The sequence below is a fragment of the Arachis hypogaea genome, chromosome 16 (genome assembly GCF_003086295.3).
Source record: "Arachis hypogaea cultivar Tifrunner chromosome 16, arahy.Tifrunner.gnm2.J5K5, whole genome shotgun sequence".
NCBI lineage: Eukaryota > Viridiplantae > Streptophyta > Magnoliopsida > Fabales > Fabaceae > Arachis > Arachis hypogaea.
In genome coordinates this window covers 133,359,155-133,431,243 of record NC_092051.1, presented here as the reverse complement: position 1 = coordinate 133,431,243, position 72,089 = coordinate 133,359,155, and the positions used below count along the sequence as shown (strand labels likewise).

Sequence of the window (72,089 nt, the reverse complement as noted above, 5' to 3'; positions counted from 1 at the left end):
TTCCCCCTAATTTCGAATTACTCTCTTTCTCTAACCGTGTTCCCCATTCCCTCAACGTTCCCTCCGATAGCCTTTTTCGACGGTCTCCTATCATCGTTCGAACTGAACCGCCGCTTCTGGTGCCGCTGTTGTTGCCGTCGCCTTTGCTGCTGCTTCTGCCATTGTTGTTGTCGTCGTCTCTACCGCCGTTGCTCCTTTCAAGTAGCACCTCTTTCTCCCACTTCTTAATTTTGGTTCTAGCTTGGTATTGGATGACCATTGACGAGAATAGATTCTAAATTGATTCTAAATTGAAAGTTGAGAATAAATTCTAAATTGTGTTGTTTGTTGTGTTGTGGTTTATTGTATTGTACTAAATTTTAACTAATTAAGTACTCAACTAATTAGTTAACAATATAAATCATATAATACCTAATATAACTTAAATTTAGAGACAAATATATATTTACAATATTAGATTGAATAAGGTCTAGTAATTTATAGGGTTAAGTACCATTTTGGTCCCTAAAGTATAGAGTAAAAATTTTTTCGACCCCAACTTTTTCTTGCACACAAAATCGTCCTTTGGACCAAAATAGCCTTCTCTTTCTTCACCAAAATACCAGTTTCTATTCTTCTTTTTCTTCTTCTCCATCACATCATCGTCTCTTCTTCTTCATCACAGCATCAGCAGTAACAACAATGAAATCAAAAGCAGAAATAATGTAATAAACATAAAAATAGAAACAAAAATAAAAGCAAAAAAAAGTAGAAGAATAAACAACAACAATGAAATCAGAAGCAGAAGAATGAAATCAAAATTAGAATCAAAAGCAGAAGAACAATGGAATCAGAATCAACAACAACAATGAAATCAGAATCAGAAATAATGTGATTAACAAAATCAATAAATTAACAAATTAAAAATGTAATTAGCAAAAGAAATATAAGCAGAAGAATCAACACTTAACCAATCAAAAGCAGAAATGGAACCCTAGGGAGGAACAACGGCGAGAGACAAGGAGCAGTGGCAACCGGCGAGTAGTAGTGGCGAGGAACAGTGGCGAATGGCGAGCGAGTAAAGAGGAGAAGCGGAAACGGCGATGCGGCGGACGTCTGATAAACCACCATTTCATGGTTTATCTTGTGCTCAATTGAGTGGTTTTTATCAACTCTTTACTCACTTATTCATACTATTTGCATGGTTTTACATTTGCCTTCCTAATTATGTGCTTTGATTGAAAACATGCTTCTTTGGCCTTAAGTTCCCTATGTTTAATCCTCTCTTATTACCATTAGATGCCTTGATATGTATGTTAAGTGATTTCAGAGATTACAGGGCAGGAATGGCTCAGAGGATGGAAAGAAAGCATGCAAAAGTGGAAGGAATACAAGAAGCTGAAGGAACTGCAAAGCTGTCAGCCTGACCCTCTCGCACTAAAACGGCCATAACTCGAGCTACAGAGGTCCAAACGATGTGGTTCCAGTTGCGTTGGAAAGCTAACGTCTGGGGCTTCAATTTTATATATAATATATCATAGTTTCTTTAACGATAGGTGACGCAAACGCGTGCTCCATGTGGACGCATCGCAGTGGCGAAAATCAGCGTGGCAGATTTCTTCTCCAGCGATTTCTGGGCTGTTTTCGACCCAATTTGCGGCCTAGAAAACACAGATTAGAGGCTATAAGGTGGGGGAATGCATCCATTCATAATTATGCTCTCATAATTCACTTTTCATAATTTAGATGTAGTTTTTAGAGAGAGAGGTTCTCTCCTCTCTCTTAGGATTTAGTTTTAGGATTTATGATTATTTCTTCTTCATCACAGGTTCAATGTTCCTCTTATTTATTTTCTACTTTTATTATATACTTTTAATTATTATTTATCTTTTCAATTTGGCTTATGCTACATTCATGTTATGATTTTCTTAATTAATATTATTTGAGTTATTTCAGATTTCAGATTGTTTTGCTTTAGTTATATTGATGCTTTTAATTTAATTTGGATATTTTCTTCCTTTTGGCTTTGGTTAAGTAATTGGTAACGCTTGAGCTGTCAAATAAAGCAGTGGTTGAAATTGGGAGTTGCTCCAATAACTCTAGTCTTTCCATAGGAATTGACTAGGATTTGAGGATTAAGCTAATTAATCCACTTGATTTACCTTCATAGTTAGAGGTTAACAAAGTGGGATTAAAACCCAATTCTCATCACAATTGATAAGGATAGGACTTCCAATTCTGATACCTTACCAAGAGTTTATTTTATTATTACTATTTTATTTTTCTTATCATTTAACATACTGCTTCCTTACTTTCAAAACCCCCAATTTACAAGACTCATAACCAATAATAAGAACATACTTCCCTGCAATTCCTTGAGAAGACGACCCGAGGTTTAAATACTTCGGTTATCAATTTTAAAAAGGGGTTTGTTACTTGTGACAACCAAAACGTTTGTAAGAAAGGTTGATTGCTTGGTTTAGTAACTATACTTGCAACGAGAGTTTACTATAACTTCTAAACCATCAATCTTCAGTTCTTTCAAAATGGTGCCGTTGCCGGGGAATTACAAACGTGTGCCTTATTATTGGTTATTGTAAATATTTAAAAAAAATTATCTTATCATTCTTATCTTCAAAAATCAAATATTTTAAAAAAAAACATACCTTTTTCAAAATCTTTTCTTATCCTTTTTCAAAAATCATATCTTTTTCAAAATATTTTCTTTTTATTAGTTTTTGTTTTTATTTTCTCCTACTACTATGAACTCTCACCCCTTTGGCTATGAGTCTGGTTGCAATTATATTGCAGGAAGAGGAAATTATAATGAGAACAGGCATCAAGGTTGGAACAATCAAAGATGGGAGGAGCCACAAGGATTTGATCAACCCTCTTGGCGACAACCACCTCCAATGGACTATCAACAACCATCACCATATGCCCATGAACCCTTTCCTCAACATGACTTTGGACCACCATACTCACAAGCCCCTTTCCACCATTCACCTCCATATGACCCTAACCTTCATCCACCATACCAACCATATGAACCATATATAGAACCACCCCAATTCCAACCCAATTACTCCCAAGAACCACCACCTCCATATGCACCATATCCATATCCATCAATCCAAGAGCCTTATGGTCCTACTTATGATACCCAAGCGAAACAAGAATCAACGGATCGTCTCACGAAAACATGTGTGAAACTTCATGCCACACTTCACCAATTGAATCAAGCAATAAATAGACTGCCTTCCCGATGTTCGGACACTCAAGGAACTCCCATGGCTTCATGTGGGCAATCTAATGAAGAACGTAGCATGAAGGAGATATTAGAAACTCCAGTGGACAGTACGGAGCATGACTTTGTACTGGAACAAGTGGAGGAAGCTGTAATTATTGAAGAAGAAGAAGTAGTTGCAGACTTAGGAGATGCTGAACCTCCATGGAAAAGTCAAGACATAAAACCTCCTTCCAAGATGGTTGCATTTAATGTTGAGGAGGGTGTACAACCTCCAAGGCATATCATAGTTGAAGACTTGGAAGAGGTTGATCAAGAGATGGAGATTCAAGAAGAAGAAGCACAACCTCCTATGCCCTTGGTAAGTAATGAAGAAGAGATTAAATTGGAAGAAAGCTACCAAGAAGAAGAGCTTGAAATTGAAGAAGCTTGCAAGGAGGTGAAAGTTGTCAGAGAAGAGCACAAGGGAGTGGAGCTTGCAAATTCATTAGAAATACCTCCCCCTAAGTTGCCATCATCCTTCACAACATTCAAGTGGGTAAAATTCATATCCCTCAGCTTTCTAATTCCACTTGAATATGGGCTACTGGAGACGGATGGTCAACTTAGAGCTCTTTGTGGCATTAAGAGTAAGAGGAAGATAGTTAGTGGTTGGAGTTGTCAAGCAAGGTTCAACATGGTTGTGTGCTCAAAGTTTAAATGCAAAGGTTGGTGTAGAGCTCAACTGAATGGGTCTAGGAAGTTGTTTGACCGCTTTAGTGAGAATTCAGATTGCTTGCTACCCGGATGGAATAATAATAATCAACAAAAAGACGGGTGCAAAAGCAAGACTTGGGATGGGGCCTTGTCACTTGCTTTAACTTGCTTGAAGGCTTTCTGCGCCTAGTTTGGGACCCCAGAGGTTATTGGAATTACAAACATTGGTGGGGATTCAAGGATCAGTACAAGCACAAGCCACCATGACAAGGAGCTCACCAAATGTCCAACTTAAGGACTTTAACTAAAAATGCTAGGTGGGAGACAACCCACCATGGTATGATCATCCCTTTTTCAGTTTTAATTTTAGTCTATTTTGTTTGTTTTTGAGTATTGATTGAACCTGGAATCATGCATAACATTCATATTAGCATTGCATTCTGCACACTGCATTATTAAAAAAAAAGAAAAGAAAAGCACGCACGCGACGCGGCAGCGTCGCTGACGCGTCCGCGTCACCAGTGCATTGGGAAGAAAAGAAATCGAACAGAAAGTGACGCGAGAGCGTGGTTGGAGGCGCGCCTTTAGGATAATTTGACCCCACGCGACCGCGTCGCTGACGCGTCCGTGTCATGTGGCAAAAGAGCCTCCCACGCGTCCGCGTCACCCACGCGAACGCGTGGCTCTGTGGAATCGACGTAAATGGGTGTATGGCAGTGAGTTGGACTGGAATGGGGCTGGAATGGTGCTAGACGCACAAGCCCTACGACGCGACCGCGTGCCCCACGCGTCCGCGTCGCCCTGTGATCCTGGCCATCCACGCGATCGCGTCAACCACGCGATCGTGTCAACCACGCGACCGCGTCACCCAATATTTTGGCCAAAAGAGTTTCGAACAGAGAGTTGTGCGAGCGCGTGGCTGCCCTCGCGCCACTCGCACGGATCATGTCACGCGTCCGCGTGACCGACGCGACCGCGTCAAATCATTTAAGCGCTGCTCGCGCGAACGCGTACCCCACGCGTCCGCGTCGCTCGCGCCGCACAGCTCATCCAACTTTGCCAAAAATATCTTATCTTTTTCCTTCCCAAATCCTAATTTCTTCTATCTTTTCTTCTTTCTCTCTCCTTTCTTACTTTCTTTTTCTTCATCTTTTTAACTTCTCATCCTTTTTCACTTTTACTTTATTTTATTTAATTTATTTGCATACTTTCATTCATTGCATATTTTTATTTTTCTAAATTTATTATTTTACCATTGGTGTTCAAATGTTCTTATTCAACTGTTACATCTTTTCTGGTATTTTCTTGGTACTTAGTGACTTGTTTAATTCTGATTGAGTAATATTATTTAAATCAATGCCAATCTTTTATATCTGTATTATTTTTGCATTGACATGAATTTATATTATCTCTCCTTCCCCACTTTCTTCCCCATTGTTGCAAATTTTGTACCACTGGTATGTCATGGCTTCTATTGTTTTCTCACGTACATGTTGAAGCTTCCATGTAAATGAGACCCTTATCATTTGGCATTAACCCACCCATACTTCATTTATTTTCTTATCTTTATCTCTGGGTTACTTTTCTTCCCTTTTTCTTTCAAGATGGCCACTCAAAAGAGAACCGGAAGACGTTTACATGGGGAGACAGGCAAGTCAATCTGCACAATCTATAGCGAGAAGCATCAGTTGAAGCCACCCGTCCACTTGCACATCTTAGCATGCACCGAGGACGGTGCAACCTTTAAGTGTGGGGAGGTCGATACCGATCTCCATGGGTTAGTTATTTCCTTCTCAACACCAATATTCTATTTAGTACATTTTTACATTTGCATGTTTCACTGCATGATTGTTTGATTTTATGCATTTTAGCCACTGCTTGGTTAAAATAATAAGTTTCTTTTTAAGATCCTATTTTTGAAAAATTTCACTAATTTAAAATAAAAAAATTTTTGTGTAAAACTTGTTTGAAGTTGTATTTGGAACATGATTTTCGAGTCAAGGAACACACAACCCGTAAGATTTTGAGCTTATTTATATGGTTACATTATTTAACCATAAATTTTTATTCTTGTGTGTTTTCTTCTCTATGATTGCAATATTTGCTTTGTTCCATTCTATATGTCCAATATTTAGTGTATTTACATGCTTGCATATGATTGAGGCCATTGTTTGATTTTAGCTTACTTATCCCAAATAAGCCTACCCTTTCAATCACCTTTGTTTGCCACCTTGAGCCTTTTAATCCTATTTATTCTATATTTTACCACATCACTAGCCTTAAGCAGAAAAATAAATTAAATACCCCAATTGAATCTTTGGTTAGCTTAAGATAGAGATTGTGCATCAACTAAGTGTGGGAAAATTGTGGGAACATGGGTTGATAAGGGAATGTATCATGTTTCTAATTTATTTGAATATTGGGAATTTGGGAACCTACTCATAAAAAACCAAAATAGAAAAATAATGGAAAATCCATGTGCATTGATAAGTTATGTTTATTTCTCTACAAAAAAAAAAAAGAGAAAAATCCAACAATATTCAATAAATAAGTAAATAAATAAGGGGACAAAATTATCCCAATGCTAAGTTAATAAAAAGATCAATGCACATGTGATAAAAGTAAAGAAATATAAAAAATTTGGTACATGAGTTTGGAAATCATACAAAAGTGGGAATTATGGGTAGTTAGGCATGAATTTAACAGTATATAGAGTATATGTATATTAGGTGAGAGCTTAGGTTAGTCAAAGATTCATATTATAGCTCACTTGGTCATACATGTACCCTTACCTTTACCTCAGCCCCATTACAACCCTGAAAAGACCTCATGATGTTTGTATTAGTATGCTAAGTATTTGTTGATTGGTTAGATGAAGAACAAGGTTTAGAAAGCATGACTAGGGAAGAATAGAGTGATTGACCCTAGACACTTGAGAGTTAGAGTGATATACACTACCAGTGAGGGTTCAATGCTTGATTCTATATTCCCTGCTTTCATGAGCTATCTTCTTACAAGTTCACTTGTCCTTTATTGTATAAATTGAATTAGTGAAACCTGATTTATGTTTGTCTTGGAGAACTTATTTTTAACCAAGTAGGTAGAAACATTTTTTGCATATAGTTACATTCATATAGATAGGTTGGATTTCATGCATTCTACCATTCCTCTTCATTTCTTTATAGCTTCTCTTGAGCTTAGCATGAGAACATGCTAATGTTTAAGTGTGGGGAGGTTGATAAACCACTATTTCATGGTTTATCTTGTGCTCAATTGAGTGATTTTTATCAACTCTTTACTCACTTATTCATACTATTTGCATGGTTTTACATTTGCCTTCCTAATTATGTGCTTTGATTGAAAATATGCTTCTTTGGCCTTAAGTTCCCTATGTTTAATCCTCTCTTATTACCATTAGATGCCTTGATATGTGTGTTAAGTGATTTCAGAGATTACAGGGCAGGAATGTCTCAGAGAATGGAAAGAAAACATGCAAAAGTAGAAGGAATACAAGAAGCTGAAGGAACTGCAAAGCTGTCAGCCTGATCCTCTCGCACTAAAACGGCCATAACTCGAGCTACAGAGGTCCAAACGATACGGTTCTAGTTGCGTTGGAAAGCTAACGTCCGGGGCTTCGATTTGATATATAATATTCCATAGTTGCCCTAACGCTAGGTGACACAAACGCGTGCTCCATGCGGACAGATAAATATAAACTTGTATTAAATATTAAAATTTGTATATACATGAACTCTTATAAATTCACGAGATGCACTCTCATCAACGTCGCAGGTCATAGGTGCAATCAAACACCCTACCACACACAATCTTATGCTTAAGTCATAAGATAGAGGTGGTAAGGTATTGCAACATCTAAAAATAAAATTATATAATATAATATAGGTGAAAAATTGTTTATAACTAGGAGCCTTTGTAGGAAAGTTAAAAACAAAAGCGTTAAACTGAAAAGCGCAACCCTCACGTCAATGTTAGCGTAATCGAAGCAAAATAAGAGTAAGCTAAACATGGCTACTCACTAAAGAGTTCCAAGATACAAATAACAAAGCTTCTGACTCAGCTTGCAAAGGTAAACTGGCCAGAGCACATAAGCATATATACATATATACATGAGAGTTCCCAAAAGAGCCCAAAATACAGAGTTTACAGAACCTGTTTCTCCAAAATAACCTCTAAGAGGAATAATACATCATATATATAAGTAGTGGAGAAAATAAGTATCTACATATAGCCATTATAACCAAAAATAAAGTCCCAAAAGCAAGAAGGTCTTCGCTGTAAGAAGCTCCTAGAATGGCTCAGCGAGGTGCCTTACGTCCTGCATCTGAAAACCACAGAATATGTATGAGGTGAGAACCAGAGGTTCTCAGCATGGTAACAGTGCCCACATCTCTAACATATAATGTCCTGAAAAAGTCGAAGGCAATCCTAGAACTTAACACTCAGATTATAAAACTTAAAGGTAATAAATTGTAAACCATAAGTAGGGTAGGTCATATAAGGTTTTAAATTCTAACTAAACTCTAACTGAAACCCTCTGTCGTCTACTTTCCTCCAAAACTTCGAACTCCGGTGGAACCACACAAACAAGCAAACAGAAAATGGCAAACACAAGTAGAATACAATTACAGCAGGTAACAAATATAGCGGGTACTTAAAAGCTCAAACTGGAGCAAGTGGAATCACCACTACTGTTGCTACTACCCAGGCGTCATAATCACTAACCTGGAACAAGTGGGATGAACCACCATCCTTGCTACTACCCAGGGTCTCGAACATACATTCATTCAGTTTAAATCAAGCATCATCATTATCAAATCTTAAACATTAACTTGGAGCAATCGGGACGAACCACCATCCTTGCTACTACCCAGGTATCACAAACATACATTCATTTAAAACTCCATAATTAAATTCATTTTTCATAATTCTTCTTCCCTATCTCATACCCGGAGCAAGTGGACATCACCATTTCCTACTACCCGGGGCCACAATCACATTTATTTACAAACCAGCAGCCCCGTTAAACTTTTCAACTTACATCACCCTTTTACAATCTTTCTTCACTCGCAAGTTATTATCCTCTCAATGTTCAACTCTCTTTCATAATTGAATTTAAGTTTAGGACATTGGGGAGTAAAAATAGAGGTTTAAAAGTTTGAAATTAAGTTTTAAATCACAAAATTCATGTTTGCTGAAACAGGGGCCACGCGTACGCGTGGAAGTGCAATTTGCCCATCACACGCACGCATTACCTCGTCCGCGTACGCATGCATGCTAAACAGAAACCCCCATCCGCATATGGAGGGGTTTATGTACGCATACATTACAGATTAGTAAAAAATGGTTAAGTCTGCAGAATTTCAATCTTACATACCGAACTTTCGACGCGCCTAACTTTTTTGTTTTAAAATATTTTTCATCTGTTCTTCAAACGGCGTAAACATCACGGACCCAATTTTTGTATGAAATAAGTTTGAAACAATTTGGGAGTCCAGAAGCCGAGTTATAGCTCGCCGAAGTTTGGCTAAAAACCAGATTTTCTCAACAAATCTCAAATCTCTATTTTCACCAAAATCACAATTTTCAATCAACATTCCAAGATTCTACACAACATTAAAAACAACCCAAACTGTCATCTTCACATCTTCATTCATTCCATAGCATACAATACCCTATTTCAACAACTCTAACCCAACAATCCATATCCAAACAACATTATTCATCATTGAAACAACAATAATAATTTATGTTCATTAATCTCATTACAACATCAATCATCAATGTATCATTATAGTTCATTAAAACCATCACACCATCAACCATACCCCACATTCATACCTTCACCAACATACTAAATATCCACATCAATCCAACACATACTACATTAACTAAAATCACTAAATAGGCATCAAAACCAAAACTCACCAATTAACAAAGTCATCATTCTTATACTTAATATCATCATCATCATTCACACATTCTCATAAACATCGTTATCCAACATAAATTATCATCAATCATTCATCATATATTTCAATCACTCACTCAACAATTCTAACCACAAGTCTCTAATCCTTGATCATACATATCATACAACTTAACTTATCGTCATCTAGTATAAGTTTTCACAAGACATTATATTTTAGTTACGAAAAACCGAAACCATACCTTGGTCGATTCCCTGATAAACTCGGAATGCCTCAAGCGTTCCTGCACCACAAGTTTCCAAGATTTGAAAGCCTCACTAATGAAACCCGACCTCCGAAATTTGACCTCAAGCTTCCAAATCCTCAAATTGGCTCCATCTAACACTCAATTTCAGTCTATTATCATAATTATTACCACTATAATCAAAATAGAGCTCACTAATTTAACATATATACCAAGGGTTTGAGGGTGCTTACCTGACCCACAGCTCAAATGAGCTAAACCCGACAATACCCGCAAGCTAATTAGAACCTAAACACCGAAATAAAACAATTTTCAACAAAATTATTCACTAAATTCAAAATTTAGGGAAGAAAAAATTGGAACACAGAAGTGGCTTCCATACCTTATAATGTACTTGGCTTTGTAGAGCTCAACGCTACGGTCGCGTGGCGGTAAACGGTGCGGCGATCGGAGCTCCGTAACAAAGGTTATCTTAGTTTGAAGATCAAGTGAGGGTTTTGTGGTTGGAAAGGTATTCTTCCCCAATTTCACAAGTGCAGCGTGTGTTCCTCATCCAAGCGGGTAAGTGGCTAAAGCCATGCCCCTTATTAAGTGTTTGGGTTGGGCCTTGGGCCCAATACGGATCCAGTTTGCTCTGTTTTGCCCGTTCTTGGGACAAATTCTTTAAAATTAGTGTCAAAATTCTTATTTTAATTAGCTCTACCTCATTAAACTATAAAATTTCATTTTCTAATTTCTTGGATTAATAATTAATTTATTGGCTAATTATTCATTAATTTCACGGATTTTACATCCTACCCACCTACTTTGGAATTTCGTCCCCAAAATTCAATTACTTGCGAATAAGCGTGGTTAGTCGGTCTTCATTCTCAATTCAAGTTCTTCGGTGTGCTTTTCTATCCCGACTTGATTTCTAAGTCACTTTCTCTAATAAGACCTCTTTTTCCTCAGAGTTCCTTAATGTTTACATTATCAATCCTAATTTGGGTCACTTGAAACTTCATATCCTTCCTTAATTGAACTGGTTCAAGTTCTAGAACATAAGTTGTATTAGGAATGTATTCCCGGAGCTGAGAGACATGGAATACATCATGCAAGTTTGAGAGACACAGGTGTAAGAACACTTGATATACCACTAGTTCAATTTGTTCTAATACCTAAGACGGCCTAACGTATCTCGAAATAAACTCCTTTAGGTCGATCGCTCATCTCTTACCAGTCGCCGAAGTAGTCTGCAAGAATACACAGCTTTCTCTTTTAAACTCTCTTGGCTCATTCCGTTGGTCTGCATAACTTTTATGTCGGCTTGCACAGTTTGAACCTTAACTCGATTTTTGCTTAATCTTTCCTCATTGTTTTCGGCTATCAATTCAGAACCTAAGATACTTGATTCCCTTATTCGACATGCTTCAACATTCTTAGTAGCTCTTTATCCTCTTACTGCGCTTCCCGAACTCTCGGCCTTACAACTCCTTGAAACTCGCAATCAATTCAGTCGGATACCTCTAGCTACTGCCTCAATGCCCAGCTTTAGACTACAACCTTACTTAACGGTTCCTTCTCCTTAATCGTTCTCCAACAACACTCAGGGTTTCCTTACTAAGGGCACTTGTCATCACTTTACGATGTTGCTTCCACGCGCATCCTAAACCATTCGATAATGCATCGCAATAATGTCATATGTGTTTATTAGATTCAAGTATCGTGAGTACTAGTACCGAGATTAATCTTCCACTCAAGATTCAAAAGTTTTCTTCGCATTTAGGCATCCACACACACAGTGCATCCTAGCGTGCCAATGTAATTTTAGGCAATACGGTCGGCAAGAAATAAGGCCCCAACAATCTTCTTGGTGTTGCATACTTACACGGTTCATCTTGTGAATCCAGAGGTCCTGCTCTATAAAAATAACATCCTAATGGTCATGTCCAGGAACTGTATCAAATAATAAACTAAACTCGAGTTGATTTCCGAAAAGGTATTAGGCTCAAGAGGCGATTAAACGACATAAATGGTGCTCGTTAGAAATAGAAAGATGTCTTGCATGGTGTTCTGGCTAATTCTTAGAGAATAACAAAATGCACAAGAAAAGAACTAAGGTGAATCTTAAGAAAGGAAGCCATACCAAAAACATTTGATAGTAAAGATAAGACATATTGAATCAAGTAAGTTTCAGCTGGCCTTGAAAGATACAAAGTTGTGAAGAGAGCACCCAACCTTCAGCAAATTTTCAAGGCTCAAGAATCATTGTTCTATACCAAAAAAAGCTCAGGCTCACCCCTGGATAGACAGATTCAAATATAAGTATATGCACGTAAAGGGGTTAGAATTTTAGAGGACAAACCATTTGTTGTTCGAGAAAAAAGGAATCCAAAACAAAATTCCGTTGCAGGTACAAAAGAAAAGCTAGATCGAGTCGCGAAGATTCGCCGGTACTCTCCCTCTCGCATACAGTCTACTATTATGGTCTTCTCTTTCTACTAACAAAATGAGTGTTTTCCACAAGGTAGCACTCGGTCGAACAGATTTTTCTTTCATTATTCCCTTCAACCAAAACCGAAGCTCAACACTAAGCTTGACACTTTCAGTCTTACATCCTCATCCCTGATGCAGGCTATAAATGACTACGGTGTTTCAAGATCACAAACTACAATTTAATTTTAGTTAACAATTTTGTAATTACCTCAACCCTGCTGATTCGATCGTCCCACATCTTGAGTCCTTCCCTACGGATAATTTCTGGATACGTGCCCTGGTAACCCGCACTTGTAACACACTCTTAATCCAAAACGGCACAGCCTATCCGGATGGTAGCACCCACACCTCTGACAAGTCAAATCCTCCATAGTAGCTCTTGTTTGTTTTCTTCTACCGTCTCCTTGGTAATTGTCATTCGTTCCAACCTGGTTCCGACCATGAGGAAATGGTTGAGCATATCCTCTTTGCTTGAATTTTTGGCCTCTTGGTGTCAAATTCTGATTCTGGTCTCTTCGGTGGAATTCCTGGTTATCGCTCTCTACCACAATGGCCTTTCTCACACATTCTTCAGCAACTCGACTCATGTTCACAAGTTTGAAAAATACTCTAATCTCCATCGGCCCAACAAAGCTCAGAATGTCACTCCAAAGTCCTTCCTCGTACTTAAATACATTTTCACTCAGCAAAATCCTCCGGATTACCTTGACAGATTTAGGAAAATCAGCATAGTTCTTCAAATTTGTTCGTATACTCAGCAACCGACATTTTCCCTGTTTTAACTGCAGCAGTTCAAGCTCTTTATCATTCCTAACTGAATTAGGGAAGTATCCCCGATATAACTCAGTTCGAAACACCTCCCATAATATCGCAGTGCCGTCAGGTTGTAGAATACGCCGTGTTGCCTACCACCAGTATTGAGCTTCACCTTGTAACTGGTAGGTCGCAAACTCAACCCACTGTTCCTCGGGAACCTGCTGAGCTTGTAGAGCTCGCTCCATTGCTTGGAGCTAGTTGTCGGCCTCTGTAGGGTTGGTAGTTTCCCCGAAGGTCAGAGGATGCACCTTCAGGAAAGCAACAAGTGTCATCGGCCCGTCATCCCCATTATTACCGTTTCCATGGTTTGCCTGATTTCCTAGCGCTTCGGCTGTCGCTTGCATAGCCGCAGCCAAGTTCCCTAGGGCAGCCATAAAGTCCATAGGGTTGTTCCCTGCCGTTTCAGGATTTGCATTGCCTAATCTACCCCTACCTCGCCCGCAACCGCGTCCGCGAGTCGACGTCTGGTTTCTGTTCACACCAAACAAGTGATATCAAGTTGATCAGACTCAATATCACAAGTCTAGTGCTTCAAAGTCCCAAATGCATGCCCATGGACAATCAAGCCACATATATCATTTAGATATCCTAATGGAAAATTATCAGGTGTACTGGGGAACACCGGTGTTCCAATTGTTTTAACCGTTGATTTTAATTAATATATATTATATATTTTTTTTATAATTCAGATCAACGGTTAAAACAATTGGAATACCGATGTTCCCGATACACCTGATAACCTTCCTATCCTAATTAGTATGTATAGACACCCAGAGTATACCCAGAAGTATACTCAGTCCGTCCCTCAGGCTCTACAGGAACGAATTGCTCTGATACCATAATGTAACACCCTACCACATACAATCTTATGCTTAAGTCATAAGACAAAGGTGGTAAGGTATTACAACCTCTAAAAATAAATTTATATAATATAATATAGGTGAAAAATTGTTTATAACTAGGAGCCTTTGTAGGAAAGTTAAAAACAAAAGCGTTAAACCGAAAAGCGAAACCCCCACGTCAACGTTAGCGTAACTGAAGCAAAATAAGAGTAAGCTAAACATGGCTAATTACTAAAGAGTTCCAAGATACGAATAACAAAGCTTCTGACTCGGCTCGCGAAGGTAAACCGGCCAGAGCACACACACATATATATATACATGAGAGTTCCCAAAAGAGCCCAAAATACAGAGTTTACAAAACCTGTTTCTCCAAAATAACCTCTAAAAGGAATAATACATCACACACACACACACACACACACACACACACACACACACACACACACACACACATATATATAAGTAGTGGAGAAAATACGTATCTACATATAGACATTATAACCAAAAGTAAAGTCCCAAAGGCAAGAAGGTCTTCGCTATAAGAAACTCCTAGAATGCCTCAGCAAGGTGCCTCACATCCTGCATCTCAAAACCGCAGAATATGTATGGGGTGAGAACCAAAGGTTCTCAGCATGGTAACAGTGCCCACATCTCTGACATATAATGTCCTGGAAAAGCCGAAAGCAATCCTAGGACTTCAACACTCAGATTATAAAACTTAAAGAGTTAAAGGTAATAAATTGTAAACCATAAGTAGGGTAGGTCATCTAAGGTTTTAAATCTTAACTAAACTCTAATTGAAACCCTCCATTGTCTACTTTCCTCCAAAACCTCCAACTCTGATGGAACCACACAGACAAGCAAATAGACAATGGCAAACACAAGTAGAATACAATTACAGCAGGTAACAAATATAGCAGGTAAGCATAGATTATCAATTAGGCAATCCCAAGAAATGCAAACTCGAACAAAACAGACAAATGCATATGATGAATGTATGTCCTATGGCTGATGATATCATCTGTCGGTTATATAGCCAACCCGACACATCCTGGTAGCTAACCATGGACTGAAACACCCATTGCGGAGCAAGTGAGTTTGAGCTAAACCCCCTTGCTACTACTCGCTCAACCCAGAGCCAGTGGAATAACCACTACTGTTGCTACTACCCAGGTGTCACAATCACTGACCTGGAGCAAGCGGGACGAACCATAATTCTTGCTACTACCCAGGGTCTCGAACATACATTTATTCACTTTAAATCAACCATCATCATTATCAAATCTCAAACATTAACCTGGAGCAAGCGGGACGAACCACCATCCTTGCTACTACCCAGGTATCACAAACAAACATTCATTCAAAACTCCATAATTAAATTTATTTTTTATAATTCTTCTTCCCTATCTCATACCCGGAGCAAGTGGACATCGCCACTGCCTACTAGCCGGGGCCACAATCACATTTATTTACAAACCAGCATCCCCGTTAAACTTTTCAATGGTTCAATAGTTCAACCGCGGGTCGAACCGTAGTTGAACCGTTTTAATTCAATATACATTAAAATTATTAAAATTTAATATACATATAAATATTATATAAACTAAAGCAGTAACTAGGTATTATTATTTGTATATTTTAGTGTAAAAGAGTCATGCATATCATAATTAAATCAATTTTCTCTTGTATTTTCAAATTCTCTTTCACTCTATGACTTCTTGGCTCTTGCACAACAATAAACTAGTGTTGATGCTGCATAATTCTCCTATTCAAGTTCTTCATCTTAGAGCAATTCCTTTACCTCTAATGACATTCTTGGCAACAACATATACTTCTTGCTTTTGGAGGCAAGAACCAAGCAGATCAAATTCAATAATCACAAAAAAGAATTCAGAATAACAAACTTACATAAAAATTCAAATCATTGGCAACAAAAAATTCAGAATCATAAAAAATTTCAACAAAGACTTCTAATCAAGTATTCAACAATAAAAATTCAGCATTCAAAAATAGAAAACTCGGCCTCCAAAGTCAAAAGATCCAAAAACAGAAAAACTAAAAGAATCCATATTCAAAACAAAGAATCCATACTCAGCATCAAAGTAAATTCAGAATCACATCACCAACAACCCCCAACTCTGAACACACAATTAACAAAATTGACAACCACCATTAAAATCAACCATCAACCCCAACTCAGAATGCCAGCAATCCAGAATCCAGACCAATATATCAATTCATAGTTCATACAATTCATATGGCATTCAACAGAGCAGAATTGAAAAAATCAAAAAATTGAACAGAGCAGAATTCTAAAATTCAACATACATCAAATTATTCAACATTTGATTAATCATATAATAAATAAAATTAAAAAAATTAAAAAACAGAAGAACAAAAGAACAGAAGCCCAGAACAAAAAATAAAAACAGAAAGAACAGGAGAAGAGCCAGAAGCCAAGAAGGCCAGAACTAACCGCAAGAGAAGTAGAGAACAGAAGGCCAAAGCCTGACGACCTCTCTTCGGTGACGATGACCATCGAGCCTCAAAGAGCTTAGGGTTGGGAATGGGAGTGTTCTTCGAAGAGATTAGGGATTTAGGGTAAAGTGGTTGCAACATGCGTTCCTCAGCCTTCTTTTCTTTTTTTTTTTTTAAAGCCAAACGACGCTGTTTCGTTACCAGGGGGAGAACCGATGCGTGCTGAAACCTGGCCGGTTCGTCCAGTTTGTCGGTTAACCACCGATTCGGCCAATTTTTTGTCAGTTTTTTGCAGAACGATTTTGTAAGTGGACCGGACTGGCTAGATGACCAGTTTTCAGTTAACCCGGTTGAATCGGCCAGTCCGGTCCAGTTTTCAGAACATTGCTTTCTATAATTAAATTTAAGTTTAGCATACAACACCCTCTTTCAACAACTCCAACCCAACAATCCATATCCAAACAGCATTATTCATCATTGAAACAACAATAATAATTTATGTTCATTAATCTCACTACAACATCAATCATCAATGTATCATTATAGTTCATTAAAACCATCACCTCATCAACCATACCCCACATTCATACCTTCACCAACATACTAAATATCCACATCAATCCAACACATACTACATTAACTAAAATCACTAAATAGGCATCAAAACCAAAACTCACCAATTAACAAAGTCATCATTCTTATACTCAATATCATCATCATCCTTCACACATTCTCATAAACATCATTATTCAACATAAATTATCATCAATAATTCATCTTATATTTCAATCACTCACTCAACAATTCTAACCACAAGTCTCTAATCCTCGATCATACATATCATACAACTTAACCTATGGTCATCTAGCCTAAGTTTTCACAAGACATTATATTTTAGTTAGGAGAAACCGAAACCATACCTTGGCCGATTTCCCGATAAACCCTGAATGCCTCAAGCGTTCCTGCACCACAAGTTTCCAAGATTCCAAAGCTTCACCAATGAAACCCGACCTCCGAAACTTGACCTCAAGCTTCCAAATCCTCAAATTGGCTCCATCCAACACTCAATTTCAATCTATTATCATAATTACCACTATAATAAAAATAGAGCTCACTAATTTAACATATATACTAAGGGTTTGAGGGTGCTTACCTGACCCACAGCTCAAACGAACTAAACCCGACAATACTCACAAGCTAATTCGAACCTAAACACCGAAATTAAACAATTTTCAATATAATTATTTATTAAATTCAAAATTTAGGGAAGAGAAAACTGGAAACATAAGTGGTTTTCATACTTCATAATATACTGGACTTTGTAGATCTTGACACTGCGGTCGCATGGCCCCAAACGGTGCGGCGATCGGAGCTCTGGATCAAAAGTTATCTTAATTTGAAGATCAAGTGAGGGTTTTGTGTTTGGAATGGTGTTCTTTCCAATTTCACAAGTGCAGCGTGTGTTCCTCATCCAAGGTTGCCATGCCCCTTATTAAGTGTTTGGGTTAGGCCTTGGGCCCAATACGGGCCCGGTTCGTCCGGTTCGAAACGTTTGGCACAATCTTAAGCCAAATTCTTTAAAATTAATGTCAAAATTCTTATTTTAATTAGCTCTACCTCATTAAACTATAAAATTTTATTTTCTAATTTTTTGGATTAACAATTGATTTATTGGTTAATTATTCATTAATTTCGCGGGTTTTACATGCAGGGTCCCAATACATAGCAACTCACCAGCATCTCGTTATAAATGGTAGTGTGAGCAATCCGTGAAGTGCGAGAAGAAAGTATCAGCAACTCGTGAAGTGTGAGATGCACAGCTCACCATATCCATGTTCAACTTACCACTACTCCACTCATATGTTCATCACCAACAATAAACCAATATAGTAAATAATTTCTCCTGGTCTGGTTCAAATATTTTACAAAAATAAATCAATTTCTTAAACATGCATTTTCAAGTAAAAATTCTCTAGTCATCTTCATATAAGATTCTTCATTTATTTTTAAAAGAAGAATAATAATTTAAAAGGTAAAATATTATTTTATCTCCAACCCAACATTTAAATAAAATATTAATTAATTGATCTCTAAGATTTTAAACATCCTATTTATAGTTTTAATAATTTTTTTAACGGATTCGATGTTATTCCAGAGTTAAATTTGATACAAAATATTAGAATATTCAAGAATTAATATAACATTTAAATTTAATATGTAAGTAAAATTGACTCATCAATGATCATTAATATAATTTTTTTTTATTAATTATCTGAGTCAAATTTTAACAACACTAAATCTATTCAAATTTTTTTAGACTAAGATAAATGTTTAAAATATTAAGTACCAAATTAAGATTTAGCATAAATATTTAGGACCAGAACAGTTATTTTATGGTTGACACATATAATTCTTTTATATAGTTATGTAAGTTTTTTTTTTAAAAAAACCCGAAATGCATAAAAAAATTGCAATATGACTCTATGAGTTGCTAAATTAATTAGGATGCATGTGATTTGTATATTCATTTTCAGCTTTCATTCTTAATGTTGTCTGTTTATCTTCTAACTTTATGTTACATCCTGACTCAAATAATTTTTAAGTTATTTGAAAAACTACAAAAAGATATGTATGTTAAAATTCATGTAATCGTTTCGTGGGGAAAAATTGTATGTTATGACAGGAGAGAATTGTTGAGATTTTGTCGAATTACTTAATTCTAGTTAGATAGAAAAATAGGAAAATTTGAATCACTTGTTGGGCCAATCGTGGGGAGCTCTCGACCACCGGGGAGACTTCGGGGAGGAATCAAGCGAGAGAACATAAGATGAGAAGACACCACATCCAACTCAAAACCTTAAGGTGTCAAGTTAATGGGTCTCTCATCTTATAAACTCCTCACTCTTCCATGCTTTCTTTGATGTGGGACTAACTTCAACACTCCTCACACTTGCAACACTAACAATCTCCTCCTCAAGTGTGAGCCTCCACATCAAGCACCAACTCCCCCTTCTCGACTAGGTGGAGGCTCTCGCCATTCCGGCGATCAAACAACATGTTTCAAACTTTTCTCTTGACAATGCTTTTGTCATCATATCAGCACCATTGTCATCAGTGTGAACTTTCTCAAGTTCCAACAACTTTGAATATAACACATCCCGTATCCAGTGATACCTAACATCAATATGTTTAGATCTTGGATGAAAAGTAGAATTCTTGGCAAGATGAATAGCACTTTGGCTATCACACAACAACACATAACGGTCTTGCTTGAAACCAAGTGCTGCAAGAAACTTCTTCATCCACAACAACTCTTTACATGCTTCAGTTGCTGCAATAAACTCTGCCTCTGTGGTAGAAAGTGCAACACACTTTTGTAGCCTTGACTGCCATGAAATAGCTCCCCCTGCAAACTTGACCAAATAACCTGAAGTAGACTTTCGAGAATCAATATCTCCTGCCATGTCTGCATCAGTAAAGCCAACTAGCAAAGGTTTCTCACCACCAAAACTCAAACTCAAGTTAGTTGTACCTTTGAGATATCTCATAATCCATTTAACAGCATTCCAATGTTCTTTACCTGGATTAGAGAGAAAACGACTCACAGTACCAACTGCATGAGCAATGTCTGGTCTAGTACACACCATAGCATACATCAAGCTTCCAACAGCTGAGGCATAAGGAATTTCATCCATTGCTTGTTTCTCCTCATCAGTGGTTGGACACTGCTTGGTACTCAACTTAAAATGAGGAGCAAAAGAACTAGCAACACATTTGGCATCATTCATGCCAAACCTTTGAAGCACCTTCTTTATGTACTTCTCCTGTGACAAATAAAGCTTCTTGGAATCTCTATAACGAGTAATAGTCATGCCCAAAATTTGTTTGGCAGGACCCAAGTCCTTCATAGCAAAGAACTTGCTCAATTGTTTCTTCAACTCATTAATCCTCAAAGCATTCTTGCCCACAATCAAAATATCATCCACATAAAGCAAAAGAATGATAAAATCATCATCAGAAAATTTTTGCACAAATACACAATAATCTGAAGTTGTCTTACGGTAACCATGCTTCCCCATAACAGATTCAAACTTCTTGTACCACTGTCTTGGAGCTTGCTTCAACCCATAAAGACTCTTCTTAAGCTTGCACACAAAATCTTCCTTTCCTTTAACAACAAAGCCCTCCGGTTGCTCCATGTAGATCTCCTTGTCTAAATCACCATGAAGAAAAGCTGTTTTCACATCCATTTGCTCAATCTCCAAATCAAGAGACGCTGCTAATCCAAGCACAGTACGAATGGATGACATCCTCACAATAGGAGAAAAGATCTCCTCATAATCAACACCTTTTCTCTGGCTAAAGCCTCTAACAACCAATCTAGCCTTATACCCAGGCTTAGAATTGTGTTCTTCATTCTTGATTCTGAATACCCATTTGTTCTTCAAAACTCGCATACCCTTCGGTAGCTTCACCAACTCATAGGTATCATTCTCAAGCAAGGACTTCATTTCTTCTTGCATAGCTTTAAGCCATTGAGCTTTGCTTTCATCTTCAACAGCCTCTCCAAAGCATTCAGGTTCTCCCCCATCAGTCAACAAAACAAACTCATGTGGAGAATACCTTGACGAAGGCTTTCTCTCTCTTGTAGACCTTCTAAGTGCATTTGCAGAAATTTCTAAAGCTGGTTCTTCATCTTGATCATCATCACCAACTTCATCAAGTATTGGATCAACTATTCCATCTTCACCTGCACTTGTATCATGCTCATTATTTTGAGCTTCAACTCTACCATCTTCTACCATAGGCATAGAGGGAGTAATATCCAAGTCAGAAAAATCATCACTAGGTTGAACCATTGGCTTTTCCGCATTATCAACATCCTTCAATGTTTGGTCTTTAACAAAGACAACATCTCTACTCCGAATCACCTTCTTGTTAACAGGATCATAAAACCTGTAACCAAACTCATCCATGCCATAGCCAATAAAAATACATTGCCTAGTCTTTACATCAAGCTTAGAACTCTCATCTTTAGGAATATGAACAAAAGCTTTACATCCAAAGACTCTTAAATGATCATAAGAAACATCTTTACCTGACCATACCTTCTCTGGCACTTCAAATTGCAAGGGAACACATGGTGTTCAGTTCAAGACATGAACAACAGTGCTCAAAGCTTCACCCCAAAAGGATTTTGCCAATCCAGACTGTGACAATAAGCACCTAACTCTTTCAACCAATGTTCTGTTCATCCTTTCAGCCAAGCCATTCAACTGAGGAGTCTTCGGAGGAGTCTTCTGATGTCTTATACCATGCTCTTTACAATAAGCATCAAATGGACCTGAATACTCACCACCATTGTCAGTACGAATGCATTTCAACTTCTTTCCAGTTTCTCTTTCAACAGAAGCTTGAAATTGCTTGAACACATTCAAAACTTGATCTTTGGTCTTCAAAGTGTAAACCCATAATTTCATAGAATGATCATCAATAAAGGTTACAAAATAGATAGACCCTCCAAGTGTTATTGTCTTCATCGGCCCACATACATCAGAATGCACCAAGTCAAGTATCTCTGACTTCCTTGAAGGTGGGTGGCTCTTGAAAGAAACCCTGTTTTGTTTCCCAGCAAAGCAATGGTTGCACTTTTGCAAAGCAACCTTACAACCAGATAAAAGATTTCTCTTGGATAACATATTCATGCCCTTCTCACTCATATGACATAATCTCTTATGCCATAAATCAGTTTCATCAACAAACTCAGCAGCATTAACAAAATCTTTCACAATCTTTGCTTGAGTTAAATAAAGAGTAGAGTGTCGAGTACCTTTAGCAATAACCATGGAACCCTTGGTGAGCTTCCAACTATCACGAGAGAATGAGCTATCCAAGTCTTCATCACACAACTTACCAACAGAAAGTAAGTTCAACCGAATATCTGGAACATGCTTCACACGCTTCAAAGTCAACTTGGTACCGTTGGAGGTTTCCAAGCAAACCTGTCCAACACCGGCACATTTTGCAACACCTTGATGAGCCATTTTTACATCACCAAAATCACCAGGAGTATAGGACGTAAACAAATCCCTCCTAGATGTAACATGAATAGAAGCACCGCTATCAATCACCCAACTAGTGCTATTATCAACAAGGTTAACAGATTCAAACTCCTCAACAACAAGAAAATCATCATGAGTTACATTAACCTTGTCTTCCTTGCTACCATCATCTTTATTTGTGCTCTTGTCTTTACTTGCCTTGGCTTTCTCCTTCTTTAGCTGCCAACAAAATTTCTTCACATGTCCCTTTTGACCACAATGATGACACTCAATATTCTTATACTTTCCTCGAGACTTGCTTCTGCTTTGATCTCTACCTTTAGGACCTCGACTTTTGCTTCTCCACCACCACGAGTATTCGTCCATCACACCGCCGCAAAATACCGTGGGACACGCCGCCCGGACCACCTTTTCCGGAAAGACTTTCGATGCTTCACCTTGAATACTCTTTAAAATCAGAGCCGATTACTGGCATCAGAGCTTGTTGGTATTTTTCTGGGCTTGTGATTTTATGAACAATGGAAGCTAATACTAATACTAGTAGGATGATCACTCTTAATGGTCCTAATTATGATTTGTGGAAGTCAAAAATGGAAGATTTGCTTTATGTCAAGAATTTTCATCAACTAGTTTTTGGTACAGAGAAGCCTAATGATAAATCTGATGATGATTGGACTTTGTTGCATAGACAAGTCTGTGGATATATTAGGCAGTGGGTTGACGATAATGTGTTGAACCATATTATTGGAGAGACACATGCTCGGACCCTTTGGATTAAGCTTGAACAGTTGTATGCTCGAAAAACTGGGAATAACAAGATGTTTTTGATCAAGCAGTTGTTGGCTTTGAAGTATACAGATGGGACATCAATGACAGATCACTTGAATAATTTCCAAGGAATTATGAATCAGTTATCTTCCATGGGTATCAAGTTTGATGAAGAGGTTCAAGGATTGTTACTTCTTGGCTCCTTACCAGACTCGTGGGAAATTCTCAGAATGTCATTGTCCAATTCTGCTCCTGATGGTGTAATCTCTATGGATCTTGCCAAGAGCAGTGTTTTGAATGAAGAGATGAGAAGAAAGTCACAAGGTACATCGACTACACATTCAGATGTTCTTGTTTCTGAGTCTAGGGGGAGATTTGTTGGGTTTTTTCTCTCCTTTGTGAGGCCCAAGCCCAACATTTTGAGGGTGTCTCTTGCACCCATTGTGCTACAACCCTAGTTCAGATTTTTGGGGTTCATTGAGAGTGAGAGAGAGTAGCCACCAAGTGAGAGAGAAGGGAAAAAACAGAATTCCCGTTTTTGCCCAAAGCAGTAAATTTCAAATGTCAGTTTCTCAGTTGTTCACCGTTGGCTCGGATTGAAATTTAAACTGCATGTTCCTATCATCTTGTTCTTCATTCTGGTCGGTGGAGATGTTGATTGGTGATTTGCAGTGAGAGAAATTGGCTTCGCAAGAGAGAAATTAGGTTTCCCGTTTTTACACAGAGCAGCAATTTTGGAACAGCAGTTTCTCATTCTTTCACCGTTGGATCGACGTGAAATTTGAACTGTAGATTCTTCACATCTTGTTCTTCATTCTGGACGGTGGAGATTTTAATTGGAGGTCTGCAGAGGGAGAAATTGTCTTCGACAGAAGCTCTGTTTTTTTGGGTATATTTCATCTTCTTGCTTTTCATTTGTGAGCTTTGGTGCTTTGATGTTTTGGCTGGTTATATGCACATTTTTATGCTTTGTTTGAGACTCTCTTGTACCTCATTTGATTATAGTGGAACTATTTCATTGGTCTGGATGACTCGTGGTTTTTACCTCTCACCTTGAGGGGATTTTTCACGTTAAAATCTCGGTGTGTTCTTATTATTGCTTTACTTGCTATATTTGCTTGTTATAGTTGCTGCCATATTGTATTGTGAGTACTTCCATATTGTTCTTGTGTTGGACATTTATATCGTTTTCGCAGCTAGGCTCTTTAAATCACGAAGATTCCTTTACCAAACATCTTAATTTTCCAGCTGGCATACCATGTAAGTAGGTATGGGTGGCCAAGCTAAGGAACAAGATTCCAACAAGGTGTATGTTTGTGTGTAAATTGTGTGGAGCATGGACAAAACCAGAGAGAAAATGGGTTATAAACTCATAATTCATCAATCTTGATGTCAGTGAAAAGCTGACTTGTTATAATTAGATATTCATGACCAAATAAAATAAATAAATAAATAAATTAGACAAATATTTGTTTAATCAATTTCTTATATAGGCCTAAATGCCTCTTCAACCAAATTGATCTTGATTTCGCTCTAATAAGGAAATTAGCGTGGACTTATTCATCGAGAGACAAAAATGGTTATAAATATTGCAGAATAAAATAGTATTTTGATTTTAAAATATTATTTTTTTTATACAATGGTTGTTAAAAGTAAATGATTTGGTGATATTTAGGTAATTACTTTTAGTGGATAAATTTATTTAAAATGATTATATTAATTTTTAATAAATTATTTTTTTATTAGGATAATATTTCATTCAAAATTAAAATTAAATATTATATTTTTTAATTTTTATATCAATGTAACATAATATATTGTTATATAATCAAATGCGTTTCATAGATATTTAATATTTTAAATTGATCCCGAAAAAAATTTTTAGTTAGAAAAATTAACTTTTAACAAATTTTAATCATAAAATCAGTTTTTGACTTTTTATTTTATTTGACAAATCAATATACATGCCAAATTTTGATAAAAGAAAATTAGACAAATCAATTTTAATATTTATTTAATAAAAAATTATTCTTAAAAACTTTTAAAATTCTAAGATAAGTTCTTCTAAAAAAAAAATAATATAATGTACTGATTAAATTAATTTTATGATTAAATTTTTTTAAGAATTGATTTAAAATATTACTCTTCTGTTTAGTATTTTTTTCTAGTAAAAAAAATTTTCAAAAAAAAAAAGAAAAAAGCTAAATGAATTGTAATTAGTTATTATTATCTAGATTTTTTTTATTAATTTAATATTAATAGTAATTAATTATAATAAGAGTACATAAGGAATACATAATGTTAACTACTAAATATTTTTTTTTAATTTTTTATTTTCATTCATTTAAAAAATTTTAAAATAAGAAGAACTCATTCTAAAAAAAGCAAATATTTAGTAGTTAATCTTATATACTATTTATATATTTCTACTATAATTAATTATGATCAATATTAAACTAATAAAAAAATAATCTTAAATAACAATTATTATTATTATTAGTTTAGCAGGTGGGGATAACTAGAAGCAGCCACGCGACATGAGCGCATGAGTGAAGGACTCGTGCTACTAAATTGCTCCAAATTCCCAAGCGTATCTTTCACCGCCCCTTTAGTCTTCGTTCCTCACTCATTGATTCATCTCCAATTAAAGCTTCTTTCCGGAGCCGCAGAGAAATTAAAGATCTAATGGCAGATTGGGCACCAGTGGTAATAGGAGTGGTTTTGTTCGTGCTTCTCCAACCCGGTTTGCTTTTCTCGTTCCCTGGGAACGGAAAGCAGCTTGAGTTCGGTCGCATGAAGACCAACGGCAAAGCCATTTTCATTCACACTCTCATCTTCTTCGCTCTCTATTCCGTCATCATCGTCGCCCTTAAGGTCCACATCTACACCGGCTAATCCAGATCTCCCTTTACTTCTTTTTCTTCAGCTACTATCGTGAATTTTCAAATAAAAATTTCCATTCTGCTCTTTTAGTTCATAGATCTGGCTATTGTAAGTTCTTTATTGTTTAATTATTATATGTTAGAATGAACTCAATTAATTTCAACTTTTAACCTTGTGTTGTACTTTTGTACTTGTTTAATCTAGATCTAGAAGCTAATTTCATGTTATAGTTGAAAAAAGTCAGAGAGAATGTGAATTAAATTGACTTTGCATAATTCGAGTACTTTCTCATTCTCACGCGCATTTATTATTGTTGTTAAACTTATTGAAAAATTATTGTAATTAGCCAGAGAAATTGTCTAAATACATCAGGGTATATTTTCAGTTTTAAAATTTTGAAAATTTTTTTTTAAAAGAATATATTAAAAATTAAAATATAAAGTAAAAATATAGTACTCTCAAGTTTTTCATTTGATATATATTGAAAAGAGGAATTTGTTTTTTCTGAGTAAATAGAGCGATGGAGAGATGGTGGAACTAAGTAGGGAAAAAAGATCCATTACCGGTGTAACTATGATAGAAATTTCAAGTCAAATTTCAAAAATTCAAATAATTGATTCAGATCAAATATGGAAAGATCAAATAATAGTCAAGAGCACTCTTGGTCCAAAAGTTAAAGAAACTATCTTAAAAGTCACTACAAAAGTTCAAATAACAAATAATGATGCTTCAATGGGAACTTGTAATTAGGTGAGAGTCTTTATCTTCATTCAATTTTATTTTTAATTTTATAATAATAATAATAATAATAATAATAATAATAATAATAATAATAATAAACTTACAGAGCGAAACAAAATAAATTTTTATAACCTAGTGGGTCGCTAACGCTAATTATAATATTAGCAATTGATTTAATGAACAAAAATTTTATAACTTATATTTTGTGTTAGTTATTTAGCTATCAATAGATTTTTTAATTTTAATGTTGGTTGTCAATTAGCGATTAATTAACGACCAACAGCTTCATAATTAATTGGTTGCTAAATCAGTAACTAATTTTATTATGAGAAGCTAATTCATTTTATGTCAAAATTTTTTAAGAGGTAAAAATTTTTGTGGAGATTGTTCCGAATGAGGCTTTGATGATGGAATATTTTTTTTGTGGGGACAGAAATGGAAGATAAAATTTTTTCGAAGTAGGTGCAAGAATTCGAAACGGGGATCTTTATCTCCATAATCTTCGAATATATTAAATTACTTTTTTTTTGAATTAAAGGGAGCTCAACGCAACAGGGTGGAGCATTGAAAAGGTAATACAAAGATAAAGAGTAAACTAAATACCAGCCAACCCCTAATCACTTTCATCAAGGCCATCAACAACCAAAGAACTCCCCACCAATCCATTCCTCCGCAAACTCAAACGACTTGTTTATAATTGTCGGCACACCTGAGGCTTGATTACGGAACAGCCTGCTATTTCTTTCTAACCAGATTGTCCAAACAACAGCAAAGAACCCCATGAACCACCTCTTTCTATCCACTTTCCTTACTGCTACAGTCGTCTAGCTTTCAAAGTGGTCCTTTAGAGTACCTGACAAGCACCAACTCCTCCCCAAGGCAAGTAACCAAGCACACCACACCTGCCATGTAATCTCACAACCAAGAAATAGATGATAGGCAGTTTCCTCATACTTACAATATAGCACACACAAAGTGTCATTCTGATCAATGACATGTAATTTACCCAGTCGGTCCTTAGTGTTCACCCTTTCGATCAACACAAACCAGGACAACAACTCAATCCTCGGGGGGACGAAACCTTTCCAAACCGCACTTGTGAAACTATAGCTTGTGATTTCCTCCGGTAGAACTTCCGCATGCAGCGCCTGGGAAAAGGACTTAGTTGAATACACACCCCATTAGGTAGGCAGCTATCCTCCCAAAATCGGATTGTTTTGCCGTTCCCGAGGTCCATCAACAACCCGCTGATTATCTTCTCTCTCACCCGCGGTTCGCGAATAGAGAGTTGACAAATATCCTTCCAAGGCCCCCCTCTTTTGGGGACAGGCTGGCCTCGCAGCATGACAGTAGGATCCATGTGGGTGCATGAGCAAACCACTTTCTTCCATAAGGGACAGTCTTCCTTTGAGAACCTCCACCACCACTTAAACAACATCGCTGTATTTCGAATAACTGCATCACCAACTCCCAATCCACCTGCCTTCTTTGGAGCCATTACTACTTCCCACTTCACAAGTGGTAGTCCTTGCCTCCCCTCCTCCGTACTCCACAAGAACTGGCGTTGTATTGTAACCAATTTTTCTGCCACCATCTTCGGCATCCTGTATAAGCTGAGGTAATAAATAGGCAGACTATTTAGGACCGATTTAATGAGTACCAGCTTGCCCGCTTTGTTTAGGGTCTTCGCTTTCCACATGCTCAGCTTTTCTTTCACCTTTTCAATCACTGGTTTCCATGTCCTAACTAGTCTCGGATTTGCTCCCAACGGTATGCCCAGATATCTAATTGGTAATGCTGCCTCTGTACAACCCAATAACATACACATTCTACGGGTCCACCGCCTATCACAATTGATCGAAATGATGTTGGATTTCTGAAAATTGATGCTCAATCCAGACATCAGTTCAAAGCACCTGAGCATTCGCTGATAATTCCTGATGGTCTCCTCTTCAGGTGGGCAAAAGAGAATAGTATCGTCTGCAAACTGCAAATGAGACAGCTCAATGTTATCCTTCCTAACCAGTAGTGGAGAGATACGACCATTCCTGACTGCCTCCCCAATCATCCTATGCAACACATCAACGACTAGAACAAACAGGAACGGAGATAGCGGGTCTCCTTGTCTCAGGCCCCTTTCCATCTTGAACGGCTTCGAAGGTGATCCATTAACAAGTACCGACATAGACGCAGAACAGACACACTCCTGAATCCAGCCTCTCCATCTCTGCCCAAAACCCATCTTCTGTAAAACAATATCCACAAATCCCCACTTGACTTTATCATAAGCCTTTTGGAAATCTAGCTTGATTATCGCAGAGCTCTTTTTCCGTGCCTTCAGCCAATGCACTGTTTCACAGGCCAACGCCCCATCGTGTATTTTCCTACCCTTCACGAAAGTGCTCTGAGTCTCCCCTACCAGCCCCGGCATCACCCGTCGCATCCTCCGGACCAACACCTTAGATATGACCTTATAGACACAACCCACCATACTAATCGGCCGAAAATCCTTGATTTCTCTGGCTCCAGTAAACTTCGGCGCCAGCGCTACCCAAGTAACGTTCGATTAAACACCTTTAATACTTTATTTCTCACTTTGATTTTTTAGTCATTTCATCTTCTATATATATATATATAGAAAAAGTGAGAATCCTAATTCCTTTTTCCCCTCACTAGCGTCGCGCTCACCCAATCACCCTCACTCCTGTCCTTGCGACACCCTCCTTCTTTGTTCTCTCCATCTTCTCTGCACCCAGCTAGCCATCTCTGAACACCTCCCTTGCCACTCTCCATCTCACCTCGTCGTTCCACTCATCGCGCTATCACCGGACATTGTGGCGTTCTCTCTCTCGGCGCTGTTCTCTCTCCTGCATGGCGCCATCACCGTACCACGGCGTTCACCCTTCGCACCGCGCTGTTCTCTGCCTCGCCATCGTGTCCCCACAACTTGTGGAAAGAAGTCGCTGAAGCGTCCTCCCAGTTCGTGGAAAGAACTCACCGTCGCATTCCCCCACCGCAGCCGCCAGTTGTCTGCCTCCTCCCCCAGTTTGATGCTCTCTAGTCATATAGGGTTTATAATTAATTAATTATGAAACAGTTAGGGTTTAATACTCCTCCTCTGTATAATTTTTGTTATGTGTTCTTTTTGTTGATTTATTGCAGTTTATAATTTATCTCTTTCTGTGTGTTTATTGTCATTTTTGCTGATTTATTGCAGTTTAAAATCTCCTCTATATAATCTTCGTTATGTGTTTTCTGTATAATCTCTTCTGTTATGTGTTCTTTTTGCTGATTTTTTTTAAGTAAAAAGTGCTCAACACAATAAGGTGGAGCAAAGAAACAAAAACTTACAGGACAACTCAAAGTACAAACCGTCATCTAACAACTCGAAAAGTAAACGAACCCCTAGTCATCTTCGGCAATGCCATCAACAACCAAAGGGTTTATCACCCATCCATTCGTTGGAGAGCATAAAGGACCTGTTTATTATTGTCGCTATACCTAAACCTTGATTATTGAATACTCTATCATTCCTTTCTAGCCAGATTGTCCAGATAACAGCAAAGAATCCAATTAACCACCTCTTCCTCTCAGTCTTTCTTGTTGATCCATTCGACCAGCTCTCAAAGTGTTGCTTTAGCACGGTCTATATCCTTCCAAGAGCAAACAGCCAAGCACACCACACCTGCCAAACGAGCTCACAGCCAATAAACAGATGAAAAGCAGACTCAACAGACTTACAACATAAAACACACATATTATCAAGCTGTTCAATGACACCTAATCTGCTTAGTCTTTCTTTAGTATTCACCATCTCAACCAAAACAAACCAAGAAAACAACTCGACCCTTGGTGGAACGAAGCCCCTCCAAACAGCACTAGTGAAACTATAGCTTCTTATTTCCTCCGGAAGAACAGCTTCCTGCAACACCTGCACAAAAGAGTTAGTTGAAAAAATACATGCTTCTTATTTCTTTTTGCTGATTTATTGCAGTTTATAGTTTATCCTTCTCTGTTTTTTGTCGTTTTTGTTTATTTATTATGTATTCTTTTGTATTTGATTTAATCTTTTTTTGTTTTTTGAATTTTCTCTTTGTATATGAAGTTGAGTTAGAATCTAATTTAGTGTTTCTGTATTAAATCTTAATTTAGGAATTTAGGTAATTATTTTTTTATTATGTCAAAATTTTATTTAATATATAATATTTTTGTTTATGATATATGTTAACATATTTATGTATGTGTTGTTTTAACATAAAATATGGAGTTATTTGTTGAAAGTTTATTCTAACAATGAAAAAATATTTGATGTTGAAGACATTATTTTATGGCTTTTTTTTAGAATGAAAGTTGTATTTTAAGATTTTGTTTTATGGACTATGATTTGTTATTTTATATTTCTGAACTTGTAAGTTGTAATCTTAGATAAGATATATTTGTGTGATGTAATAATTTTTTGTGTTTTTTTTTTAATTTTTAAAATTTTGCACTATAGTTTTCATATAAATGCTCAATATAAAAAGATGAAGAATCAGGCCTGCGAAAAATACGGGGGATGCGAAAAACGGAGATGGAATAATTATCCCCTCATGGCGGGGATCGGAACGAGGACGGAGAACAAATTTGGGGGCGGAGACGAGGAGCAGGAAGACATCCCCGTCCCCGTCTCCGTCCCACCCTATTGACATCCCTACTTTAGTGACCCAAAATATTTATAGTATATTTTTTTAATTAAATTATTCGATATTTACCAATTTAGCGACCATTAATTTTCATAGCCTAATTTTTTATTAGTCACTAAATCTATCCCCATATTTTTTAACCAAAAGATTAAACAAAGTCTAAGTTTTATTTTTATAGTTAAACAGGTCCTAATGTCATATTTAGCAATTGAAATATTGACCAAATGTTTACACAAAGTCTAACTTTGGCTATGGTTGCTAATTTCATATTTAACTACCAATTTAATTACCAAATAGTATAGTTTTGGTATTGGTCAGCAAATTTGGTTGCTAAAAAAATTTACTAGTTTAGTGACCAATTTTTTAGGTCATACAAAATTATAGAAGAGTGTTAGCTCAGTAAATTTTGTGATTTGTAATCATCTAATTAGTTATTATTAATATTTTTAATAGTATAAAATTATATTTAATGGTATATCATTACTTACTTTTCTTTTACTAATTAAGTATTGACCAAATTTTAATAAAAATACTTTTTTTTTTATAGACGCTCACAAAGTCGATCGTTATCCTACCAGTTTCTTGAGGGGATCTAATAATTTCTAGAGGTTCAAATTTCAAATTGTGTTTTTGACCTTGAGAGATTTAATGCCACCGTTTGGTTTTTGAGTCATTCACACACTCGGGGGAAAAGGGATGTGTTAACAGGGCCATGTATTTATCGAGCATGATGTTAGAGTTAGTTAACTAGTTAGATGTTTATTAGAGGCACATGCATTCAGTTAAAGTTAATTAAAGTCACTCACTTCAAGTAACTATATATTCTGATGTATCTTGTCAATGTTTCATCAAGAATATCAAAATTATTTTCTCATCAGAAGTACGATTCTCTTCGGCACTTTTTTAATTTTTTCTGATTTTTTTTTATCTCTTCTGTATTTATCTCATCTCCTTCTCTCGAGAAAAATTTTGAGTTGTGGCAGAAATTCCAGAAACTTCACCTCAATTTGAAACCCTTTCCCCTCGACCACCATAACCGGCAGATCCATTCGCGCTGCATCTGTCGCACCACCTTGACCTCGTCTTGGTTTCACAGCGGCTTTAAGAAGACAACTACGCCTTATGGAGTTGTGCCACGAAGCTTGGTTTCATCAATGGCTTGATCTTGAAGCCAGATCCAATCTTCGCCGAATCGTGGTTGGCCCCAATTGTTGAGTTTTTTGGGCTCCTTTCTTATGTAGAGAAAAAGCCCAAATACTAGTATTCAAACTCATGAGTAGTTGAAGTGGCTGAGGTGAGTTAGGGTTGAGAGAGAGATTAGATCATTTGCAAGGAGAACATTAAACACTAGAGAGAAAAGAAGAGAGAAAGTTATTTTCGCACATACACAAATCTGTCTCTGTAAATTGGTTGCTGCAGTGTGTTCTACACATCTGGTTCTTTGATTTCACTGTTTGGATCTTCGATTCGATGTCTGTAGCTAGAGATATTGGCCACGCACAGTAGCTCTATTTTTGTGATATTTTCATCTTCTTGTTCTTGTTTTGAAAGCTTTGAAGTTTGGGTTGTTTGGCTTGTTGTATGCACGTTTTGTGCAGTAATTTGTGACTCTCTTGTACCCTATTTTTCATTATAGTGAAGCTATATTCTGGTCTTGGTGACTCGTGGTTTTTACTTCTCTCATTGAGGAGGTTTTCCACGTTAAAAATCTTGGTGTGTTAGCTTGTTTCTAATTTTTGGTTTATGTAATTTTTTCGCTACTATTGGGTATTATTGTGCTGGTGTTAATACTTGTTGTGAGTGGATATTGTTGCTCATCTAATTCTTGCAAGTAGGAAATTGTGTTTTATTCCCATCAATTAGCATCAGAGCTCAATTTTGGGTATTTGGTTATAACTTGCTTGAAAGATGGAGGCAAATAATTCTACTAGGATGATAAGTTTGAATGACACTAATTACCATCTATGGAAGGGCAAAATGAAAGATTTGTTGTTTGTCAAAAATCTACATTTACCCATATTTTCTACACAAAAATCAAAATCTAAAACAGATGAAGAATGGGAGTTTGAACACCAACAAGTTTGTGGTTTTATTAGGCAATGGGTGGATGATAATGTTTATAATCACATTGCTAATGAGACTCATGCTAGGGCTTTGTGGAATCAAATTGAATCCCTGTATGCTTCCAAGTCTGGCAATAATAAATTGTACTTGTTGAATATGTTGATGAATTTGAGATATAAGAAGGGGTCACAAGTATTAGATCACTTGAATGAATTTCAAGGAGTTCTGGATCAGTTGTCAAGCATGGGAATCAAGTTTGAAGATGAGGTTCAAGGATTGTGGTTGCTAAATATTTTACCAGATTATTGGGAGACATTTCATATCTCTCTTACTAATTCTGCTCTGAATGATAAAGTGAGCATGCAATTTGTTAAAGGTGGCATTTTAAATGAAGAGATGAGAAGAAAGACGCAGAATTCTTCGTCACACTCTGAAATGTTAGTCACTGAAACCAGAGGGAGAAATTAGAATAGAGTTTAGAAGGGTAGAGGTAAAAATGAAAGCAAATCCAAGGGAAGATACAAGAATGCTACTGTCACAAAATGGGTCATGTTCAAAAATATTGCTATCTTTGGAAAAAGGAAAATAAAGGTAAGCAAGAAAAGAATGATGATAGTGGTAATGATCGTGTATCTTCTATTTCAGATGATCTTCTTATTGTTGATATTGTTAATTATGAGTACAAGGTCAATCTTGTTTCTGATGATGAGTACAGCTGGGTAATTAATAGTGGCGCCTTGATACATGTTACATCGAAGAAGGAGTTTTTCACTTCTTATACTCCAGGTAATTTTGGAGTACTTAAGATGGGTAATGATGGCTTGGCCAAAATTATTGGTGTAGGAGATATTTTTCTTGAGACTAATATGGGAATGAAGCTGCTACTCAAAGATGTTAGACACGCTCCAGATGTTTGCTTGAATTTGGTTTCAGTTAAAAGGCTTGATAATGAAGGCTTTGTAAACACTTTCGGCTTTGGACAATGGAAGCTTACTAAAGGCAATTCAGTGGTGGCTCGAGAAAAAGGTACTTCAAATTTGTATGTGATGCATGCCATGATTGCAAAAGGTAGTGTGAATGCGATTGAAAGTAAAAAAGTTTGTAACTTGTGGCACAGACGACTTGGTCATATTAGTGAAAAAAGGACTTAATTATCTAGCTCGAAAGGATGCTCTTTCAGGTTTGAAGAATGCAGAGTTGGAGAAATGTTCTCATTGCATGGCTGGCAAACAAAGAAGATTATCCTTCAAGAAGCATCAACCTTCAAGAAAATCAGACTTCTTGGAATTGGTGCAATCCGATATTTGTGGTCCTTTGAAGGTACGGTCTTTTAGTGGAGCTATTTACTTTATTACATTTATTGATGATCATTCAAGAAAGCTTTGGACTTATGCTTTGAAAATAAAGAAGCAAGCTTTGGAAAAGTTCAAACAATTCCAAGCTTTGGTTGAGAGGCAAACAAGTAAAAAGTTTAAATGTATTCACACTGATAATGGTGGTGAGTATTGTGGACCATTTGATGTGTATTGCAAGAAGCAAGGCATTAGGCATGAAAAGACACCTCCTAAAACACCTCAGTTAAATGATTTGGCAGAAAGGATGAATAGAATACTGATTAAAAGAGTTAGGTGTATGCTTACTGAAGCTAAGCTACCTAAAGTCTTTTAGGGTGAGGCACTACTTACAGTGGCTCATGTGATTAATCTGAGTCCTACAATTGCTTTGGACAATGATGTTCCGGATCATGTTTGGTCGGACAAAGATGTCTCGTATTGTCACTTGAGAGTCTTTGGATGCAAATCATTTGTTCATGTTCCTAAGGATGAGAGGTCCAAGTTGGATGTGAAGACAAGACAGTGCATTTTTATTAGATATAGTCAAGATGAGTTTGGTTATAGGCTTTATGATCCAGTTGAAAAGAAGCTTGTAAGAAGCCGTGATGTAGAGTTTATTGAAGACCAGACCATTGAAGACATTGATAAGACAGAGAAGAGTCAATCACAAGAGAGCAGTCACTTGACTGATGTAGATCCAGTTCAGCCGCCTCCTTTGTCAGAACTAGCAGAGAATCAAGATCAGGAACATATGCAGCAAAATGAGCCTTTGGTTCCGGATGACCAGGAGATGGGACATCCAATTGATGCTTCAGTTGATGATGATGCTGATAATCAACCTGAACTACCTGAAGATCTACCAGGTTTCCATCTTAGGAGGTCTACTAGAGAGCGACGACCTTCAACGAGGTATCCTTCTAGTGAGTATGTAATATTTATTGATGGATATGTGACCTTGACTGATGGGGGAGAACCTGAATGCTATGCGGAAGCTATGAAAGGTGATGACAATAAAAAATGGTTTGATTCAATGCAAGATGAAATGAAATCCTTGTATGATAATCAAACATTTGAGCTTGTGAAGTTGCCAAAAGGAAAGAAAGCTTTGCAGAATAGGTGGGTTTATAGGTTGAAGCATGAAGAAAATTCTCAGTTTCCAAGGTACAAGGCTAGATTGGTGGTCAAGGGCTACAGGCAGAAAAAGAGAGTTGACTATAATGAAATTTTTTTACCGATTGTGAGAAGATCTTCTATTAGGACTATTTTGAGTTTGGCTGTAAGTCTTGATTTAGAGATAGAGCAGATGGATGTGAAAACTGCTTTCCTTCATGGTTATCTTAAGGATGAGATTTACATGGAACAACCTGAAGGTTTCATGGTAAAAGGCAAAGAGGATCATATTTGCAAACTGAAGAAGAGCTTGTATGGTTTGAAGCAAGTTCCAATACAATGGTACAAGAAGTTTGAGTCTGTTATGGCAGAACAAGGCTACAAGAAGACTACTTCTGATCATTGTGTATTTGTTAAACAATTTGCTAGTAATGATTTTATTATTCTTTTGATATATGTTGATGACATGCTTATTGTTGGTTAGAATGCTTCTAAGATTGATATGTCGAAGAAGCAATTTACAATGTCATTTGCAATGAAGGACCTTGGGCTGGCAAAGGAGATTCTTGGTATAAGAATCGAGAGTGATAGAAAGGAGAAGAAACTTTGGTTGTCACAGGAGAAATACATAGAGACAATGTTGCACGGGTTTCAAATGGAGAAAGCAAAGGCCGTCAGTACTCCTCTTGCTACACACTTCAAATTGAGTTGCAAGCAAAGTCCATCAAGTGATGAAGAGAAGAAAGACATGAAAAAAGTTCCATATGCATCAGCCGTGGGTAGTTTAATGTATGCTATGGTGTGCACAAGACCGGATATAGCTCATACTGTTGGTTGTATTAGCTGTTTCGTTTCAAACCCAGGAAGAGAGCATTGGAATGCTGTAAAATGGATAATGAGATATCGCCGTGGTACTTCTAACATGAAGTTGTGTTATGGAAGTGATAAGCCTATTCTAGTTGGTTACACTGACTCAGACATAGCAGGAGATATTGACTCTAGAAGGTCCATTTCAGGCTTCTTGATCAACTTTGCGGATGGAGCTGTGTCTTGGCAATCTAGATTGCAAAAATGTGTTGCTTTGTCTACTAGCGAGGCCGAGTTTATTACCATTACCAAAGCGTGCAAGGAGATGCTTTGGATGAAGAAATTCTTAAAAAACTCGGGTTTACTCAAGAGAGGTATGTGTTGTTTTGTGATAGTCAAAGTGCTATACATCTTGGTAAAAACTCTACTTTTCATTCTCGATTCAAACATATTGATGTGAGGTATCATTGGATATGTGATGTTTTGAATACTGAGTTGTTGGAACTTGAAAAGGTTTATACTGATGAGAATGGTTCTGATATGATGACCAAGGCATTACCAAGATAAAAGTTTGAAGTTTGTTGCTTAATCGCCGGATTGGCGGTTACCTCCACATAGTCATGAGGGGGAGATTTGTTGGGTTTTTTGGGCTCCATTCTTATGTGGAGAAAAAGTCCAAATACTAGTATCCAAGCCCATGAATAGTTGAAGTGGCTGAGGTGAGTTAGGGTTGAGAGAGAGAGGTCATTTGCAAGGAGAACACCAAACACTAGAGAGAAAAGAAGAAAGAAAGTTATTTTCGCACATACACAAAACTGTCTCTGTAAATTGGTTGCTGCAGATTCGTTAACCGTTGGATCGAGCTCAAATTTGAACAGTGTGTTCTACACATCTGGTTCTTTGATTTTACCGTTCAGATATTCGATTTGATGTCTGTAGCTAGAGATATTGGCCACGTACAGTAGCTTTGTTTTTGTGGTATTTTCATCTTCTTGTTCTTGTTTTGAAAGCTTTGAAGCTTGGGTTGTTTGGCTTGTTGTATGCACATTTTGTGCAGTAATTTGTGACTCTCTTGTACCCTATTTTTCAACATAGTGAAGCTATATCCTGGTCTTAGTGACTCGTGGTTTTTACTTCTCCCATTGAGGAGGTTTTCCACGTTAAAAATCTTGGTGTGTTAGCTTGTTTCTAATTTCTGGTTTATGTCATTTTTCAGCTGCTATTGGGTATTATTATGCTGGTGTTAATACTTATTATGAGTGGATATTGTTGCTCCTCTAATTCTTACAAGTAGAGAATTGTGTTTTATTCCCATCACCAATGACATTGTCTAAACTTGTTGGATTTTGAATTCCATCTCCAAGCAATGTGAAAGATCTCTGAAGCCAAATACAGAGCGTTAGCTTCAATGCGAAGCTCAATGGCTTTCATTCATACTAAATGACTGTGCACGTGACTTATGTTTGCCAATTAGTTCACCGTGTATAAATAGGAAACCTGCAATGTAAGAAGTTGAGGTTTTTCGTAGTAGTAATCAGAAATTCCACAACTCTATTGAATCCTCTCATTCCTCTCTTCTTCTATTCGCTTACTAAATGGTTCAGCTCCTGAAACTTTGACCCAGCTCATACAACAAGAGAAATCTATTCAATATTCACAAAAGTTGAACCAGTTTTCACGGGAATGGTTTAATAAATTGAATAGAAATTTCCTTGTTTAGAATTATTCATCCGATTTTGAGTTTAAGTAATAATAAGATGTAGATGAGGCTTGGCACAAATGCTAGATTCGTTGGCCTTCATGAAGTTGCATTCGGCTTCCAAACATAAATTTAACCCATGCAGTGCATAACAACCCGTATAATTGTGTGTGGGTGGATAGGTGTTTGAGTTTGTGATGAATATTTAGGATTAAAGATTTTCCAATCCATATGACCAAAATAATAATAATTATAATAAGGTTAGAATTTGCTAACTTTAAAATTAAACTCTCCACATTATAGGTAAAGTTTCTCTAAAGTTATAAAAGAATTTTATGCAACTATAAATACGAGAATTTTTTTTTATTTCATCTTACACTACACACACTCACCACACTTGCACTTAAAAAAGTTCTATATCTTGGTACAGCTTTATGAGAGACCTACAAATCTTCCATCTGTGCGAAATCTCAGTTGCATTACGGCATTACCACGAGATTTTTTGGACAACCATTGCTACGAGTTTGATAAGTTGATATATGAAAGTGGATCAGACCTAGTTACCTTAGTTAGGTCCAATTGAAGACCAGCCTGTTATTAGGCTACATACAAAATAAGCATTGCTAAAGCAAAAGAAAGTAAATCACGCAATAACAAAAGGTATAATATATATAATTCCTATAGTTATATCCCCTTTTTTAATTTGAACAATTGATCATCATCAGCACTGGTACACAGTACAGAAGACATAAAGAAGAAGAAAGTTCAAAAGGTGAAATAAAAAACATAATTATGGGACAGATTGTCAAATTCTATGAAACTTGGGATTGATTTGTATCAATTAATGTGTATGTGAACGCCTACAGCAATAACCAAGATGGTAAGTATACAAAAGAAAATGATTGCATGAACTAAAATGGAAATTCCACTAGTGCTCATGTTTCCAAACTCAACAACCCTAAACCTTGATGGGAACTGGAAGAGCAGCCCTGGAGATAGGAGGATGAACAGCCCCACCGCGACGATCACCGGTCCCCAATCGGCACTCATCTTTGTCTACTCTGCCTCCTCTGTTCCACTACTTCAATGTATCACTCTCTCTTCTACTACTAATATCTTGAATATGCTTGAGAATGGGACTCTGTCAATTCTATGGACCATGTGGCTCAAGTTTCTTAATAAGGAGCATGAATTTCTTGGTGGTTAAGGAGAAGATATGATGCTAAACTTGGTGAGTGATAAAATTAAAAAGACAAAGGTTTGTTTAGCAAGAAAGGTATGTGAATGATAGTGCCCAGTGAGGTGTGTGCTTTTTGTGTGCCAGCAAAAGGACCTGCTTTTTTTTCTTTTTTTTCCTTTTTTTATTATAATAAACATTTTTTTGGTGTGTTGGAATTGCATATATCTAAAACTTATTACTAAAAATTCGACTAATTCAACGTGGCCTAACTAAATTCTATAAGAATCGGTTAAGAAAATATTACTATTGTTATTATTATTCTCAAATTTAAACTCAACATCTGTCTTAGAATCAAAATATCTGCTGCTTTAACTAATTTGAAGTTAATTATCATAAGCTTCTAATAATTGTTAACCTGGACGTTCCTTTTTTTTCTTTTTTTCTTTTTTTCCTGATTGCTTTATGGATTGATCAAAGTGCGTCTATCTTATTCATTAAACTATTGAAATTTGGAAAAAGGAAAAAAGAAATGCGTGTGTGAAAAGATGGAGCTTTGGCATGAGACACTCTGGTAGGTTCCTTAATTTAGTTGTTCAAAGCTTGAAAAGAGAAAGCATTTATGAACTTAGAAAATAATGGGACATATAATATTTTTGTTCAATCGTTCTCTGATTGACATGATTAACTTTAAATTATATAGAATTGAAGCTTGTGTCCATATATGATGCTTAAAGAATTTTGCATTGAAAATGTAAAGGAGGACAAGGTCTATATCTATTTATTATATATTATTATTAATTTAAGTGGGCATACAGCATACTTGCAAAGCCAGGTTTCATATAATTCTTTCACTCCTTTTTCTTTTTCCCGGTCCCATATGAAAGAAACCAAAATTATATATTCATGGGGCCGGATGGAAGATACATATGCAGGAATGGTGATTTAGCTTAAAACTTAAAATTTTAAATTCTGTTTCAGTAGAAGTTTAAGTTGTAGGAGATTATTTCATTTTGTCTCGTGTGTAGAACAAGTAAAGAGTAGAGAAGAGGAGAAAAAAGCCAGCATGTATCATGGTTCGGATTCTTAGTGCAATGAATCCTATGTCTAGTCTTCACCACAAACCATGGTAGAATTTTCACTATAATCCACACAGATTACATTCATCAATACCTAATTCAACTAGTATCTACTCCTAAACTTTCTTCACCAAAGTTTATCAATCCAAAGTGCTGTCCCAATTTGAAAGGGGAATCTAGACAGATTCAAAACTCACCAAGTGCTAACCCAACTTGGTAAGGGGAGCTAATCCTAGTTCAACTATTCAATTACATCAGAAATTAGTGGCTATTATGCATCACTCTTACTTTTCTCTCTTGACTTTTCAACCTCACATGGTCAACCTTTTCTCAAAACAGAAAATGACACAAGACAGTCATAACAACAAAATCAAAAATTAAGCTTGAGTAAAAAAAAAAATTTCAGCTCAATGTTAAAGATGATGCTTTGAGTGTGTGCTCTCTTTTTCTTGGCTTATTTGATTACTCATTCAAATACATGGAGCTGATGCATAATGGACCAAAGTGTTGGATCTTTAGTAAGTTAATTAGCTGAAGCTATGCTAGCTTGGGCTGTAGTAGCCTGAACTTGGACACTTGGACCTGCATAACTCAAAACACATATTAAATTATAAGTGGGCTTTTGATTCAAATAATGTTTATCATTATTAATTAGCCCAAAATCAAACTAAGCTTAACAATTTCTGGCACTCTCTCTTAAATAAGAGTTTTTTTTGGATTTGCTTGATTTTTAGGTAGGCTTTATTTTTTTTATTTGTCTTATGATATTTTTTCTTTTATTTTCGGCTTCCATGGATCGTTTAATCTAGACAACATGAATAATTATATTTCTAACATAATTTATTAAGGTATTTATTTTAGAACAATTTGCAAGGGCATGATAGCGGTATGTGAACAGTTGGGTTGCAATGGTTTGAATATTGCTTCAAAAGGTTGTTGAGATATGAGATTGGCCAAGGATCATTGTCATGTCATCGAATGTCTCTAAGGTTGTTCAGAGCACGCTAATTGGTATGTATGAATCTTGGCTAGTCCATGTAACAGCCATGGATGTCTTCTTTGATCCTTTAAGCAAACCATCTTCCGATTGATATCATCTTTTTCGTTATTCAGAGTAGTGTAATTGAGCCACCTTTTTAGGCTTCTACATTCTTTGTTGGATGTGAATTGATTGGTTCGGTCTAATAGGTTAATGTTAGTTGGTTAGTAATGATCAACTTGCATTGTAAGTTAAATAGTTAGAGGTAGCTAACGGCGAAGTAGTTGGTTTTTAGATATTTTTGGCAAATTCATAAGTTAGTTAGGGAAGAGTTAGTTTAGTGATGTATAATATAGTAGCTTTGTAACTGACTGAGAAGCAGAGATTCTGCTAGTGTTCTCACTCACTTCTCAATCAATTTCATTCTCTTTTTCTTTCTCTTTCACTTTCTCAGCTCTTCTTCGTTTTCGATTCTTCCATCTTCTCTTCTAATTCCATTTCTTTCTACTCCTCTTTAGAACTCTTTTAATAGAGTTTGATGATAGCTACTGTGCTTCTTGCATGCTTTTACATTGGACTCTCAACATAATTGGACCCATAAATTTAAATGCCAAGAACGAGATGAGAAATAAAAAACAAGAAGCAATGTTTAAGTACTTCTTAATTAAATGTCGAGAGTTTAATTATCACTTTAAACGTAGAAAATTTTAGTCTTTAAGTTAGTCAAATCAATTTATCGTAATTCTAAATCAATGAAAAATCAATTATTATGTTTTACATGACTTGTCTTTTCGGTAGAAAAAAATAGTGAACAAATTTTAGTGATCTAGATCATGTTAATAGGAGAGGACAATATTTACTCATGTTTGAGAATTATTTTTAAAGATTAAAAGAAATTTAAAAAATTTTGAAACTACCCATATACGAGAATTTTGATCTTTTAAATTTTAAATTTTAAATTTTTACTTTAGAAAGTAAAGTGTGATCTCTCATCTTTGAATGATTTTTTTCTCATATTTTTTTGGACCCACCTATAAAATAAATAATAAGAGATCACACTTTATCTTCTAAAATAAAATTTAAAATTTAGAGAATCTAAATCTCATGTACATGTGTACCCCAGATGTTTTTATTTTTTATTTTATTTTGGACATGATGTACCCCAGATGTTTAAAGAATGATTTTCGGTATTTACAAAGCCTTACCCGTAAAAAGTGAAACCAACACATCGCCTCGTTCTATGGGGGTCATGTTCTTTGTTGAGATGAAGAATCTGTTTTGGTCCAAAGTCAAGAAGCAACGTCACATTAAAACAGGATGGGAAAGGATGGGAAGGTCCAATTTTGCTTCTGAAGCAGGCAACTAACATGGAGCCCAATTTTCCTTCTGAAGCTGGTTGGGTTTCCTTTTTCTTTTGGTCTTTAAGCTTTCAAGGGTGTTGGGCTTCTAGCTCCGTTTTCCACCAAAAATAAAAGCTTGAAAGGCTTTTTTAGCACTTGAGCTTGTATTACTTTCAAATTTTCCGATCATAATTTTCTTAAGAATAATCAATTTGGGCTAATCTACTAGTTAGTTTACTAATTTATTTAAATAAATATTATATATTCGAAAATTTAACTGGTTGAATTAGAGAATATCGTGAAAAATCATAAGTAATTTTCTTAAAAACTATTTTGTGGGTCATTATTAGAAATAGGTCAGTGCTTCATCACCCACATTCTGAACAAATGTTGTGTTATGTCATATAGAGAAACTATCATAAGAATTTTAAAAATTAGTAAAAAGTTTTTATGTATGGTGAAGATTCATTTGGCTAAATTTTTTTAATAGATTTTAATGAGATGGATTTGTCAAATAAAATAAAAAATTAGAATTAATTTGGTAATCAATATTTATTTTAAAATTAAAGTATTTAACTAATTTTTTTTTATTGTCCACGGTATCCCCCTACCCGACAGGTCAAGAACTAATCCGTCGCAGATCGGAATTCCATTTAAGAGTCTGTCGCATGCACAAGGCGGGATTCGAACTCCCGACACTTGTTTAAGCGGACAAGTGAGCTAACCACTCGACCAATTCAAGTTGGTTAGTATTTAATTAATTTGATTAACAATTTTACATGAATACAGCTGCACGTAAGTTTTTACTTTAATCATTGAAATAATTAATTTTAATTTAATTATTCTATTAAATCATATAATTTCATCATATTTTTAATATAAAAATTTTTGTTAAATAATAATTTAGTTAAACATATTAAATTATCTCACAATTTTTAACTAATAACTTTAGACGAAGACAACAGTGTCTATCTTGAGTAGCCGTCCACTGATAATTAAGGAATCGTTGCATCCAATTACTACACCGATTTGATGCAAATTGCAAAACACATAAACCGTTTCATTTGTCCCATCTTCAATTTTTATTTTTATCGTCTTACTCACGAACTCTCCCCCCTCGAACTTTACGGTGTCTTATCCCACATCTATTATCTGCACTCATTTTTCTATTAAATCCTCCTTCTTGATTGCTTAATGTAATTTCTATGTTCAACTCTTTCTTCTTCCTTTAGCAAAAAAGAGAGAGGTTAAGAGCACACAAATTAAATTAAATTTAATTAAAATAAATTAAATGGCAGATTGGGCTCCTGTAATTATTGGTTTAGTCCTGTTCGTGGTGTTCTCGCCAGGTTTACTGTTCCAGCTTCCAGGCAAAGGACGTGTGGTGGAGTTTGTCAACTTTCAAACCAGTGGCATCTCCATATTTGTCCACTCTCTTCTCTTCTTTGGATTCATGGTTATTTTCCTCATTGCCATTAATGTTCACATTGGTAGCGGATGAACTTTTTTTCTATGTTTCTTAATTTGTCTTTGATTATATATATACACACATGAAAAAGGTTGCTAATATGGCCAATATCTTGCTTCTTAGAGCACTTTTCTTCTTTTTTGTGATTAATTACAACTTACTTGATATATTCAACTCACATACAATCCTGTGATTTTGTTATTGTGTCATAGAGATTCTTATTTAATTATAACATCGTGTTATTTGTGCACCTAAAAAAAAATTACTAACAAATAAAACCAAAACAAGAAATTAACATGAGAAGCACAAAAAATCAATTATATATGTTGTACCATTTTCTCTAGTGTACCATCAATTATGTTACATATATAAACACGAAAAAATCACATACTAATTAATCACTTAAATAAAAATCACATTTTCACATTTATAATCAAAAGTTAACTCTTGATAGTTAGTTATATCAAATTCTAAAAAATTTTAGATTGAATACTTTAGCTTTTAAAAGAATCTAATACATAAATTAACCCTTAAAGTTGACTCATCATTAGTCACTAGCATTCATTGGTGAGGTGGAACATTGAGTCTCGCATATGACCATTAAATGTCACATATAACGACATACTAGTTTCTATGGATATAAAGAGGACAATTTGGAGCCTTTAAAATGGTTTTGAGAACGAGAACATCAATGCTTTTTCTTCTTCTTTGTATTTAAACCTTGAATCAGAATAGAATCCAATCGTATGTATGGGTGAAAATAGGCCACACGGGTTATAATTTGTATTTAGTCCGTCTGATTTGTTATAAAATAGTTTTAGATTTAGGCTAATTTAAAAATTTAATTCTATTAATAAGTCAGATTCAGATTTACAAAATAGTTTAATAGATTTATCAGGTTTTTTTGAATTTATTAAAATATAAATAAATATAAAAATAATTTTTTATAATTAAAATAATTATTAAAAATTTTAAATATATTACATTTTATTATAAATATTTTTTTATATTTTAAATATTTTAAAAATTTAAATATTATTATAAAGATTAAATTTAATATATTACATATAAATATTTTTTAAATATTTTTTTATTTTTATTTTAATAAAAAATTATATATATTAGACATTTTATTAAATTTTAGACTAGACCGAGTTTAATAATAGATTAAGTTTAGTACTTAGAATAAAATCTATAATAGATTGTAAACCAAATTCAGGCCCGTTAAATATATTATAGACCTGATCTATTAAGAGTAAAATTTGACATATTTTATCTCTAATCATATATATAATCTATCTTTTTGTACGAGTATAATTTTTATTATATAAGAATGTATTATAATTTTTTTTATAAATTAAAAAAAAATATAATTTTGATGATTTAACTATATTATTTTTGTCTAAATTATTTAATTTACTTTCATTTATTTTTTATTTATAAATTTTAATTGAGTTATTTTATTCCATCAACTTATATATAATATAATATATGTATACAGACATAAATTGGAATTAAAAATCCAGAAAATTCTACTATGTGCATCGTAAAAGATGCGCTGCCCATAATTGCAACACGTAGCATCAAAATTGCAAGTGCATGTATTGTTGTAGCCAGCCACAATTCAAAACCAGTAATCCACACCCACACGCCCATCACTAGTTCGTGCATTATCTCTGTTCTCTGCTAACAGATAAAGACAGAAACTTCCACACCTCGCATCAGAATGTACAAAGCCATTTATCAATATTTATCATGACACCTACTTCTTCCCTTTTAATAATATATGGATAAAGATGTTAACGGATTGTCTTAATTTTTTTATAATGTATGATTTTTTATTATATATTTTTTAAGTGAGACAAAAAAAAAATGTGAAAAAAAGTATTAAATGATAAAAAATCAGACACTTTACAAAAAAAAAAAAAATTTGAAAAAATCTATTTTTCGGATAAAGAAGAATTTAACGGTTTCTTCAACTTATCATGATAAATATATATTCAAATCGGAAGTGGATTCTTTTCCGTAAGAAAAAAAATTGAATAATGTCCCGTGTTTAATTTTATTATTTATTATTCTTTCTTTTTTATTAATTTCTATAAAATTAAAGGTGAGAAATCACACTTTATTCTCTCCAATTAAAAAAAAAAAAAAATCCATTTTCATTCAAACCAACTTGTCAATTAGTCACCAAAAAAAAAAAAACCAACTTGTCAATTATTATAGTGAACTTACAAACAGATATATATGTCATTTGTTTGTGATTTCTTTCAATGCGAAAGCCTTCACTCACAAAACATGCCAATAATTCATGCCACGGGAACATATTTGATAGTTTATTATTCTATTTCATGCAAAGTTATCATCAAACGCCAATGAGTTATAGCTCAAATGGTATAATCTCTTTATACTCAATTAAAAAGTTATGGGTTTGAGTCTCTTATCTTTGATAAAAAAAAAGTCATCATCAAACTCAGCAATGTTACCTGCTTCATTAATTACTTTTCCAAATGGTACATAACTATGTATTGTAATTTCCAATCTAACCTCAAAAATTCTAGGTGAATTCTTCTTCCCTCCTAGAGCTTTAAAAATTTCCTGGCCTCATCTGTCTATAATAAATAATAATGTTAGAACTATATAAGATATACTACAATTAATTAAGCAAAATTAAAAATAGTCCATCGTGTAAAAGATAAAATAAATTAAATAAGTGCAAAAGTGCATAACACCATTAGTTACTTATTTATTTTTAAAATTATAAATATAACTATTCTCTTCTATTAATTTAATTTTTTTAAAAAAGTAATTTTATAGTATAGCACCAAAATCTATCTGATCCAATGTTATTGACTATTTATGTAAAAATATTCACACTCCAGATGATCATTTATAAGCGTAAAAAAAATATATTACAAATATTCACGCTCCAGATGATCATTTATAAGCGTAAAAGAAATATATTACAAGTCTCACATCTCTTCAAATAATTTTTTTAAAGAGTTTACAAGTGTAAAATATTTTTTACCCTATAAACTAGTTTTTAGAGTTAAATTAAGCTCACCTTTATTAATCCTTTCTCAAAGAGTCAATAAAATCGGTAAATCAATTGAACTGGTCCTATTTTTATTGGTATATATTTTATATAAAAATATATTATTTGATTATATTCAATTTAATTTTGATTAAATCTCGACGAAAGCTTTAAACTTTAAAACCTCTAATTTTGTCATTTTTTTTTTACTAAAAAAAATTAGTAAAGAAAAAAGTGACTTACATGTGAAGTCGTTATTGTGGAAAGTAGTGGATCCAAGAATGAGACGATTCAAGAGCTTGGATAAGTTGGAAACCAATGAGGCTACACAGAAAATCACAACCAAGAGAGTAACCCATGGTAACATGATGAACCCTACTAGGAATGTGGCCGACCCGAATAGCATCAGTGTAAGTGATATGCCCAGAAACATGGACGCGAAAGCCGCCGGAGAATTCTGCGAGGAACTCACGGCGGCCCACGACAACATTGTCCACCATGGCTGGCTCGAGGAGGAAGAGGAGGACGAGGAAGAAGAAGGAAATGGATATGGATGATAAGGGAACTTGAGAGTGCGATGGATCATGGAACATAGCTCGTATAGAACCCTTGATTGGTAATCTTCTTCAGCTTCCAGTTGTTGTTGGTGTCTCATTATTCTTACTTTCTTGTGAACTTGAATTCAGATTCAAGAAAAGGTCAATGGCTTTAGGAACTGCTTTATAGGAATTGAAAAATGGAGATTTCTTTGAGAAATATAATATTATTTGGTAGCTTTTATTCCACAGTATGTTTTTAAATATGTTTGTTGAGCAAATAATGTATGCAAAAATGAATTATTGGAGGTGTAGATGAGATATTTTTTATTTTATCTAGATGATAGATCTTTTTATTTTCAGTTTTTATTTTCTTTTAATTTAGATTATTTGCACTTTAATGATTAATAATTTGTCTTTTATTTATTTATTTTTTTGTTAGAGGCATGAGTTTTTCTATAAAAATTTTTGATAAAAAGTGACGAAAACTATTTATGAACAAGTTAATTTGGATATGATCTAATCTTCCCTTATCCTATATGGATAATAACTATTTAATTGATATTGTTTATTGTTTATACGATCATTACAAAGAGATTAGAACCCTTTGATTATTGAAGCATTGTTTTAATGATTATGGTAGAATTAAACAGTTTCAATCAAATAATTATCATCTACGTAAGACACATACAAATGATTTTACACATAATTTTTTGACAAAAATTATTACAAAAAAATTTATGCGTCTAATAAAAAAAAATATTCAAAAAGGGATTTTACTCTTAAATAAAATGCAAAAAGCCCATGGCACTATTATTGTGATAATCAAACTTTATATTATTTCATGTGTCATGAACTCATGATGAAAATCAGCATTTCTATTATTATTATTATTATTATTATTATTATTATTATTATTATTATTATTATTATTATTTCCACTGTTTACGATTAGTATGGGAAAGGAAAAGGGCGGGGCATGGCCATTGGCCCATGATGTGTTATGGGTGAAAATTGACTTTTTGTGTTTCAAAATCGGGATTCGAGTCTAACAGATAAGTTATCTATTGAGTTGATTGCTCTGTTCTTTTTGAAGGAACATGGAATTCCATCTCATTAAAATAAAGGTTTTTCTAACCTATATCCCAAAGTCACATTTTAAAAGTCTCATAAAAAAGCATTTGACTAAAAAGTATTGAAAATTTATTTTTTTTTTATAAATTTAATATATTAAAAATTTCAAAATTTTTTTATTATTATACTCTTAATATATATTTTCAGAATGCAAATTAACTAAATTTTTAAAATAATACTTTTAAAATTACTTTGTACTAACAAATAATAAAAATGTCATAAATTTTTTATAATCTGCCATAATATAAATGATAATACTTTTAAAATAGTTATCATGGCAAAATTACTGTAAAAATAATCCTAAAATTTAAAATCTTGTTGTAATTATAAATAAAAAATTTAAACTGTTGAGTTAAGTTTGATTTTGAGTTTTATATAAATGATGACAAATATTTTTGGGTTAAAATCTAAATTTGTTTAATGTGTGGTAAGTGATGCAGTCTCATTTACTCACTTTTTAGCTTGATTTTATGTTATTTCAACAACTTCACATATTACAGCTCTAAAGCTTCAGCCCAATATTTCTAATAAACACCGTTCAGGATATACAAGGCAAGAGAGATGGTTCCTAAATATTCATGGTTGGAACAAAAGAGAAAAAAGAAAAATGGATATTTGATGCTATTATGGGACAGCTGTAGCTCTAGGAAAGCAACAAAGATATAAGGACAAAACAAAATCAAAATGCAGAAGATCACTAACAAAGTTTGGAAGAGCAAAACAAAAATACAGAGTTATAGACAGTAGTTGGTATAGCACGAAAATAGAAATACAGTGCATGCTAAGGAAGGCAGCAGCTCCTCAGACAGTAGAGGTAATGGAGCAAAATAGAAAAAGCATTGCATGCAAATGGAGACAGGTTCAATGGAAAGAAGGTACAAGAAATTGAAAGAGGCAACGAAAAAGAATTGGAAGATCAATATGCATTTATAAAGCTGGGCTCACTTCAACATTTGAAAGTAAGGAAAATAGAATGATACAAGAGCATCATCTCAAAATACTTGAACTGAATTCTTTTTCCTTCAATTTGTGCTTCATTTTAGATTTTCTTTATTATGGCTATCTAATGTCATCTTTCTATATTTGAGAAAAAGGCTTATGAGTGTGAGTTGAAAAAGCCATGAGAGAAGAGGCACGAGAGATGCATGAAAAAGTCAAAGAAATATTTCAGTGTATTTGGTTTTGTTGAACTAAGTTTTAGTTCTCCTTGCCAAGTTGGGATAACACTTAGTGGTAGATTGAATCTGCAGGTTTTTCTTGCCAAGTTGGAATAGAACTTGGTGTTTCTGAATCTGGTTAGGTTCTTCTTCCAAATTGGGACAACACTTGAGTAGCTAGGTTTTGGGGAAGAAAGCTTAGTGGAAGATACTAGATGAATTAGGTTGTAATTCATTAGTATTGGTGTTTGTAATCTGGTTGATTATAGTAAAAATTCCACCATGATTGTGGTGGAGACTGAATGTAGATTTCATGACACTTGAAAACCGACCAGGATACATGTTGGCCTCATTCTCTTCTTTCCTTCTCCGTTTCTATCTGGTTTTAGAGACAAACGAAAAAAACTCCTGCATAATTAGCTTTTGCGAAAATAGAGCATAAGAACTTCATTTCTGAGTTAACTTGATTCAACCTCTCCTTCTCAAGTTCTAGTAGTTCCATCAATTGATATCAGGAGCAAGGTCTCAAGGAGTCAAGCTTCACAACTTGGAGCAAAGATCCATGCCTAACAATATGGGTGCTAACATCATGGCGTACACTCTCACCGAAGGATAGTTTAACAATAGACCTCCCTACTTCAACGGCAGCAACTGCTCATATTGAAAAGAGAGAATGCAAATCTTCGTGTAGTCAATCGGCTACAACATCTAAAAGATTATTGTCAATAGACCAGACATTCCAACAAAGTAAAATGCTGATGGAGATGTGGTGCCAAAGGAAGACAATGAATAGACAGAGGAAGAAAAGAAGAAGGTTGAACTTAATGCCAAGGCAATCAACCTAATGCACTGTGCTATCAGTTTTGAAGAATACAGAAAAGTTTCAAGGTGCAAAATGGCTAAAGAAATCTTGGACAAGCTCAAACTCACCCATGAAGAAACTAAACAAGTAAGAAAGACCAGGATTGATATGCTGATGAAGGAGGATAAAAGCATCGATCAAATATTTGAAAGGTTCTCAGTAATCATCAACAATCTGGATGCCATGGGGAAGAGCTATTCTAAAAAAATATTAGTAAGGAAGATCTTGAGGAGTCTTACTAAAAAATGGGAAGTAAAGAGCACAACCATCTTTGAAAAAAATGATTTGATAAAAATCACTTATGATGAGCTAAGGGGCAAGCTGCTGGCCTATGAAACTACTCACATCTCTCAAGACAAAGATGACAAAAAGAAAGTGTAGCATTGAAATTAAGAATGACAGCCAAAGAAGAGGAATCTGATGATAGTATCTCAGATGAAGAAATGGTGCTCTTTGCAAGAAAAATGAGAAGATTACTGAGATTTAAAAAAAAGGCAAAGAAAGTTCTTCATCCAAAGATTTCAAGAAGGATCAACCCAAGTTTACCTGTCACCACTGCAAGGAACCGGGTCACTTCAAGTCCGACTGTCCTCAGTTGAAGAAAAGCGAAAAATCAAAGAGGGACAAAAAGAAAGTGATGATGGCAACATGGAAAGACTTGGAAAATGACACTGATTCTGAAGATAAAGAAGATTCTGATTAAGAGGATCAAATGTGTTTAATGGTGATCACATGGACATGGATGAGGTAGATATTTTTGATTTATCTATTGATGAATTGCACTATATTATTAAAGATTTCACTGTGAACTCAAAGAAACATTTTGATAAATATGTTAAATGCAAGAAAGATAACGAGGCATTAAGAGATGAAAATGAATATTTATTGGAAAAAGTAAAGGCAACTGAAGCTTATGATAAAAAAAATCTTTAAAAGAAGAAAACGATGCTTTGAAAGCTGAATTAAACAAATTCAAACTTAAGCATTTAGTCACTGCCTCTACTGATTTAATTGCTGAAAATAAAAGGCTGAATGAAAAAATTAACAATCTTAATCAAGACTTAGCAAAATTTGTTCAAGGTTCACAAAATCTTGATAAATTACTTGCTTGTCAAAGAACTATTTTTGAAAAATCTGGACTTGAATTCAAAGAGGAAAGAAAATCTATTTTCAAACAAACAATTAAAAAATCTGAAGCTTCCTCTTTCAAGATTGTTAAGTCAAAAATTTCAAGCAAGCTTCAAAATTCAGCAAATGAGAAACATTACTATAAATGCAATAGAAATGGTCATGTTCCTAACAATGCTTCATCTTTCTAAGATCTTTTGATAATGATAACAAATTGTATAAAGTTGTTCATGATTATAATGCTCTTGGACAACCAAGAAGATTTTACATAAGATTTTACTAAACCTTTGATAGAAGAGATAGGTTTACCTTACATAAAAAAAAATCGGACATGTGGTATCTTGATAATGGATGTTCAAGGCATATGACCGGAAAGACTACCTTCTTCATCAAACTCAACAAGTATGATGGAGGGTTTGTCACTTTCAGAGACAATGGTAAAGGTAAAATAATTGCCATTGGTAAAGTAGGCAAAGACTTTTCTACTTGCATAGATAGTATTTTTCCAGTAGATGGGTTAAAGCATAATCTGTTAAGCATAAGTCAATTGTGTGGCATTGGATACACAGTAACCTTTAGAAAATTAGATTGTAGAATCATAAATGATAAAACAGGGATTGTTTTATTTATTGCAAAAAGATGTGACAATGTTTATGATCTTACTCTAGATAATCTTAAGGTTCAAAATGTAACTTGTTTCTCTTCAATGGAATCTGAAAAATAGATGTGGCATAAGAGATTAGGATATGCTAGCGTGTTCCAAATCTCTAAACTTGTTAAAAGAGACTTAGTGAGAGGTCTTCCTAACATTAAGTTTGATAAATACATCACTTGTGATGCTTGTCAAATGGGTGAACAAAGTCCAAGAACACCACAACAAAATGGTGTTGTGGAAAGAAGAAATAGAAGTTTATAAGAAATGGCAAGAGCTATGTTGTGTGAATATGAGGTTCTCAAATTCTTATGGGTTGAGACTGTAATTATAACTTGTTATGTTTTAAATCGAACACTTATAAGAAAGTTTTTGAAGAAAACCCCTTATGAACTTTGGAAAGGACATCCTCCTAATCTCAATTGTTTTTGTGTGTTTGGTTGCAAGTGTCTTATGGTAAATATAAAAAAAACTGCAAAATTTTGATCCTAAAACACATGAAGGTATTTTTCTTGATTATTCCACAAATAGCAAGACTTATAAAGTCTATAACAAGAACTCTAAGACCGTTGAGGAGACAATGCATGTGACATTCTGTGAATCTAACATTATTCTTAGTGTTTGTATTGATGATAGTCCAGATTTTGAAGTTGATTTGACTAAGAATGCTGCGATAGATCAACTACTTTCAAGTTCTCAAGAAACTATACCTGCAAGCAACAAAAATCTCAATTCTGCAGGAGACAATTTGGAATTATCTCCTGCTGCAGTAGAAAATCCTGATGCAGAGGTAGTTGTGGATCAAGATGAACTGGAATCTTCAACCCAAACCAAAAGGCCAAGAGAATGGAATTTTTTGAAAAATTATCTAGAGGAATTCACAATTGGTAATCCCTCCAAAGGAATGACAACTAGATCATCTTTGAAAAGAGCCGAATCCAATAATATAGCTCTTCTCTCAAAGATTGAACCTCATAATATCCAAGAAGCACTTGCTCATCCATCTTGGGTGTTAGCTATGAAGGAGGAATTACAGCAGTTTGAAAAGAATCAAGTTTGGACCCTAGTGCCTCATCCAAATGAAAAGAAAGTCACGGGCACAAAATGGATTTTCAGAAATAAATTGGGGAAAGATGAAACCATTGTCCAAAATAAGGCAAGATTAGTTGCTCAAGGCTATGATCAAGAGGAGGTTATTGATTTTGATGAATCATTTGCACCCCTAGCTCGATTGGAAGCCAACAGATTACTCCTAGCCTATGCGGCTCATTGTGGTTTCAAGTTATTCCAAATGGACGTAAAGTATGCTTTTCTAAATAGAATAATAGATAGAAAAATTTATGTGGCTCAACCACCTGGATTTAAAAACAAAAACTTTTCAAATCATGTTTTCAAACTAGATAAAGCCTTATATGGTTTGAGACAAGCTCCTAGAGTTTGGTATGAGAGGCTTAGCTCATTTTTATTGAAAAATAATTTTCAAAGAGGAACCACTGACACCACTCTATTTATTAGAAATTCTGATGATAATTTCATTCTTGTGCAAGTTTATGTTGATGATATCATTTTTGGTTCTGCTAATGAGGCTTTGTGTGCAGATTTTGCCAAGCTTATGACAAGTGAATTTGATATGAGCATGATGGGAGAGCTCACTTTCTTTCTAGGTTTACAAATTAAGCAAACTGCAGAGGGTATTTTTGTTCATCAAGAAAAATATACCAAAGAACTTGCTAAGAAATTTGGGCTGGAATGTGCCAAGCCAATGGAAACTCCCATGCATCCTAACATCAAGCTAGACAAAGATGAACATGCTAGAGATGTGGATGAAACAAGATATAGTAAAATGATTGGTTCCTTAATGTATTTTACTTCCTCAAGGCCTGATATCATTCAAAGTGTTGGTGTATGCTCAAAATTTCAATCAAAGCCCAAGCAATCCCATTTATCTGCTGTGAAAAGAATCATTCATTATGTGCTCGGTACCCCTAATTATGGTTTATGGTATCCCAAAATGAATTCCTTTCAATTAGTTGGTTATTGTGATATAGATTTTGCTGGGGATAGAGTTGATAGGAAAAGCATTAGTGGCATGTGTTGTTTTCTTGGAAAATCACTCAATGTATGGTCAAGCAAGAAACAAGCAACAGTAGCACTGTCCACTGCCGAAGTTGAGTATATTGCAACATCTTCATGTTGCTCTCAATTATTATAGTTGAAAACTCAATTAGCTTATTACAAACTAAATGCATCTAATATTCCTCTATTTTGTGACAATTTGAGTGCCATAAATATTTCAAAGAATCCTGTTTTGCACTCAAGAACTAAGCACATTAAAGTTAGATTTTATTCCATAAGAGAACATGTGCAAAATGGAAATTTAGATATTTAGTTTGTGAAATCAGAAGATCAACTAGCTGATATTTTTACTAAACCTTTGATAGAAGAGAGGTTCTGCAAGCTGAGAACAGCATTGGGCATCATTGATTCATCTAATGTTCTTTAATCTTGCTAATGTTCTAGTTCAATGTTTTTGTCTCACAGGTCGAGATGAGACTATTCTGGCTAGATGATGAGTGGCTTCATTAATTTAATTTATTGTTATATGGACTCGTTGGAGGCTTCTCAGATTTGGTGGGCCTAGGATGTTTGTTTGTTTACCTTCTAATCGGGTCACTTTTGTCCAAAAATGTTGGGCCTACTTTGGACTTGGAATTTAAAACAATTGTTTTCCATTTGAACTTAGAATTATTTTTTATTTTCAACCATTAACTCTTTCATCTTCTCAAAACTTGGTTCATTTGGTTACAGCAATAAAATTCAATATTTTTCAAAATTTTTATTTTTCAACTCAATTTCAACTCAATTCACCCCTTCATGCGCCGTTTCACACACACTTCTTTCCATTTCTTCACCCCACTCTTCACATTCTAAATCTAACCAGTGTTGTATAAGTGTGACTCTTTTCAGTACTTTTCATTTTGCGATATATTGGTTATATTTTCTAAAATTTCCATTTCATTTGTTTATACTCTGTTAAGGCATATGCATGAATGTGTTCATTTAAAAAATTGCTTTACCTCATCAATATTGGTTCCTAAATCTAATTCTACCAAGCTAAAAAATTTAACTGGAATTGTGAAAGATATGTTTCAAGAACTTGTGAATTTGTCTGATCTTCTTATTAACTTTGGAGCTGACTGTATGGTTGAATCTACTCTCAAGAAGACCAAAGGCTACATTTGCATCCTCCAGAACTTTGCTGAAGACATTGAAGCTGATTCCATTATCTCTAAAAATGAGAATGATGAAGTTTCGAACAACTCCATCTCTGATGTCTAAATTATTTCATCTTTGATCTAGACACTTTCAACCTTTCTCTAATTTTGTTTAGCGACTTTCTTAGACTTGTTTTATTTTGCTTGTATTAGATAGCTATAAACAGTTTACTTACTTTATTTTGATTGCTATTTATGGCTGCTACTGCTATGAATCTAACACTATTATGCAGATTTTCTAATTTTTCTCTCCTTGATGACAAAAAGGGGAGAAAAGAAAAGAAAAGAAAAGAAAAGAGAACTTTGAAGCCTTTGATGTTTAATGCTTATACTATGCTATTATCTCTTGAAATAATCTTTGCATGAGAGGCATTGTTGCTGTGTTATTCTACTGTTGCATCTTTTGTATGATAATGCTTGTGTTAAATGATCATAGGTTTTGTACTATTGTTGCTGTGTTATATTGCTTTGGTATTGGATTTATTGGTTGCTTTAAGATATCTCCATTTCAAAAGTAAGCCATGATTAAGGAGGGAGAAATACTGGCATTGAAGGAGAGCATTGCCTATTTTGGATGATCATCAAAGAAAAGTGTTCTCAACTCATTTAAATTAACATTTTAAATTAAATTATCCTCTTTTATCATGTTTGTCATCAAGAGAGAGGTTGTTGAGATAAGTTTGATTTTGGATTTTATATAAATAATGACAAACATTCTTTGGGTTAAAGGCTAAGTTTGTTTAATGTGTGTGCTAAGTGATGCAGGCTCATTTACTCACTTCTCAGCCCAATTTCATGTTGCTTCAGCAACTTCACATATCACAACTCCAAAGCTTCAGCCCAATATTCCTAATAAGCACCGTTCAGGATATACAAGCCAAGAGAGAGGGTTCCTAAACATTCATAGTTGGAACAAAAGAGGAAAAAAGAAAAAGGGACATTTGGCGCTATTATGGGACAGCTGTGGCTCTAGGAAAGCAACAAAGACATAAGAATAAAAAAATATCAAAATGAAAAAGATCACTAACAAAATTTAGAAGAGCAAAACAAAAACGTAGAGCTATAGATAGCAGTTGGTATAGCACGAAAATGGAAAATGCAGTGCATGCTAAGGAAGGCAGCAACTCCTAAGACAGCAGAGGTAATGGAGCAGAATGGAAAAAGCATTGCATGCAAATGGAGACAGGTTCAACGGGAAGAAGGTACAAGGAATTAGAAAAGACAATGATGGTTTAATCGGTCTGGTTTTAAGGGGTATTCAAGGTGAAGCATCGAAAGTCTTTCCGGCAAAGGTGGTCCGGGCGGCGTGTCCTGTGGTGTTTTGCGGCGGTGTGATAGACGAATACCCATGGTAGAGGAGCTAGAAAAAGGGGGAGTTGATGCTTGATGTGGAGGCTCACACTTGAGGGGGAGATTGTTAATGTTGCACGTGTGAGGAGTGTTGAAGTTAGTCCCACATCAAAGAAAGCAAGGAAGAGTGAGGAATTTATAAGATGAGAGACCCATTAACTTACTACCTTAAGGTTTTGAGTTGGATGTGGTGTCTTCTCATCTTATGTTATCTCACTTGATTCCTCCCCAAAATCTCTCCGGTGGTCGAGAGTTCCCCACGGTTGGCCCAACACACAACACTTCTCTCTCTCTCTCGGTTTCTTCTTAATCATTCTTTTCTTCCTCATTCTGCTGCAGCCATTTCACTGGCTGCCAGCAACTCTTTTTCACTTTCTCCATTTATTGTTAATTTGCTGCTTAAGGTTGATGCCATTTTACATGGTATTAGAGCTAGGTTACATCAATGGCGACAAGCAAAGAAAACAGCTCAAATGTCAATACTCAAGTAGATTCCGCTGCAGATTTCAAACGATTCACAGCCTTTATGCGTCAGTTCTCGCAATTTCAAGCTCATCTCAACAGATCGAACTCTTCTTCTCCAATCTCTGACCCCATCAGCCCATATTATTTGCATCCGAGTGAAAGCCCAGGTACGACTTTGATTCCGCTTCGGCTTACTTTTCAAAACTACTACCAATGGTCACACGATATGTGGAGAGCACTTAGATCGAAGAACAAGGTGAAGTTCTTGGATGGTTTGATTCCAAAACCAGCTGAGAATCAACCTTTGTTTGAAGCTTGGGATCGCTGTAATAACATCTTGCTTTCATGGCTCAACCTCTCGCTCTCCCCAGAAATTGCTAAGAGTGTAATGTGGATTAGCAATGCTTCAGATCTGTGGAAGGACTTGAAGAATCGTTACTCACATGGAGATGTCTTCAGAGTTGGAGAATTGAAAGAGGAATTCTACACTATCAGGCAAGGTGGTTTAACTGTTACTTCCTACTTTACCAAATTGAAGTCTGTTTGGGAAGAATTAGAGAACCTTCGTACAATCCCTAGCTGTATAGCTTGTGTTAATGGCTGCAACTGTGGATTAAAAATTATTAGAGATTATGCTTCTGAGGAATACGTTGTGAAATTTCTCAGAGGTCTGAATGAGCAATACTCTACTGTGAAATCTTAGATTATATTACTAAAACCTTTGCCTGATATCAATGCTGTTTTGGCAATGCTAACTCAGCAAAAGAGGGAACTAAGTTCAGATTTCTTGGATACAAAGATAATCACAAATTCTATGGAAGTACAATATCAACAAAGAGGTAGTTATTCCTCAAGAGGCTGAGGAAGAGGTTGAAGTGGTGGCAAGGAAAACACTGCTCAAAAGACTTTTGGTATACACTTCCAAATTATGCACTTACTGCAACAGAATTGGGCATTTAGTTGAGAATTACTACAAGAAAAATTATTTTCCTGCAAACTGGAAGCAGAAAAGTGCAAATCACATCAGCACTGAAGGTGAAATTGAAGATTCAGGTGCTGGTGGTGACATTACTGATTCTGGTCAAGAAAAAGGTGGTAATGAAACTGCTCTTGTCTTGACTCTAGACCAGAAGCAAACTTTAATTGCACTTCTCTAGCAATCACTCATGACAGCTTTAAGTAGTGTGAATCATATCACTTCCTCAACCACCTTAACTCAACCAAAAGGTAGACATATTTTGAATGCATGTTTTACTAAAACCTGTTGATACTAGACAGTGGTGCTACTGATCATGCCTGTTATCTTCAAGATTTTTTAAAAACTTTTTATCATATAAAGCCTGTTTTAGTTAATCTACCTGATGGATCTAAGACTTCTACAAATATTTGTGGAACTATGCAATTGTCAACCTCTTTAATTTCTATTTCCTTCATTGAAGATGATTGGGCAAGCTGAGATGCAAGGAGACTTATATGTGATGAATGCTGAACCTATGAAACTGTTTTCATTAGATTTTAGGATACAATCTATAGCTCTTAGTGTGTAGCAAGACCTAGGAACTCTTTGGCATGCTAGACTAGGTCATTTACCTTACAACAGAATGATTACTATACAAAAAAGTTTTCCTTTTATTGATTGCATTACTTCTTCACATGTTTGTGATTCTTGTCAATATGCTAGACAGAGAAAATTACCTTTCACAACAAGCAATACAAATTCTAAAAATGCTTTTGATTTATTGCATCTTGATATTTGGGGACCTTTTTCTATTCAATTAACTTCAGGTCATAAATATTTTCTAACTATAATTGAGGACAAAACTTGGTTTACATGGATTTATTGCATGAAATTGAAATATGAAACTAGAAAATTGGTTCAAGACTTTGTCCAACTTGTGCAAACACAATTCAGCAAAAGAATTAAGCGAATCGAACTGATAATGGTATGGAATTCAAAATGGACTCATTTTATAGTTCAAAAGGCATAGAACATCAAACTTCTTGTGTTGAAACTCCACAACAAAATAGTGTTGTAGAGAGAAAGCATCAACACCTACTGGCAGTTGCAAGAGCATTATTGTTTCATTCAAATCTTCCTAAATGTTTTTGGAATTATGCTGTGCAACATTCTGTTCATTTAATTAATAGGTTACCTAGTGCCTTTTTGAACAATATAACTCTATACAAGGCTTTATTTCATTCAAAACCTGATCTACATGAGCTTAAAATTTTTGGTTGTCTTGTGTTTACTTCAACATTTATAGCTGGTAGGACAAAACTATATCCTAGAGCTCGAAAGTGTATTTTCTTAGGATCCAAGTCAGGAATCAAAGGTTCTATTTTGTTTGATTTAAACACAAAAAAATTTTTATCTCACAAAATACAGAATTTTTTAAACACATTTTTCCTTTTGGATCTGTTCAAACAACAACTAGGACTCATGCAAACTCAAATTCTCACCCACAACACTCTTTTAATCCAACAGATTTTGATCCTTTTCCTGAATTGCAATTGCCTTCTGCATCACATTATAAGGATAGTATTCATACATCATCACATCCTAGAATTACTGCTGATGTCTCTAATAACAATATCTCTTTTTCATCTTTGAATAATGACATTAGTAAGAATTCTACATCATTTGCATCTGCATCATACATTCATGAAAATAGTGATAATGCTACTGCCCTTATACCTCATGTTGATCACATTCAACCTGAACCAACTCAGCCTGCCCTGAGAAGGTCTGAGAGGGATAGAAAACTACCTTCATACCTTAAGGACTTTCATTGTTTCAGTGTGGCGTCACATGAGGATCCCATCAATGCTGTTCGTTCTTCTTCAAACTGTAAGTACCCTTTATCACACCATTTGTCATATGCATCTTTCTCTCCAAAACACCTAGCCTTCACTTTTGCACTTATAAATAACCCTGACTCAGAGCACTACTCTGAGGTTATTACGCATGATTGCTGGAGAAAAGCTATTGATGCAGAACTTGCTACTCTTGAGCAAAACAAGACCTGGATCGTCACTTCTCTTCCTCCTGGCAAGAATGCAGTAGGTTGTAAATGGGTTTTTCACACGAAATTCAACCCAGATAGGACAATTGAAAGACATAAGGCTCGGTTAGTTGCTCAGGGATTCACTCAAATTCTAGGCGTTGATTATATTGACACCTTTAGCCCGGTTGTTAAAATGAGCACAGTGAGATTTCTCTTAGCAATTACAGCATCAAAGAATTGGCATCTTCATCAACTTGATGCCAATACCGCCTTCCTTCATGGGGATCTCCATGAGGATGTTTATATGAAGTTACCAAAAGGGCTGAAGTGTGAAAATCCTAAGTTAGTTTGTAAATTAGAAAGATCTCTTTATGGTTTGAAACAGGCGAGCCGTCAATGGAACATCAAACTATCCAATGCTCTAATTGATTTGGGATATATTCAGTCAAAAAATGATCACTCTTTATTCACCAAATCCACTAATGTTAGCTTCACTGCTATTTTGGTCTATGTCAATGATCTTGTGTTAGCTGGTGATGATCTCTCAGAAATTGAAGCTGTCAAATACTTTTTGGACAGCAAATTCAAGATAAAGGATCTTGGTATTTTAAAATTCTTCATTAACATGGAAGTAGCAAGAAGTAAAATAGGGATTGCTCTTTATCAATGAAAATACGCTTTAGATTTGATCAATGATTGTGCCTTACTTGGAGCCAAACCTGCCACTACACCCATGGATTATACTACATCTTTGTCAAGAAATTTTGGCTCTCCTCTACCCGATGCTGCTCTTTATAAAAGGCTGGTTGATCGCCTTCTTTATCTCATCAATACTAGACCCGACTTGAGCTACCCTGTAGGTTGTCTTACTCAATTCATGGATTGTCCCACTGATGTTCATCTCAAGGCAGTTTATTGAGTGATTCGATACTTGAAACAGTCACCAGCATTAGGTCTTTTCTTTTCTGCCTCTAATTCTTTTATTCTCTCTGGATATACTGATTCTAATTGGGGGGCTTGTAAGGATACTAGAAAATCTATTACTAGTTATTGCTTCTTTCTTGACCAAACTCTTATATCTTGGAAAAGCAAGAAGCAAACAACAGTCTCTAGATCTTCTTTTGAAGCTAAATATCAAGCTCTAGCAAATGGAACTTGTGAACTTGTATGGTTGCTAAAATTTCTAAAAGAATTCAAGATTTCTCCTCCCCTGCCCATTGATATATTCTGTGATAATAAATCTGCTATATATATTGCCTCAAATCCAGTTTTTCATGAACGGACAAAGCATGTTGAAATTGACTATCATGTAGCTCGTAACAAATATAAAGAAAGAGTTTCAAATCTTCAACATATTGCCTCTAGTGAGCAGCTGGCTGATCTGTTTACAAAGTCTCTTGCACCGGGACCCTTCTCCTACTTGCTATCCAAGCTGGAATTACTTGATCTACACAAGGCAAGTGATACTAGCTTGTGGGGGGATATTAGTTAATATATATGCTGAAAATAATATTTTCAAATGTAAAAGATTTGTTAATATATTTTTGTTTGTTTGTTAGATTGTTCAGCTGACTAGTTCGTTAGGGCTAGCTAATATATAGTTTGTTATTCTTTTTTGTTTTCACACTTTTTGTACAGCTATATAAATCATATAGTATAGTGTGAAGTTCTTATGATGTATTATTCAATTGGAATCATTCTTTTCTTCCTTTTCTTCCTCATTTTGCTGCAGCTATTTCACTGGCTGCGAACAACTCTTTTTCACTTTCTCCATTTATTGTTAATTTGCTGCTTAAGATTGATACCATTTTACACAACAAATAAAAATCACTCATACAAATCTATACGTAAAATCATGCACTTCTCTTCTTCTTGTTCTCTTAATGTTGTTGCTTCTTATAATTCTTCTTCTTGTTTTATTGATGTTGCTTTTTATAATTCTTCTTTTTATTATGCGATTGCGTCATTTTCTTCTTTATTTTTTTTCTATTTCTATCTTGTTCTCTCTTTTTTTTCTATTTTTTCTTCTTCATCCTTTGCGTAATCTTTTTCTTCCTCTCATGTTTTGAACAAATTTTTTGTGTCTTACTTAGATTAAATAGTGATTATAAACTTAGTATGAAAAAAATTTGAAACAAAAATATGTAAGGTTCTTAAATCTTTGAATAATCTGAACCATTGTTTAGCTTGAGAAAAAATTGAGTAAATAATATATAAGGTACTTAGATTCGTTAATTTTGAGTCAAGTCTTAATTTAAGACAGTTTAAAAAAATAATATCTTATAACATTATTTTATAATAGAAATCTCAACTATTGTTAAGTATTAGATGTAGACAAGTCTCAGTTAAACTAGTATATATTAACATTTATTGTCTTTTGAAACACCTCAAAAACTATTTTTTAAAAAGTAAAACTTGAACTTTTTAAAATCAAAACTAATATATTCTGCTAATCACAAGGTACAAACACCTAAGAAGTAGAAATGGTAATGGACAATGGGTACTCAAGGTATATACATAATTGGTAAAAAAAAAGTACTTCAGTCATTTTAAACATAAAAGTAATAGCTCATTCAAGTTTGTCAATGGAGTTCAAGCCAAAGTATATAATTGGTATTGCATTGGTACTGTTTCTAAAGATAATTCTCACTTTATTTTTTATGTACTTCATGTAAAGAGTCATACGCATAATTTGTTGAGTGCAAGTCAATTCTATGATTAAGGTTTTAAAGTTGTCTTTGATATTAAATTATTAATCAATATGAAGTACTAAACAAATAAAGTAACTTGCTCTACCATTTTTGACATCTGAGTGGATTGATAGCGTCTATATAATATACTTTGAACACTTTGTACATCCTAATGTAAAATATTTGTCTTTCATTACAAATGACAAAGAGGTTATATATAATATAGGAATCTTGGTCATGCATTTTTTTTCGATTGTTTAGATTACATTCTCGACCTAAGGGGGAGATTAGAATGTTCAGGATGAGTCCAAAGAATCCAAAATGATTCCTGTTCATACCTGGTCCAAGACATAAGTCAGGCCTAAAAGAAGAGAAAGTTCAAAATGCAGCTGCTCGTAACCGACCTCTTCATAGGTCGGACAAAGCACTGCATAACAACACCCTTCATCCTGAAGGAGTTATAACAAATCCCTAATATCTCTCTCCACTTCTAAAAAAGAGATCTCAACAACCCTTAGATAAAGAGATGGTTATCCACCACCAGAAGTTGAACTACTACTTCAACGGTGGTTATTGGCTCATCACCTATAAATACACTGACACCCTCAGGTATACTTAAGTTCCAATATACTAAAACCTGCTAAGATCCTTGCTAACTTAGGCATCGGAGTGTTTTACACATGTACCACCCCCATCTCTTCACGAACAACTCGGACGACGGCTGTTTGATGCAGGCCAAGTTGGAAATCATCTCACTGAGAGCTTCGACCTTACGTCCAGACCCAAATACGATCTAGTTTCAGGTAACCCTCGAAACAATTTCTTTTAACATTGCTATAAAAAATAATTAAAGATTCATAGATCACATCCACCCACAACACTTGCAACAAAAAAAATCAGCATCTAAACCCCATCCCTTACACAAGAAATTTGACACAAGAAATTCCAAATGCTATAATTCCAGGTACCTACCCAAAACACAATATCTTAAATGACATTGATGACAACAAAACAAACTTGCCCCTGTTCAAACTAAACTAAAGCAATATCAATCATCTATTACCAAGACAATATTCATTGTATACCTCATAATGTGGCCGCACGTTGTTGTTCATAGTCATCCTTCCAGCTCTTCCTTACCATTCCACAATCTCACGTCAACCATCCATGCATATCTTTTCACCAACAAACCAAGATTAGTATTCTTTATTTTCTTCATTTATCATTCTCCAGTGGCACCAAGTCTCCTCCGTTCCTCTTGCAAGTTGTTTCCATATCTTAAGCTCTTTTAAACTTCGCATACATTTGTATTCCACTTCCACATTTTAAAAAATTTGGCTCATGTTCCTTGCTTTATTCCTTATCTCCTTTTACCCATTATGTTATACCTTTGTACCAAATTACCATCTTTATGTCTTTTTTCTTTAGATTTGCCTCCTCCAATATGAATTGAAGTGTCCTTTGCATCCCCGTGAGAACAACCTCTCCATTTGATTTTTCCATCGTATACTCTCCCATAAGACACACAGAGTGATTTTCTTTATTTTTCATGTATCCTACAATTGCATACCAATTCAAATCTTTTTTATGAGCAGAAAATAGATGATCACAGATACTGGCAAGTGCACCGGATCGTTCAATTAATACTACAGTGAGTGGATATCATTTCCACGAGGATTAACAGATTGAGCACACAAATATCGAATTGAATTACTATTAGGTCAATAAAACCTGAAATTGTTGAGTGCTTAAATCTTGAAGACTTACTGAAAAACTTGAAAGGCTTGAATGCTAAATTGCTTGAGGGCAGCACATGTGATTTCTTGAAGGAAAATATATATGATGGAGAAGTCAAGGGTTTTGGAGATGTTTAAATTCTTAGAAAAATCAAATTTTGTTTTCTCTGTTTCAAATCAAGCAAAGATCGTTCACGATGAATCTTAATTTACCGATTTTCAATATCTTGGCTCCTCGATTTCTCCTCAATTAATCAACAGCCAATGTCTTAGTCAATTAATTAATCAAAGAGGTTAAGTGTAAAAACCGATTCAATTCCTCATAAGATTCAAAAGTAGTCCTTAGATCGGATTATATGTCATGTATCCAAGTTAATCCTATCCAATTGAATCTTATGCAGAAATACAATTTTCAAAAATCGTCCTAATCCAAGTTATATGTCATGTATTCAAAACTAGGTTAATAAAAAATCATGTATTGTGTCGCACGCTTTAAAAATGCTATGTCTAGTCAATTTGCAAAGCCATGTGAAAGAGTTTTCAAGCATAATCTGGATATAAGCTTTGTTGAGTCAGTAAATGAATTCAAAATGGGATTAGCATGCCTATCGATGTTACTAATCCTTTAAGGATGAAGAACGAAACACTCAATTATAAACAGATCAATGCAAGCTTTAAAACAAAAGAAACTTAGATTAATAATTCATAGAAAATAGAACAAAGCTCCTAATCTTTTGACAGAAAAATTAGTAACTCATGGAGAAATTGAAGAAAAAGAAAGGAACAAGAAGAGCTACGTGAAGGATCCGAAGATCCTCCCTCCCCCGGTTGTTCGCTTTTGTGAGCAATTCTCACTTATTTAAATCCTAGGTTTTCTAATTCAAATTCTAATCTTATCTTCATCATAATAATTAAGATAATCTCTAACTAATTTAAATATTAAATTTCAAAATAGAATCAAGAGAAATTCAAACTAATTAATTATAGAATCTTCTTTAATCTTCAAATTGAAATCAAATCTTCAAGGTTGGGCTTGATATGAATCAATGCTGGACAAGGTAAATTTTGGTCTAGTGTGGCACACACAAACTCCTCGTGACTTTGGAAAATACTTCCAGGGCTTGCATTGGGCTAGGGCGTGGCACGCCCTTGCTTGTTGGTCAGGGCGTGGCACACCCAACCCTTGGTATGGCACGCCCTTCGTCTTGAAGTGCTTCCAGCGACTTCTCTTGGTTAGAACGTGGCACACTCCTTTCTTCACGTGGCACATCCTTGAACTTGAATGGCTCCAGGGGTTTGTGGGTTTGCTTGGTGTGAAATTTAGGCTTTTGGGCGTGTAGAATTGAAGCTGGGCATGCCACTTGCTTGTTTGGGTGTGGCACATTATGTTTTAGGTGTTTTGGGCGTGCCAGTGGCACGACATGTCTTGGGTGTGCCACTTGTTGTCTTGGACATGGCACACCGTGCATTTTTTCTCTCGGCGTTGATTTTCAATCTGCAAAAATGAGGGTTGTTCACGGTTCAAAATGAATGTCCACTATAGACATATGCATATCATCGCGAAGCTCTGGATAATAGCTTTCCAACGCCACTGAGACCACCTTATTTGAATCTCTCTAGCTCAAGTTATATTCATTGGAGTATGAAGAGGTCAGGATGCATCATTTATGAATTTGCTCCCAGAGTTGATTTTTGCTAGGGCATGGCACGCCCTCTCTTGGCTAGCCAGGGTGTGGCATGCCCTCCTTGTGCTTGCTCCCAGGGGTTTGGTTTTGAACAAGGTGCGGCATGCCTTGTCCTTGGTGTGGCACACCCTTGCTTGAGATAATGGGGCATAGCACGCTTGGTTCTTCTCCCCCAGGGCGTGGCATGCCTTGGCATACATGTGACACGCCCTGGTTCCTTCTTGTTTGGGCATGACATGCTCTGTCCCTGGCGTGGCATGTAACACCCTAACTATCATCCTCGGAAATAAAATGAATTTAAGAAAAGCGCCCTACCTCAACTCGTCGAAACTCGAAAGCTATACAGCGCGTCAAAACCCCTTCTTCTCGGCCTATAACCTCGGCAGCTGCAACCTCAACTCCAACCCACTTCCGCAGCAACCACAACATCTCTAATCACAACATATAATAATCGAAACTCAATCTTATAGCAATTAGCAATTAGACATAATTATACACATAGGCACACCCAATTAATGCACAAATAAGTAATTCAAATAATATGCACAATTCTCGAAAGACATTTTCTAAACTTTATAATTTAAATATAAAAAATAATTCGATAATTATAAAATCAGATAAAACCTAAAATTATTTTAAACTCAATTAATCAAAATTTGCTTTAATTATCTTTAATAAAATAATTTCTGAGATTAAAGTACTTAATGAATAAATAAATCAAAATTAATGTGAAATGTATATTTTTGTGATTTCGGAAGTCTTATGGATTGGTTTGAGTTGCTTTGGATGAATGTAATTGTTTGTGTGGTAGAATTATTGATTGTTTGAAAAGTTTAAATAATTTGAGTTATTGATTGATTTTTGTTAAATTTTTGGTGGCCAAATTGATTTTCTTGAGATTTGGAAATATTTTGATATTGAAAATGAGTTTGATTTATTAAAACGGATTTGAGATATTGAACTTGGATTGTTGATTTATCGGGTATGATTTTTGAGAATTGAAAATGAATTGAGATATTGGAATTGGGTTGATTTTGGAAATGATTTAATAGAGCTTGAGGAATGTTTGGATGGGACCCGAGAAGGGTGGCTGATGAGCGGATATTTTATATGCTTTTTGGCATCATTTTCATATAGTTTTTAGTATGTTTTATTTAGTTTTTATTAAGTTTTTATAGGTTTTAGTGCTAAATTCACATTTTTGGATTCTACTATGAGTTTTTGTATTTTTGGACAATTTCAGGTAATTTCTGGCTGAAATTGAGGAGCTGGAGCAGAAGTCTGATTTAGAGACAGAGAAAGCACTGCAGATGCTGTCTGGATCTGACATCCTTGCATTCGGAAGAGCTTTTCTGGAGCTACAAAAGTCCAAATGGAGAGTTCTCAATGGCTTTGGAAAGCTGACTTCCAGAGCTTTCCAGCAATATATAATAGTTTATACTTTTCTTCGGATTAGAATCCCCAAAACTGGCATCCAACGCCAGCTACCTGCCCCCTTCCAGGCGTCCAGCGCCCACAAATCAGAGACCAGCGTCCAAATGCCCAAAGAGGATCTCCTAGCTGGCATTCCTCACCCAAAGACCTCAAAGCATGTGGATCTCATCAAAGCTCAGCCCAAACACTCACCAAGTGGGCCCCAAAAGTGGATTTTAGGACATGAGTAGTTACCCATTTTTCCAATAGAGATGCATATGTTTTAACCAATAGATGCATGAGTAGTTACCCATTTTTCCATATTTTCAATGAACACCCAAAGCTAACTAACTACCAATGTTTCTCACAAATTTCCCCCACACTTGATTAACACACACACACACTCAAACCCAAGCTAATCAAAGATGCAATCAATGCACATAATGGTTTTTCACTTAGGGCAAATGATGTGCTTACAATGAGAACAAAAGGGGAATTAAAGGCTCAAAAGTGGTTTACAAAGGTAGATGTAAAGGGTTGGCCATATGGGTTAGTGAGCTATACAAAGATGGCCTAATCATACTAAATGCAATCCAAAACAACAAATATAGGACATATAGACTAAAGCAAATCTAAGTTCACAATCATAAAAGGAGTTTAACACACAAGAACAAAAATTGTGGTTGAAAATATGCAACCACACAATCAAAACTCAAATCTCACTTGGTATTTGTTCAAGCTCTTTTCTATGTTCCATAAGAAAAATACTTCAAGCAAGTTCAACAACAAGTTTTCAAATCTAATCAATGGAATGCCCAAAAAAAGATTTCTTGAAAATTCTTTGTAGTTTTACCAAACTTATTTACTCTACCATGCAATCAAACAAGTATTTACTATCATATACTATAAGCATTAAAGAGATATATACAAACAAACCAAACAAAATGTAAATAAGAGCAAAAATTACAAAAATTGAAGAAAAAAGGACAAAAAAGAAGAATGTTGCAAAGTGTCTGAGAAAAGAAATTTTACCCCCTTGAAGTTAGCGATCCTCTCCCACACTTAAATAATGCATGATCCTCCGTGCATGCACACAATGCAAGGGATGAAGGATTTTGAGGCTCCTCCTTCAACGGGTGGGCTCCGGGGACTCCGGGTTGCTTTGTATACAAATAAACAACAATTGAGGAAAAGTAATATGTGTGGTATGATAAAATGCAATGCGTGTATTCTACATGTGCGCACAATTTAGAACACAACACATCGATCGGATAAAACAATAACCACAAAAGCAAAAGAAATAGCATGTTTCTCAATCAAGTAGTCCTAGGTTGCAAGTGATACATAAGCAAAACTTTAAGGCATAAACAACCTAGGTAACCACAACTAAAGTGAATTGAGTATAAAATATATTGGATAGTGAGATTGTGCAAGTAAAAGTACAAAGTGAATAGAAAATGGCACAATCAACAATAACCAAGTCCATGATGAAAAGAGGCTACTTATTCATTCTTAGGAATAATGATATAATCACATGCATAAGGTGCTTGTTACAAAAAGTGACAAGTCTTAATAAGAATCAAGTCAAGTCAACTAAAAAAAATGCAATGCATTAACAAGGAACAAATACCTTGTTATGTGATTATTTTCACTTAAGAACCATGATGACTAAGTAGCTCAACTCAAATCACCAAAGTAAAAGTGCACAATTCAAGATGCCACAAAAGGATATAGCTAATGCATATGGTAGCTACAACATATGAATCAAACTCACAATTTATCTAGGCAATTAAACAAGGCTTTAATACTTAGTGCACATATCCATCAACAATGAAATCAAAATTCAAACAAGAAGCAACCCAAATCAACATCAATCAAACACTTGCAATTTATTTAATCAAGAACAATTGGACTAAAACTAATATAATTATTAAAATAAAAATAAAATGCAAATAAAACAAAGTAAAGTAAGTAGAGAAGAAGGCAAAAGCAAGAGAAGAGAGGGGTGGAGGAGAAAAGAAGAGAAGATGTAGAGAGAAGAGAAGAAAAGAAGTAAAGTGAGAGAAAACAGAGGCATGCGTACGCACAGGTATGTGTGCATACGCACACAAGGTGAAATAAGGGAAGGTGTGCGAGGGCACAGCATGGGGTGAGCGCTGCGAACAGAAGAGGAATTAAGGAGTGTGCGTGCGCACAAGCCTGTGCGCACGCACAGAAGACCTTCTTTTTTTTTAGGGTTGGATCATGTGTGCGCGCGCACACAGGTCCGTGCGCGTGCACGAGAGCGTAAGGGGCAGGAGTTCATGTGCACACGCTGTGCCAATGCTCCCACCAGAGTGGTTGCAAGTTGACGTGCGGATGCACACGTCTGTGCGGCCGCACAAGAAGTGCAAAAAAGGGTATTTGTGCGTACGCACGATTAGGTGTGTATGCACAAGTCGCAGAAAGCAGCTGAGCGCGTGCACAAGGCGTGCTGGCATTGCAAACAGAGGAAAAAATGATATGTGTGCGTGTGCACAGGTCGGTGCGCACGCACAGGTCGCAGAAAATAGAAGTTCTGTATGCACGCACAGGTACGTGCGTACGCACAAATGTCCTGTTTTGCAAAAATTTTTCTTCAAAATTCTAAGGTACCAAGCCTTAGTTCAATCAAAACTCAACACCAAAACATGCAAGAACCCATAAATTCATGATCCAAACCAAAATTAACATAACTAACTCAAAATTAAACTAATTCTAAGTTAACCAAGCATAACAAAAAGCAAATAAGTCAAAAATATATACAAAAGAGAAGAGTTAGAACAATGTTACCAAGCACTTTTATTTAATGTCTTTAAGTTAGACAATTGGGAGAGCCCTTGCTATGGTACTTTGTGCTTGACTTTCCCACCAAATGGTTCAATGTCCAATGTCCTCCGGGATCCCAATCCTAACCATCAACAAAAACAAAAGACAACCAAAATGCAAGCTATATACATATTAACATATATACAATAGCCACTAACTTTACACCATTGCAACTCCCCGGCAATAGCGCCAAATTTGATAT

At 35.3% G+C, this 72,089-nt stretch overlaps 2 protein-coding genes and 1 long non-coding RNA gene across 3 annotated transcripts; 1 reads left to right on the top strand and 2 right to left on the bottom strand.

Annotated features, from left to right (window-relative positions):
• Positions 1-39,526: 39,526 nt before the first annotated feature.
• On the bottom strand, positions 39,527-40,151 carry LOC112755074 (uncharacterized). The gene has a single exon (XM_025802974.3). The coding sequence runs from the start codon at positions 39,923-39,925 to the stop codon at positions 39,713-39,715; it is 213 nt and encodes a 70-aa protein (XP_025658759.1). The 5' UTR covers positions 39,926-40,151; the 3' UTR covers positions 39,527-39,712.
• A 4,416-nt stretch (positions 40,152-44,567) lies between these two features.
• On the top strand, positions 44,568-45,103 carry LOC112759132 (uncharacterized). The gene has a single exon (XM_025807955.3). The coding sequence runs from the start codon at positions 44,742-44,744 to the stop codon at positions 44,949-44,951; it is 210 nt and encodes a 69-aa protein (XP_025663740.1). The 5' UTR covers positions 44,568-44,741; the 3' UTR covers positions 44,952-45,103.
• A 1,240-nt stretch (positions 45,104-46,343) lies between these two features.
• LOC112755073 (uncharacterized) lies at positions 46,344-48,810 on the bottom strand. Its single transcript, XR_011874562.1, has 3 exons — positions 48,196-48,810; positions 47,466-47,530; positions 46,344-46,601 (listed from the first exon to the last, which is right to left on the bottom strand). It is a non-coding gene; the product is annotated as an uncharacterized lncRNA (long non-coding RNA).
• Between the last annotated feature and the right edge of the window lie 23,279 nt (positions 48,811-72,089).

What these genes read in the sequence shown, in the direction of transcription:
- LOC112759132 (XM_025807955.3), top strand. Translation starts at nt 44,742, where the DNA reads ATGGCAGATTGGGCTCCTGTAATTATTGGTTTAGTCCTGTTCGTGGTG.
- LOC112755074 (XM_025802974.3), bottom strand. Translation starts at nt 39,925, where the DNA reads ATGAGTGCCGATTGGGGACCGGTGATCGTCGCGGTGGGGCTGTTCATC.